Source organism: Ylistrum balloti, unplaced genomic scaffold (assembly GCF_031769215.1).
Source record: "Ylistrum balloti isolate Yb309-2 unplaced genomic scaffold, AGI_CSIRO_Ybal_v1 Utg370236, whole genome shotgun sequence".
NCBI lineage: Eukaryota > Metazoa > Mollusca > Bivalvia > Pectinida > Pectinidae > Ylistrum > Ylistrum balloti.
In genome coordinates, this window is record NW_026782193.1 from 389,489 (window position 1) to 440,745 (window position 51,257).

Genomic DNA, 51,257 nt, shown 5'->3' on the forward strand with positions numbered 1-51,257 from the left:
ATGCAAAAAACAAATAAAATCAAAACTTTTATCTTTTTTTTTTATCGTTATCGTATTTACTACTTGACCGTCGTCGACCATATATCTATGAAAAAAACATAGTATCACTATTTACAGTTGAAGTATATTTTCAGCTCATGATATAATGTACAGTATATAGCAGGGGTTGTTTAAGTCACATTTTGATCTATTACTTTCAAAATGGTAAGAACAAATAAGTCTCACAAAGACAACAACACATAAGATTATACATGGGTAGAAGATGGCAATAGCTACATGATGTTACTGATTTCATTAAGTATTTTGTGTAAAATCTTCTTTGCACTTATATTCATGCGCTATATGAATAGCATAACCATACACATATATAAATTATATATATTTAAAAACAGTAACAATAGAATGTGAGAAGCTCATGTTTGCAACCGTACAAGCATAGACATATAAATAGTACTTTTTAGGTATAAGTCACAAAACAGAGGTTATCTCTGTCTACCAGGGAGAATTAGTAAACGTATATCTAGTTATGATTAAATATTTAATATTTTTAATGACCAGTATAAACAGATAATGTATTATTCCACATGAAAGTAAATTATATTACAGGGTGAGTAAGCCAAGGTCACAGCTGATGCACGGGCAAAAATGACACGTGCACTGGCACCACTACTGTGACCTCACCTGTAAAGGTGTACAAGATATACAAAACATCCCGCTGGATAGCGACACTCTATGGGACGGTATACTTCTGTAGTTTGACATCGAGTGTTTGAAAGTATAACCATAAATATGTTTGAGAAACGCCCCTACCAAATGAATAAATTATATTCAAAACAAGCGATATCAGATGACGAGTTCAGCGTAAATAAGGTAACTTCCCAGCAGATTTTGGAATTAGGTAATAAAAACTTACAAAATGAGTTCGATATCACAGATACATTATCATATATTTTTAGGCTAGCGGTATATTGATCATATTTGTACATTATATAGCAAAGCTTGCATTTGCAATGTTCTGTAAGTTAATTGGATTGCATATATATTGTTCAAATTAACAAAATAAGTATAATGGCATGTACAATTCACATCAATTGTACCTCACGGCAGATCTGAGTTTACTTAGCGAGTATGGGAAATGCTTTAAGATTTCATATTCATTTACTTTTTATGCATGATACTTCTGTGAATGATATAGCCAGCACTTTGCTACAGCGCTATTTTACAAATTAAACAATAAGGCTTTTTGACATTTACACTAGCATGGACAAGAATGATCGATCGATAATAGACAACGACAGAAAGGAAAATGAAACATCTTAACAACAGTTAAACAAATCTGATTTCTTGATCAGCAAACACATTATTTACATGAACTTATTACTTATCAAACCTTGACGCCACTAAATGTCAGTCCCTTTCGGTTAATTTGAGGAAGGGATGTGCCTTCAAATACACTAATTTGGTCTTCCTCCGCTGACCTTCAGGAAGGCTCCTCCTCTTACCAAGTAGCTCATAGCGGAGTTGTGCTAGGGAAGGGGGTAAGTCTGGGACTACAGCAAAGCCAGATCCAGGTTTAATTTTAAAACCGAGGTTCAGTACTTGATCACGGTCCTGAAGACTTACAAAACGAACTATAATGTTCCTCTTTTCCTGGGGACCATTAGGGAGCCTATGAATTGCCTGAAACAGCATGGTGTCTGCGATATGAGCAGGCACCCCGAGAGTATTCTTGAGAAAGCCACGAACTGCTAACTGGGTGTCACGAGAAGGTTCCTTAACATTGCCAGGAATACCACGCACAACCAAATTCCACTTTCTGCCCCATAATTCTAAAGCAATTCTCTCATTTTTTTCACTTTCAAGCCTGGCTTCTAAATTTGGGATAGTTTCCTCATGTAAGATTTTCATTTCCCCCATCACATATTCTAATGAAGCTTCATGTGTATCAACAGTTTTTCAATCTTCTCAACCACAGTTGTAATTGAACATACATTTTCCTTCAATGATGCTATTTCACCAGAAATTTTCGAATCCAGTTTATCAAAGCATTTACTGATGTCGGAAAAGTCTTTACACCGACACTTGTCTAGATTGACTCATGATTACTACGTACCGGCTCCCAGAGTGTGATATTTATGCTTGGCTGAACAGTCCGTCAACACTCTCTATAGATTTGGAAAATTGTACCAAAAACACACTTTTTGAAATAAAAGAATACTGTTTGACTTCTCCAATAGTCCGATTGAACAAAACGATGTTCAACAGTTTACAGCGTTGGGAAATTGTGATGGGGGAATAGTGTAGATTGACTTACTTTTTTACGAGCCGAGGTACAATGTCCGTGCTAGTCCATACCGGAAGTAATTATAAAAATTTCAGATTGTTTAACTTACTAGGCCTCTCGTTAGAAAACGTATTAATTATCAGACGATTGTACCAAAGACACGCAAATCACTGGTACTTTTCAAAACAAATTTAGAATTAGATATAAATTTAAATAATGACATAATCTACATCATATAGCTGTTTCGTCCGAGGATTCGCCATTGATAAACTACATTATATAGCTGTTTCGTCCTAGGAATCGTCATTGATAAACTACATCATATAGCTGTTTCGTCCTAGGATTCGCCATTGATGAACTACATAATATATCTGTTTCGTCCTAGGAATCGCCATTGATAAACTACATCATATAGCTGTTTCGTCCTAGGATTTGCCATTGATATACTATATCATATAGGTGTTTCGTCCTAGGATGATAAAACTGCATTATACATTATATAGCTGTTTCGTCCTAGGAATCGCCATTGATAAACTACATCATATAGCTGTTTCCTCCTAGGAATCGCCATTGATAAACTACATCATATAGCTGTTTCGTCCTAGGAATCGCCATTGATAAACTACATCATATAGCTGTTTCGTCCTAGGAATCGTCATTGATAAACTACATTATATATCTGTTTCGTCCTAGGAATCGTCATTGATAAACTACATTATATATCTGTTTCGTCCTAGGAATCGTCATTGATAAACTACATCATATAGCTGTTTCGTCCTAGGATTTGCCATTGATATACTATATCATATAGGTGTTTCGTCCTAGGATGATAAAACTGCATTATACATTATATAGCTGTTTCGTCCTAGGGTGATAAAACTACATCATACATTATATAGCTGTTTCGTCTTAAGGTGAAAAACTACATCATACATTATATAGCTGTTTTGTCCTAAGGTGATTAAACTACATTATACATAATATAGCAGGTTTTAGCTACATAATTGAGATGATTGAGGAAAATCTATAGGAGTCAAAGTAGATATCAAAAAGCAGCTGAGGCGGTCACCAGCAGCAAAATTCAGTGGACTGTTGTATTTTCAATAATGAATAATAAAAAAAATGTCAAGTACATCTGTATATTCTGAACCGTGCCACCAGTCGAATGATCTAAAAAGTGTCATGCACAGAAGTGTCTGTCACCTTAACTCTTGAAGATTGTCATTAATTTATTAACTATCTTAATTGACGAGTAAAATATCTACTGAAGTACATGTGTATAAAGTCCCTCGGGTACTATACAATTGGGTCTACCGGAAAAATTGCCATCGTCTACAGGATGACTGTCCCTGGTTCCAGACTGCTATACACGCTTTCTGGCTACAGTTGGACACACCTCATGGCAAGAATCAAAACCAATCGGCCTGTTGTTTCATAAAATATTCTAATTCACATTTAATTTTTGATTTATTGCGATAAAACGTGTTTCAGTGACAATAGGATTCATAGACACGTATCTAGACACGAAATACATTCCGTGTCATAAACATACATCGTCACTAGAATTTGTGTTTTCCCTGGCCCAAGACGATGACTACAAACGAAGGTATTCTTGTATTGTCACTAGAATTTGTGTTTTCCCCGGCCCAAGACGATGACTACAAACGAAGGTATTCTTGTATTGTCACTAGAAATCTGTGTTTTCCCCGGCCCAAGACTATGACTACAAACGAAGGTATTCTTGTATTGTCACTAGAAATTTGTGTTTTCCCCGGCCCAAGACTATGACTCTGAACGAAGCCCCCCCCCCTCCCCTCCACCGCTCCCCATCCCCCCCCCCCCCCGTTGCACACACACACACTCTCTCTCTCTCTCTCTCTCTCTCTCTCTCTCTCTCTCTCTCTCTCTCTCTCTCTCTCTCTCTCTCTCTCTCTCTCTCTCTCTCTCTCTCTCTCTCTCTCTCTCTCTCTCTCTCTCTCTCTCTCTCTCTCTCTCTCTCTCTCTCTCTCTCTCTCTCTCTCTCTCTCTCTCTCTCTCTCTCTCTCTCTCTCCACACTTCATTTGAAGTTAACGTTATGTTGTAAACAATTTCACACCCATGTTTTACCATTTCTGTTTGTAGGACATGTTGACCTCGATGACGTTTGGCGAGGACTTGGTATCTTTGGAAAGTACCAGAGGACTCAGGCTGCCCTGCTACTACTGACACTACTACCGGAAGCGATACAACTCGTGGTTGTTGTATTTATTGGTAAAAGTTTTCAAATTACCAGCAACATTTGATGTATATGTAAATGTTTGTGAATAATGGCAACATTTGTTGTATGAGTAAATTTCTGTGGATAAATTTGTGCAAGTTCACATTAAAACAATAAAGAAAATTCTGACATATCAACAGAACCTTCAAATTCAAAATCGATGAAACTAGAGCAGATAAAAAGACATAATAGCATGACGACCTTTACAAATAAGTTTGCTGTGTGCAGTACGTCATCACCCTATTGCACCGTAAGAGGTGTTCATAGTGATAAGTTTTCACCACGTGACCGTGACGTGACCTTTGACCTACATTTGAAAGTAAAAACAACAATAATACCACAAAGAAATTTATCAAATCTATCTATTGTAAAATTAATTAGAATTTGTGCCAAATATATCTATTAGCATTTTATTATTATTTTCATAGGATTTCGTCCACCTTTCCACTGTGCCAATGTCTCCCCCGAACAGGCTGCTTTGTATACCGACAGGTACAGTAACACGTCTGTACAATTGTCTTACCATGAGTGTCAGATCGATTTGGTAAAAAATGGCACAAACACGACGCTTCTCACACTCTCACCGTGTCCGGCCGGATACACATACGGGTTAGAGAAGGACCGGACATTCGTGACAGAGGTATGCTATTCCAGACATCAACAGACTATGCTATTCCAGACATTCACAGACTATGCTATTCCAGACATTCACAGACTATGCTATTCCAGACATTCACTCATTTTGTTATTCCAGACATTCACAGACTATGCTATTCCAGACATCAACAGACTATGTTATTCCAGACTTTCACAGGCTATGTTATTCCAGACATTCACTCACTATGCTATTCAATACATTCATAGACTATGTTATTCCAGACATTCACAGACTGTTATTCCAGACATTCACAGACTATATTATTCCAGACATTCACAGACTATGTTATTCCAGACATTCACAGACTATGTTATTCCAGACATTCACAGACTGTTATTCCAGACATTCACTCACTATGTTATTCCAGACTTTCACAGGCTATGTTATTCCAGACATTCACTCACTATGCTATTCAATACATTCATAGACTATGTTATTCCAGACATTCACAGACTATACTATTCCAGACATTCACTCATTTTGTTATTCCAGACATTCACAGACTGTTATTCCAGACATTCACAGACTATGCTATTCCAGACATTCACAGACTATGTTATTCCAGACATTCACAGACTATGTTATTCCAGACTTTCACAGGCTATGTTATTCCAGACATTCACAGACTATGCTATTCCAGACATTCACAGACTATGCTATTCCAGACATTCCCAGACTGTTATTCCAGACATTCACAGACTATGTTATTCCAGACATTCACAGACTATGTTATTCCAGACATTCACAGACTATGCTATTCCAGACATTCCCAGACTGTTATTCCAGACATTCACAGACTATGCTATTCCAGACATTCACAGACTATGTTATTCCAGACATTCACAGACTATGTTATTCCAGACATTCACAGACTATGTTATTCCAGACATTCACAGATTATGTTATTCCAGACATTCACAGACTATGTTATTCCAGACATTCACAGACTATGTTATTCCAGACATTCACAGATTATGTTATTCCAGACATTCACAGACTATGTTATTCCAGACATTCACAGACTGTTATTCCAGACATTCACAGACTATGCTATTCCAGACATTCACTCATTTTGATATTCCAGACATTCACAGACTGTTATTCCAGACATTCACAGACTATGCTATTCCAGACATTCACAGACTATGTTATTCCAGACATTCACAGACTATGTTATTCCAGACTTTCACAGGCTATGTTATTCCAGACATTCACAGACTATGCTATTCCAGACATTCCCAGACTGTTATTCCAGACATTCACAGACTATGTTATTCCAGACATTCACAGACTATGTTATTCCAGACATTCACAGACTATGCTATTCCAGACATTCACAGACTGTTATTCCAGACATTCACAGACTATGCTATTCCAGACATTCACAGACTATGTTATTCCAGACATTCACAGACTATGTTATTCCAGACATTCACAGACTATGTTATTCCAGACATTCACAGACTATGTTATTCCAGACATTCACTCACTATGTTATTCCAGACATTCACAGACTATGTTATTCCAGACATTCACAGATTATGTTATTCCAGACATTCACAGACTATGTTATTCCAGACATTCACAGACTGTTATTCCAGACATTCACAGACTATGCTATTCCAGACATTCACTCATTTTGATATTCCAGACATTCACAGACTGTTATTCCAGACATTCACAGACTATGCTATTCCAGACATTCACAGACTATGTTATTCCAGACATTCACAGACTATGTTATTCCAGACTTTCACAGGCTATGTTATTCCAGACATTCACAGACTATGCTATTCCAGACATTCACAGACTGTTATTCCAGACATTCACAGACTATGTTATTCCAGACATTCACAGACTATGTTATTCCAGACATTCACAGACTATGCTATTCCAGACATTCACAGACTATGTTATTCCAGACATTCACTCACTATGCTATTCCAGACATTCACAGACTATGCTATTCCAGACATTCACAGACTATGTTATTCCAGACATTCACAGACTATGTTATTCCAGACTTTCACAGACTATGTTATTCCAGACATTCACAGACTATGCTATTCCAGACATTCACAGACTATGCTATTCCAGACATTCACAGACTATGCTATTCCAGACATTCACTCATTTTGTTATTCCAGACATTCACAGACTGTTATTCCAGACATTCACAGACTATGTTATTCCAGACATTCACAGACTATGCTATTCCAGACATTCACAGACTGTGTTATTCCAGACATTCACAGACTATGCTATTCCAGACATTCACAGACTGTGTTATTCCAGACTTTCACAGGCTATGTTATTCCAGACATTCACAGACTATGTTATTCCAGACATTCACAGACTATGTTATTCCAGACATTCACAGACTATGCTATTCCAGACATTCACAGACTGTTATTCCAGACATTCACAGACTATGCTATTCCAGACATTCACAGACTATGTTATTCCAGACATTCACAGACTATGTTATTCCAAACATTCACATACTATGTTATTCCAGACATTCACTCACTATGTTATTCCAGACATTCACAGACTATGTTATTCCAGACGTTCACTCACTATGTTATTCCAGACATTCACAGACTATGTTATTCCAGACATTCACAGACTATGTTATTCCAGACATTCACAGACTATGTTATTCCAGACATTCACAGACTATGTTATTCTAGACATTCACATACTATGTTATTCAAGACATTCACTCACTATGTTATTCCAGACATTCACAGACTATGTTATTCCAGACATTCACAGACTATGTTATTCCAGACATTCACTCACTATGTTATTCCAGACATTCACAGACTATGCTATTCCAGACATTCACAGACTGTGTTATTCCAGACATTAACAGACTATGTTATTCCAGACATTCACAGACTATGTTATTCTAGACATTCACATACTATGTTATTCCAGACATTCACTCACTATGTTATTCCAGACATTCACAGACTATGTTATTCAAGACATTCACTCACTATGTTATTCCAGACATTCACAGACTATGTTATTCCAGACATTCACTCACTATGCTATTCCAGACATTCACAGACTATGTTATTCCACACATTCACTCACTATGTTATTCCAGACATTCACAGACTATGCTATTCCAGACATTCACTCACTATGTTATTCCAGACATTCACTCACTATGTTATTCCAGACATTCACAGACTATGCTATTCCAGACATTCAGAGACTATGTCATTCCAGACATTCACAGACTATGCTATTCCAGACATTCACTCACTATGCTATTCCAGACATTCACAGACTATTTTATTCAATACATTCACAGACTATGTTATTCCAGACATTCACAGACTATGTTATTCCAGACATTCACAGACTATGTTATTCCAGACATTCACAGACTGTTATTCCAGACATTCACAGACTATGTTATTCCAGACATTCACAGACTATGTTATTCCAGACTTTATTCCCGTGATAAATAAGCTTTATATTATTCCATGATATTTTTTGCGATTTTATTCGACTCTCGACAACAATCTTTCACTTTATTAAAAAATTAATGAAAAATAAATTTAAACCTGACTGCTATACTTGGCAGTATGACTTGGTGTGTGACGGGGCGGAGAGAGCTGAACTCTCCCAGACCTTACTGATAGTTGGGCAGATGATAGGTGCGTGCGTCCTCCCTCAGTGTGCCGACAAGTTCGGAAGGAAGAAAATCCTTGTCCTGTCCAATATCGGCTTACTGGTCGCAGGACTCGGAGGCTGTTTCCTTCCAACTTTCACTGGGTTTGCGATAATGAGATTTCTCATAGGAATTTTCCAACAAGTGAGTTGTATTTATTAAACTTTTAATTCTTATAAATACGTATTATAATCCTGGTGTTACCGATTGTTGATTTCCACTTCCTGTCTCGCCCTAAATCTTTAATGGAAAAAATATGAATCAATTATAGAACAAAGAAGCTTAAACATCCTTGTTTAAAGTATATGGCTTAAAACATGGCAACCATGGTGACAGAAACTAATTAGTATTTGTAATCAACCTATCAGAAACTTCACTTTAAATTCTTTTGAAATATTGATGTTTTGTGAGATGTGAATACTGATTGTTATTTTATCTATGTAGAACTTTTTCTCCCAATTTTGTTGTTCCCAAGCTACCCATACATATAAAAGTTCCGTTGGGGTGTTTTAATAGGGTTTGGCGATGGTCATGCCTGCAATGTTTCTGGAAATGTGCCCGGCAGAAGTAAGGTACTTGGTGGAAGTTTGCTCGTTGTGTGCGTGGACAACCTCCATGGTGATCGTGGCGCCTGTAGCCTATTTCCTGCAGGACCTCTCCTGGCGGTATCTGTACTTGATTCTCACGCTCACATCCGCATACAGTATCTTCGGATACTGGTGAGTACTATCATACACACAAATGACACCCTTTATTTCTACAAAAGGCCTGTGGTTTGATACAAATGTTTCATAAGAGTTGAAAATGTTATACTTAAAAACGTTGATAATTGACTTTGAAATAGCCACACAAAAAAGAGAGCGATGAATTGTACATTGATAATAAAATCATTTGTTGCAAAATGGATAGTATCTGTTGTTTCCTCGACGAAAATATCTTATCGTACTTTTAAAATCTGAAAATGAGTTTAACTTAATGAAATGGTCCTTTTTATAGGATTTATCACGAATCAGTCCGATGGCTTCTTGCTAATGGCAGAATTAACGAAGCAAAGGCAATTTTACAAAAGGCTGCAAGGATGAACAAGGTAGATGAAGCACCTATCTTACGTATAGTTGATCAGGTTATAGCCAGGGAGTTAAAGGTTAATGACACTGACGACGACGATATCGACAACGACATTAGCATGAAAGCCTTGTCATCGAGAGAGAATGACGCCAAAACTACCGACAGCAAGTCACCAAACTACACCATTTTAACACTGTTCAGGAAGCGCCGGATAGCAAGCATAACTACCATTATGATTATTGTATGGTAGGTTTATGTGTTTCGTGTAAATTCACCAGACGTTTTGTTTATGCCTGATACAGATACGGAACTCTAATGTAATATAACTTTTTTTCAATAACGAAACCGAGTGTAATGCCATTGTAGACTTGTACTAAAGTTGACGAGAGGTATTGACCAACATCCTGACTGATTCCAATGTGTCTCTTTCGGCAATAAGGTCATCACGATTGACTAAGTCTTCCAAAATGTTTATTATGTCATTACTTTCAAATTTAGTGTATAGTATCATTATTTATTTTTAACGCGGAGCTACCTGTCGAAATTTCACATCATGACGGTATTTATGAATACGGCAACAAGGGGGGATCACTCTTACGGAGATAGAATATCTTTCCACGTTTTAATTCAAAGTACAACATTTCAAATCTGTGATCCATAGCTGTAACAATGAACCATTTGACTTGATAACAATGGGTCGTTTTTAACATTAAATTTGATCGGTTAGTATCACGTTAATTAAATATATATGAAAAAAAGTCAACCTACCTCTTAAAAAAACACTTTTGTTTAATTTTCAAAATTACGTCAGTTTTTTGTGCAAATCATTTGATCAAATCAAATTAGAGACACAAGAAAATTACAAACAATAACAGAAATCTTACAGAAAAGTCTTTTTATCCATAATTCTTTTTTTTAATTTCAGTACAAAGGCATCGCAAGGGGAGATAATCCCATTACTGGGGGACAATTTTTTTTAATACGGAAAATACATCCAACTCAAACTTCAAATAAATAACCATTTTTGTATAAAAAAAAAAAACATGTACCATAATATCTTTAAAATGTGAAACAATTGAAGTGGATGTGTTTTGAATTCCTTTCGTTTCCCACAGGACAGTCGATAGCTTGACGTATTACGGATTAATCCTTTCCTCAGCATCTTTGCCTGTGGATCGCTTCCTGAGTTTCTTTCTGCTGACAATCGCGGAATATCCTGTAGTGTTTTTCGAATACACGTTGATGAATCGGTATGGTCAAACATTCATCACAAGATATACATTTCCTGAACATTAATTCTTAAAGAAAAAATCAATATGGATGTATTGATGAATACGTATTAAAATGTAGTAATTTATGTGCTAACAACTCTTGGAATGATGTGTTTAAATCTTGGTACGAATTGAATAATTCAAGAATTCAAGACATTAGGGAACCTGAGGAAAGATCACTGTTAACCCAAAATATCTTGTATAATAAAATATTACTATTGCAGGTAAATCAGTCTTCTATCAATCATGGTATAAATCAGGAAAACACACTCATTCTGATCAAGATTACAGATAACGTTTCCTTATATATATTCGAAGAGCTTTCAGAAAAAAAACCGACTTCACACAAATTGTCTTCAAGTTCATAGATTAATATCTGCTAGTCGCAAATATCTGCCAGATCCTTTATCAATATATTTGAAACCAGTTATTCGCCCTTTCTTAACTCCAAATATATAGACCTTTCTGCAAAATGCTTGTGGATTCAAATTTTTCCACAACATTCTTAATCAAAATAATATCATAGCTGCTGGTTAAAATGGTAGGAATAGTTCTTGTTTGGTGAAAGAGAATGAAATAAAATTGATACAATTCCTTATAAATTCACAAGAAATAGTAAACTTTAATGGCTTCTGAATATCACACCACATTCTTACCACAAAATCTAAACTATCTAAAGAAGATGCAGTTGCTAGTCCACTGTGTTCCTTTTGTAATTCAGAAAGGGAAACTATAAATTACTTAATGTGGGAATACCAGGAAGTACAAAATCTTCTACAATGTTTAGAAACACCCCTACATGCTCTTTATATACCGTTTTCAATCAACAAACAATCCTTCCTATTCAGGTTTATAAATAATAGATGTCGTCATTTTACTGCTGATGATATAACCGTTTTTATCATTAAACAATATATCTACATGTCTTAATAAGTCTTTAAAAAATCAATGTTTTAGTCAACAACGTGAAAGATTACTATACAGAAGTATTTAACAAATAGTAAAAAAAGACTTTTTGAAAGAAAAATTTAGAAATACATGGAGTAAACGGGAAAACCTATTTAACATGATATCTAAATATTTTCACCTAATTGTCCTTAACATTCCTCAAGTAAAGCAGCCAGCAAAACCACCCCACATCTCACATCTCCAATCCTCTTCTCATCTCCCCTTTCCTCTAGGTTAGCAATGTCTAATATTGCTCTACCCTTTTTTTACTTTCATTTCTCTACATAATAGATTCTGTGATATGTAAGTATGTAAATGAAGTATGATGTAAGATAATTTGATATATTCAATGTGTTTATTGTATATAACTATGTAAGAGTATTTATGTATATATATGTAAATCGTTACATGGTTGATACTGGGAATTGATTTTTTTGTGTTATAATGTAAATACAAAACAAAAAATAAAAAAAATAAATCATCATCATATTTGATTTGATAATACCATCACTGTCAGACTGTTACCCTGATTTGATAGTACTGTCATTGTCAGACTGTTACCCTGATTTGATAGTACTGTCACTGTCAGACTGTTACCCTGATTTGATAGTACTGTCACTGTCAGACTGTTACCCTGATTTGATAGTACTGTCATTGTCAGTCTGAAACCCTGATTTGATAGTACCGTCATTGTCAGACTGTTACCATGATTTGATAGTACTGTCACTGTCAGACTGTTACCCTGATTTGATAGTTCTGTCACTGTCAGACTGTTACCCTGGTTTGATAGTACTGTCACTGTCAGACTGTAACCCTGATTTGATGGTAGTCACTGTCAGACTGTAACCCTGATTTGATAGTACTGTCACTGTCAGACTGTTACCCTGATTTGATAGTTCTGTCACTATCAGACTGTAACCCTGATTTGATAGTACTGTCACTGTCAGACTGTAACCCTGATTTGATAGTACTGTCATTGTCAGACTGTAACCCTTATTTGATAGTACTGTCACTGTCAGACTATTACCCTGATTTGATAGTACTGTCACTGTCAGACTGTAAAACATTAAAGTAAATGTTTGTAAGGTGGTTGACTATCAAACTTGGTAACTTAATATTTTTCTTTTATTCTGAACTTACTCATTCATGTAAAGTTTTAAATCCCGTCTCACTCGGATCCCTCAACCTCCCTTTATTCCGGTTAATATACATCAGCTAAGTCACGTGATTTTCCCCTATTGTGCCATCTTGTATTTTACTTATTGTTATAATCTTTTTGCAGAATTGGACGAAAACGATTTTGTATCATATTCCACGCCATAGCCGCTATTTCATTGCTAGCAGGGACAGTAGCGAACTATTTCTCAGGTACGAACAGATCTATAAACAATTTTATGGAAATAAGATTATTTTGATAGATGTTCATTTAACCATTTAGTATCATGATAAAAATATTGTGTATTTGTATAAAACAATGTAAATACTTCCCGTATGTTACCTGTAATTACATCCAGTCTGTTACCTGTAATTACATCTCGTCTGCTACCTGTAATTATAGCCAGTCTGTTACCTGTAATTACATCCAGTCTGTTACCTGTAATTACATTCAGTCTGTTACATGTAATTACATCCAGTCTGTTACCTGTAATTACAGTAAGTCTGTTACCTGTTATTACATCCAGTCTGTTACCTGTAATTATAGCCAGTCTGTTACCTGTAATTACATCCAGTCTGTTACCTGTAATTATAGCCAGTCTGTTACCTGTTATTACATCCAGTCTGTTACATGTAATTACATCCAGTCTGTTACATGTAATTACATCCAGCCTGTTAGCTGCTATTACATCCAGTCTGTTACCTGTTATTACATCCAGTCTGTTACATGTAATTACATCCAGTCTGTTACCTGTAATTACATTCAATATGTTACATGTAATTACATCCAGTCTGTTACATGTAATTACATCCAGTCTGTTACCTGCAATTACAGTAAATCTGTTTCATGTCATTATAGCCAGTCTGTTACCTGTAATAATACTTTTGAGAAATCTATTGATGTTAGATTAATTAATCAACTTATATACATGTATAAAACTTGATAAATGAATATATAGACAGCTCATCTGTTCTGTTCTGGGAATTTTTTTTCCAGATTCACCAGGGGCTAATATACCTATCATGGTGTTCTTTTTCCTTGGCAAACTTGGAATTACAGGATCGTTCAGTTGTTTGTTTCTCTATACACCTGAGATATTCCCGACCAACCTCAGGTAAAACATTCTACATTTGAACCTATTCATGATTTTGAAGGCGTTAGAACATGTAAATTTTCCGTTATTCAAGCTTTACACTATATGTCTCTTTATATTTCCATCAGTACCACATGCCTTGTAGATACTTTTTTACCAATAAAACAGTTTGATAGATTAGATAACATACTGTACTCTAACATAATTGATGGCCGTGTGGATTCAATCCACGAAGGAGGAGTCCATAAAATGATGAGTAATTGACGATCGTTTTAGGTAATAACAATTGTTATAGAGGACCACCTTCATTGCTTTCTTCAAATAAATGGAATCCTTTGAAAAGGTCAGCAAAAAACAATATAATACAGAGAGAAATCAATATATAACAGTCAGAAATCAATATATAACAGTCAGAAATCAATATATAATAGTCAGAAATCAATGTATAACAGTCAGAAATCAATATATAACTGTCAGAAATCAATGTATAACAGTCAGAAATCAATATCTAACAGTCAGAAATCAATATATAACAGTCAGAAATCAATATCTAACAGTCAGAAATCAATATCTAACAGTCAGAAATCAATATATAACTGTCAGAAATCAATATATAACAGTCAGAAATCAATATCTAACAGTCAGAAATCAATATATAACTGTCAGAAATCAATATATAACAGCCAGAAATCAATATATAACAGTCAGAAATCAATATATATAACAGCTAGGAATCATAAAATACAGTCAGGAATATATGAAATACAGCCATGAATCAATATAAAACAGTCAGGAATCAATATTATATGGCGTGTTGTTCGTTTTGTTCTGGTTTTTAAATGCTTTTCGGTTTTGGTGAATATCTTTTCCAGAAATCTGGACCATAACTGTAAAATGTAAAAATAAAAAAAAACAAATCATAAATGTTTTGGTCTGATCAATGCCAATTAGAAACATCAGTTTTTGTCTACAGGACGGTTGGTATGGGGTTGCCCTCCGCGGCAGGACGAATAGGCGGTATGCTGGCGCCGTTTGCAGGTCCCCTGGTAAATCCATATCGTATTTTATACACAGTAATCATACAATACAAGCATTAAAATACATTGTTAGGGAATTTATGGTCGATATAAATTAAAGATCTTAGTACATGTTTGTCATCTATCATGCATGCTGCTGTTTTATTTATAATTGTACAAAAGACACGCAAGTGAATAGCATATTTTAATACAAATATAGAGTTAGAGACGGCATCATACAGCTGTTTCGTCCTTCTATGTCTATTTTATGATGCTGTATCACACAGCTCTTTCGTCCTTCTAGGACTCCTTAGTGGTGCTGTATCACACAGCTCTTTCGTCCTTCTATGTCTATTTAATATTGCTGTACCACACAGCTCTTTCGTCCTTCTAGGACTCCTTAGTGGTGCTGTATCATACAGCTCTTTCGTCCTTCTATGTCTGTTTAATATTGCTGTACCACACAGCTCTTTCGTCCTTCTAGGACTCCTTAGTGATGCTGTATCACACAGCTCTTTCGTCCTTCTATGTCTATTTAACATTGCTGTACCACACAGCTCTTTCGTCCTTCTAGGACTCCTTAGTGGTGCTGTATCACACAGCTCTTTCGTCCTTCTATGTCTATTTAGTGATGCTGTATCACACAGCTGTTTCGTCCTTCTAGGACTCCTTAGTGATGCTGTATCACACAGCTGTTTCGTCCTTCTATGTCTATTTTATGATGCTGTATCACACAGCTGTTTCGTCCTTCTAAGACTCCTTAGTGGTGCTGTATAACACAGCTCTTTCGTCCTTCTATGTCTATTTAATGATGCTGTATCATACAGCTGTTTCATCCTTCTAAAACTCCTTAGTAATGCTGCATCATACAGCATACAGCTGTTTCGTCCTTCTAGGACTCCTTAGTGTTGCTGCATCATACAGGTGTTTCGTCCTTCTAGGACTCCTTGTTGATGCTGCATTATACAACTGTTTCGTCCTTCTAGGACTCCTTAGTGATGCTGTATCACACAGCTCTTTCGTCCTTCTATGTCTATTTAACATTGCTGTACCACACAGCTCTTTCGTCCTTCTAGGACTCCTTAGTGGTGCTGTATCACACAGCTCTTTCGTCCTTCTATGTCTGTTTAATATTGCTGTACCACACAGCTCTTTCGTCCTTCTAGGACTCCTTAGTGATGCTGTATCACACAGCTCTTTCGTCCTTCTATGTCTATTTAACATTGCTGTACCACACAGCTCTTTCGTCCTTCTAGGACTCCTTAGTGGTGCTGTATCACACAGCTCTTTCGTCCTTCTATGTCTATTTAGTGATGCTGTATCACACAGCTGTTTCATCCTTCTAGGAATCCTTAGTGGTGCTGTATCATACAGCTGTTTCGTCCTTCTATGTCTATTTAATGATGCTGTATCACAGCTGTTTCGTCCTTCTAGGACTCCTTAATGATGCTGCATCATACAGCTGTTTCGTCCCTCTAGGACTCCTTAGTGATGCTGCATCATACAGCTGTTTCATCCTTCTAAAACTCCTTAGTAATGCTGCATCATACAGCATACAGCTGTTTCGTCCTTCTAGGACTCCTTAGTGTTGCTGCATCATACAGGTGTTTCGTCCTTCTAGGACTCCTTGTTGATGCTGCATTATACAACTGTTTCGTCATTCTAGGTATCCTTAGTGATGCTGCATCATACAGCTGTTTCGTCCTTCTTGGACTCCTTAGTGATGCTGCATCATACAGGTGTTTCGTCCTTCTAGGACTCCTTAGTGATGCTGTATCACACAGCTGTTTCGTCCTTCTAGGACTCCTTAGTGATTCTGTATCACACAGCTGTTTCGTCCTTGGTGTGTTTTACCTTGTGTCTTAGTAAAGATGTGGAGAAAGTATGGCAGATTATGAAAATGGTATGGTTGTTAACATATTGAAAGAAATTTCCACAATAAATAATCTTTATTATTTTCAATACCAAATGGTTGGTTTTGCTGAACCGTAACTATAAGTTTGGACAATCACCAACAGCAATGCCCACAAAATGAAGTGTCATAATGGTCACACTGAAGCTGTCATTATACACTTACTTTTGATTTGAAACTTGATTTGTACAACGTCACAACCACCAGATTTAAAGATAGGCAATCATTATTATCCGAAACCCTTTTTGTATTTCATAATTAATCATTATTTACATTCCAATAGGATACGTTATCATAAATGACACGAAAACAATCAACTGATTTTTTATCTGATAGAAACTACAATGCGTGTGGTATCTATAAATCGCAGCCATATTGTTTTGTTTGCAGACTGAGCAGGTAAGATGGGCTCCTGGTGCAATATTTGGTTGTCTGTGTTTGATCGTTACCTTAATCCTTCCTCTGCTTCCGGAGACGAGAGGGCACGAGCTCCCTACCCTAGTGGAGGATTTAGAGGATTGGTATAAAGCCCACACCAGAACCAGATTCAGAAAAAGAAGAAATCGCTAGCAGTGTCAGACATCAACTGCTGTGTTCTATCTATAGCCCACTTTATGGTATAACCAGATCGGATATGTGATAGATTTGTAGGAAAGTCAGTCTAATATAACCACTACAATAACTGCTGACAACAAACCCTTTATCATTCACACCATAGTCTGAACCACTACAATAACTGCTGACAACAAACCCTTTATCATTCACACCATAGACTGAACCACTACAATAACTGCTGACAACAAACCCTTTATCATTCACACCATAGTCTGAACCACTACAATAACTGCTGACAACAAACCCTTTATCATTCACACCATAGTCTGAACCACTACAATAACTGCTGACAACAAACCTTTATCATTCACACCATAGACTGAACCACTACAATAACTGCTGACAGCAAACCCTTTATCATTCACACCATAGACTGAACAACTACAATAACTGCTGACAACAAACCCTTTATCATTCACACCATAGTCTGAACCACTACAATAACTGCTGACAACAAACCCTTTATCATTCACACCATAGACTGAACAACTACAATAACTGCTGACAACAAACCCTTTATCATTCACACCATAGACTGAACAACTACAATAACTGCTGACAACAAACCCTTTATCATTCACACCATAGACTGAACCACTACAATAACTGCTGACAACAAACCCTTTATCATTCACACCATAGACTGAACAACTACAATAACTGCTTGCAAACCATAGTTAAGTCTACCAAAGGTTAGTCCGATAAACACAACCATAATCACAAACTCCATGTGTCAGACGTAAGTTTGAAAATGTGCGCGCGATTAAGGTCAGTTTTTGGTGGATAAATCGAAGGTATTCAAAACGTGTCCAGACAGCATTCAGTTGGTCAAAAATGTTTGTGATGAGGAAGAGCTTCAAAGTCCTGCGTTTTGTAACACAAGTAATGTTCTGCCGTTATTTCATTTTCTAAATTGTTCCGACAAAAATGTTTATGAATAAAGCTATCAGATATTCATGTATTTGTTGGTTTATATGTAATAACCAGAAGTGCAATCAACCTCGATTTTAAACAAAACTATTGGCATCCTCCACACTCCAGGGATTACCATCACTTTTGCTCTCTGCACCCCTGGATCATGTTATGACCAAATTGAAGGCTCCGTGTGTGACACCTTGTTGTATGCACACTTTGTGGAACATGTCTTCATTGGGGTAATTATTTTTTTAACATTCAAATGTAGGTTTAAGGTCACGGTCAAGGTCACATGGTCAAAAATACCAGCAGAAATGTCTTGTCACAAGGAACACACATGTCAGATATGAAATCCCTACCTCGTACGTTGCAATATTTATGGTTGAAGTTGAACAGACAATCAGACAGCACAACAACAATATGCCCCCGATCTTTCGATCCCGTGGCATAAAAATCTAGCAGGAGTGAAATCTGTGTAATAGACAGAAACCAGATTATGTTGTAGTCTCTGATAATGAAAGGAAAATGTGGTATTCTGTAGTAAAGAGGGGACAAATAAAGATGACCACGTCCCTATTTACATCGGTCGGGAAACTCGGAAACAGATTTGTTTTTCTTATCAAAAAACCTTGTAAATAAATAACCATGTATAAAGCTTCATCAGATGATAAGATATACACCACGATGAAAATAATATCGGAAATGTCTTTCTCTGTGTTCCTCACTACACTACACACAAGCTCTACTGCTCTCCAGTATGTTACTCTAGACACAGGATTGGTTACGTTGAAACCGTCTCCACCTTAATTCTGTCATAGTTCGAGCTTGTCGGGTTTGTTCTGGTTGGAGTTTGCTGGGTTCTGTCGTGGTTGGAGTGTGGTTGGAGTTTGTCGTGGTTGGAGTTTGTCGTGGTTGGAGTTTGCTGGGTTCTGTCGTGGTTGGAGTTTGTCGTGGTTGGGGTGTGTCGGGTTCTGTCGTGGTTGGAGTTTGCTGGGTTCTGTCGTGGTTGGGGTTTGTAAAGTTCTGTCGTGGTTGAAGTTTTTCGGGTTCTGTCATGGTTGAGGTTTGTCGGATTTGTCGTGGTTGGGGTGTGTTGGGTTCTGTCATGGTTGGAGCTTGTCGGGTTTGTCGTGGTTGGAGTTTGTTGGGTTCTGTCATGGTTGGGGTTTGTTGGGTTCTGTCGTGGTTGGGGTTTGTCGGGTTTGTCGTGGTTGGGGTTTGTTGGGTTCTGTCGTGGTTGGGGTTTGTCGGGTTCTGTCGTGGTTGGGGTTTGTCGGGTTCTGTCGTGGTTGGGGTGTGTTGGGTTCTGTCGTGGTTGGGGTTTGTCGGGTTCTGTCGTGGTTGGGGTTTGTTGGGTTCTGTCGTGGTTGGGGTTTGTTGGGTTCTGTCGTGGTTGGGGTCTGTCGGGTTCTGAGGTGGTTGGTGTGTGTCGGGTTCTGGCGTGGTTGGGGTGTGTCGGGTTCTGTCGTGGTTTGGGGTTTGTCGGGTTCTGTCGTGGTTGGGGTGTGTCGTGTTCTGTTGTGGTTGGAGTTTGTGAGGTTCTGTTGCGGTTGGAATTTGTCGGGTTCTTTCGTGGTAGGAGTTTGTCAGGCTCTGTTGTCCAACCACGACAGAGGCTGGGGTATATCGTTGTGATTCTGTCTGTATGTGCTAAATGATTTTATACTTGAGAATGACGCTAGTGTTTACATTGTGTGTTATCCTGGTATGTTGACACTTCTGTAAAAGACTGTGATAAAGATGTTTACCACTATGCTTTATTCCTGATTAATCTGATTGAAAGAATTGCTTACAAGGGATTTCTCTGCTGCCATTGACTGAGAGCTAAATATGGATTATGTATCAATATCAAACAACATCATCCCGATCAAAAACTGTCACATTTTCGTCTTCGTCAGAAACTTCAGGGCTGTCTCTTATTATCTCCTCCATTTGTAGTCGGTCATACCTGAAATAGAAAGAAAATACCATAAATGTATCACAGTAGAGAGTAGATATATTACATTGTCATATGATATTTTGCTACAGAAACACTAGATAGGTTTCACAGTAGAGAGTAGATATATTACATTGTCATATCATATTTTGCTACAGAAACACTAGATAGGTTTCACAGTAGAGAGTAGATATATAAAATAGTGATATCTTAATTTGCTGTAGATTTCTTACTTTTATGTACATAATTACTTTTGTTGAACGATCAAATGAACGGCCATATCAATACTAAGTAGTTTATTACATGGACTTGTTCAAGTTTATATTTATTCATTTCGACACATTATCTATCATGTGAAATTGAGTTTTTTTAGTCACAAATGCTTCAGAAAATGCCATTTATATTGGCTTTCTAATGCACTTAATTCTTCAGGTCAATTTCACACTTTCCGTGTAATGCGTTGGTATTTCAACAAATAAAATGAAATTCACTTTACACAAGTCTATAAATAGTTAGGGAAGTTATCTATTGATAGTATTAAAATTGGATAGGTGTTTTGTGTGCAGAATGTAAAAACAGTTACTACACTTAGTCTAGATGTGGTGATATACTTTGTATCTAGTGACTCCTAAAATAACCTTAAATCTGATACTACAGCTTTCAAAGACAATGAAAATTTGGAGAAAACTTCAAACACAATAAAAATTAAGAGAAAACTGATAATTTATTTGCAGGACTGGTCCAGTCCACTTATATTACTTTTTCCAATTGTACAAAGGCAACACAAATGTTTACTTCCTTTCAGTAAAAAAACATAATTGTAGTTTTAGCCAAAGACCGACCAAAATCAGACGTCAGTGACGCCAATGTCCTAGATGATTGAAACCTAGGAAGCAACACTGGGGAATCCAAAGTGGTTGAAATAATGTCAACAAGAGACAACATGTGTGTAAATTATCTCACCTGCTTCACAGCTCAACTTCTGCACAATGGAAAGTTTTTTGTCCAGGAAGGCCACATAGATACAACATGATAGGTGATTACTGAAGTTGGAAAATTCCTTCAATATTTGTTTGCTGTCCCCTTGAAAGTAGATCAATTAGGTCACTAATGTGTACATTAATGGTACCACTTCATCCCAGCTTGCTACAGACCCAGTATTAGTCATGTGGGAATGTTGGTCATTAAGAGGCCAATTAAACACATTTGACCTATTATTTTGAAAGTGGGTCAAAGTCATTCATTGGATCAAAGTTGGTAACCCTTCATCCAAGCACAATACTGGCCTGGAAATGCTACAAGTCCTGTGCCTGTTATTTCAAAACTTCAATACATATGACCATGGTGACCCTGAAAGTATCATACTTTAAGCCCCATAATATAGCTCTGAACCTTGTAGTTATTCTTAAGTAATATAAAGATTTTGACATATCAGCCTTCTGCCACCTTGAATATTGGTCAAGGTCATTCATTTGAACAAACGTGACAGCCCTTCATCCTATATCATGATCCTGGTCTTCTGTGTTTTAGAGAGGAAACTGCTTAAAGTAAAAAGTTGCCGCCCTCTGATAAACGCCGCACCACACCATTATGTATCAAGCTCACTAGCACGGTGAGCAGGGGAGCTAAAACATGGTACCCAAAAAATTCAATATTCATAATTTTCAATACTTATGAATTTATTCTGAACCGCACCACTATTCAAATGAATTAGTTTGTGACATGCAGATTATGACAAGCTACAGACACTTGTATCCCCCAGCAATTTCTACTAACTGCATTCTCTCAGAACTCTACAAAAGACCTACCAATGATAGTTGTAGCACCTTCCAGTACAAAGTCAATTTTTTGTTTCCAAGTATGTTAAAACAAAACCAAGTTTTCAAAAATGAGTCCATTGTTGACATGAAAAAAAAAACAAATGAGCTTAACAAAATGTTTATTTAAATCAACAATATAAGATATTACATGTGCTTTGATTCCTGAGTAATATCTCATCTACCAATCTCATTCACTTAAATTTTACAAAATTAATTGATGCAATTTATCAACTGTAGAAATAATCAGATGATAAGAAGTGTTTCTTGGTTATTGGAAAAAAGTTATTTAAAGATTTTCAATGCACTTGAGCTATGACATTGAAAGTGGGTCAAGGTCATTCATTTGAACAAATTAGGCAATCCTTCATTGCAGCAACATGCCAAATATCAGTACCCTGGGAATTTCGACTGTGGAGATGAAGTAATTTTGAAGGAAAAGTTGTTGCCGTATGACAGACATCCCAACATGAAAAAGCTTAATATTTAGACTTCAGGCAGATGAGTTAATTAATAGAATATTTTTTCTCTCACAGAGTGGAAACTTTTTCACTGATGATTACATAGTGTTTCTGGTCAATATGAAAATTCAGTGCGTAATTCATGTCATCTACAATAAAAGAACAACATATGTATCTCCCTCAGTTGATAAAAAACAACATATGTATCTCCCTCAGTTGATAAAAAACAACATATGTATCTCCCTCAGTTGATAAAAAACAACATATGTGCCTACCTCAAGTTGATAGATGATTATGAATCATACTGTATATGAGAGGACTGTAACAAAAACAGATTGTAAAGTCCAGATTCTCAATAATTGTTAAACAATAAGACAAATAGGTATTATCTATCTGAGGGATCAATATTCTCTTATAAGTTCATTATGTATTAAATGTTGAATAAATTCTAAAGATCTAGGTGTGCTGACAATATTCCTAAAATTCTTTAGAATGATTGTCCTCTGTATAAACATAAAGCAGTACAACCAAAATATCGGTCATTTCTCAAGGACTGACGGCATTTTTTTATCATTTGTTTTTAGTTTTTACATCAGCAATTCATTCACACACAAAAAAAATGCTGTGGTTAAATGGAGGGTATAAATACACAATAGAAAACATTAAAAACAAAAGTATGAAGGAAATCTATATTAGTGAATCATAATTACAAAAATTCAATTTTAGGTAAATCCAATATTTAATATCAGGTAGCTGGAGTAATGACTAACAAACTGCTAGGTCAGGTACACTGAACAAGGAATAAATCTGGATACTGAAGCACGATAAAACTTGTACAACATACAAATAATATAAAAAAGCGAAAAATAAGTAAAATCTTGTCCTGTATAAAATGTCAAAAACTGGTTCTCATCTTCTACAAGGCTTAAAGATATGACAAAAACAAAAACTTACCCAGTATAACAACAAATCACTGGCAGTTAAAATCCCTTATAATGCCTTTTGTTGACATTGTAACGAGGGTCTGGTGGGATAAAGTTTGGTAACTTTAATATCAAAACAACAAGCTGTTAACACTAAAATGCCATCTATAATTAGAGCTAGGAGGTATCATATATCTACCTTCATACATGCCTAGTATAACAAGCATCTTACATAACATTCATATGGGATTGAGAACTCTTGCAACAAATGGTACTACAATAAAGTGTTCCCCGTCAAACTGGTAGCAATCCCATCCCTGGTAACAACCCCTGGTAACAAGCCCATCCCTGGTAATAAGCCCATCCCTGTTAACAAGTCTGACAGATGATGGGACTAAACGGTCACCTGAGTGAACTCACAAAGGGAACAAATTGAAATAAATGTGTAGTATAGAGAAAAGAAAATGAGAAAATGCTATTTGTACAGGAACAGAAGAGTTTCACTTTAAAGGGATTAAATGATTAAATTTCGATTATTTTTCCCCGTGTGTTTGGTTTCGGGCAAACATTACAATACTTAAAATTAGACTTTTCACAAAATTATAACACTCACTGAGAGAAATTGATAAAGATTATCAGCTTCAAACTAACACTAGTCGACACTCGCTGTTTTTTCTACCACCTATCGCTGTTTTGATCGGAGATAGCAGAGTTCATCACGTGACTTTTCGGAACCTCATTTCAACCCGCCGTGTAATTATGTAATAAGACAAAAGTTAATTTGCCAGCCATGTTTCAATTCTTACTTTACAATGTTTAACATATGATGATATATAATAATTTTATTAAAATCACTCAAACGGCCCTATTCTATCCCCGATTCTGCCCGTTCCTGTAAATTAATCAAAGTACTGAAAGTACTGAGAGGCTAAACGTTTTGAAAAATGTTCACAAATAACCGCTAAGCTATACTACTTTCCCCATCCTCCTACACTTTGGAATGCAAAAATTACTAAAATAAGAGAACCAGAGGCTATTTTTCTTAATTTTAAGCGATTTTATATCTTCTTTAATTCTTATTTCAAATTTAACGACAATAATGTGAATAAATCAAAATAGGTAAAAAAGAATAACAAAATACACACAACCATTTATTTATCGCCAACAAGCCAAATGACAAATAGCTCTATGATGAAGTTGACTAAATAGAACCTTTGAAATACCCAAGATGTTGCAATTACTATCCTATCAATATGAGGATTTAGACAAATCGGAAGGACTTTATACCTACTTCTTTATTTCAAATATATTGCAAAGTAATAGTCCTTACTTATTATAATTATATTTGTACTTGAGGTAAGTAAATAAGGTGTACACAGCATTTCAGGTAGATTAAAGTGTAAGTAATTACATTAAATGTATTTACATGCCTATCTTCCTTGAAGTATCATGGTTATACTTTTCTTCCAGTAATTATGTCTATAAAGACATAGTTCTTTGAGATTAAACCAGACTTCCATATATATACAAAATTTACAATATTTTCACTATAGCTACTACTATTTCTGATCTCCAACGCATTAGATAATGTCACCATGACACGCTAAATGAATAGATATGTTATGGAAATATTTCGTTCTAGTTAATTGATAATTATAAACATGAATATTTTGGGGGTTTTTTTATACGCGCTTTGTTTGAAGGAATATTTTCATTTCAAGGAACTTTGATACAAATTAACAAACCTTGAGAAATCAGCACAAACAACCTTCATCAAATAAAACTAAAAGACAAAAAATATGTTATAACAGAGTCAACATCATGATCAGTACAGTATTTAAAATATATTATTCATAAATCATGAGCACCAAATGTAACTTGCCTACGAAGCGCAAACTTTTTATCTTCAAAAACTTGAAAAAGTGTCATGGCGGTGGGTGTGAAAAACCTGAAAAAGTGTCATATCGGCGGGTGTGCGCGTTGGACGAACAGTCCAATTCGGTGACGTCTAATGAGGTAAAGTGATGTTATATATTAAGACGATCTTGCCACAACGACAAGGATTAAAACAAAATTGATGTTCTGCTTGTAAGTTTTGTTTGTTTATAAGTGTTGTTAGTTGATAATTCAAACTAAGCCCCCAGACTAGCTTCTTATCAACTCGCACGTACAGTGTTCTGTACACTTACGTCACGTCGAGAATTCCGTAAAATATATTGTTCAAAATTTATCAATAGTTCAACCACACTGTGCTTCTTTTTGAAATATATAGTAATCGTATTGTTATCAAAAAATAAACTAATTTTGGATGCTTTTAAAATAGCGATTTGAAAGATCGCGGCATTATTTACGCAAAAAAAAATGCCGCTAGAGGGCTCTAACTCTTTTCGATATTTCAGCGAATGAAAAGGCCAGGATCGGTAAATTTTGTCTGAAGGCCGTCGCAATAGGCTATGCGTACTAAGTACGTTTAGCCTAAAAAGGAAAAATTTAATCAATACTGACACAGGGCTGTATAATTATCTCCCCTTTGGTATAGATCCCATTCGAGATGTCACCACAAAGCTTTTTGGTGTATATTACATCTTGTGAAATGGATATTCCGATTGTTTTCTTTTCGTGTTAACAAAGCTGTTTTAAATTTAATAACGGTTTAATTCAGTTCAATTCTTTAATACCCTGAGCCTTGCAGCTCATCAGTTCAGAAAGACATCTACAGGTATGAACAAAAATAATACACAACATTTGGAAGAGAAATTTATCTGTTCACTACACATTGATCTCTCACACCATGCAGCCATTCGCTTCCGTTTTCTAACATATCTTGGTAACAGGATTGTAAAATATAGTTGTCAGAATGCTTTATTTTCATCCAACTTTTAGAAATACGAATTTTTATGATATGATGGTATTAACGCAAAAGACATTCATGTACATAACAAAATCAATATCAACATATCACAGTTAGTTTAGACCTATCTATAATAATTAAAGAAACAGTGCAGTTATAAATGGATTCTTGTATCTCACACAAGGATCACTAAATGCTGAAGTTAAGACACTATCTAAGTGTAATTTACATATGTGCTAACATAGCAAAACATTAAAATTGACATAATATACACTAATATAGTGTGTATTAAAAGAAACAAGACAAGCTAGTCTGGCAGACCCTAAAGTTTGAAAGAAAATAAGGATTATATAAAACAAATGACTGGGTATTTTAACAAAATTAACAATTGCACCGTATTTGAACGAGCAAGTGCTGGTGAAGGACTCAAAAGGGGAACAACTCGCACAATAGCATGTGTACAGATATTACAGGAGCAGGCCTCAGCATCCTAGGTGCGAAGCAGCCTCCGAAAAGAGTCGTAATTCTCGGCTAATCTCAGCTGATTCGGTAAGCTGTTCCAAACCTGGGAAGCTGTAAACCGGAAAGATCTTTTTCCAAACTTGGAGGTGTTCACCTTTGGAATCCTTACCAGATTATCCTGCCTAAGATTATATAATACTTCTTTCCTCTCAATAAGGCCTTGTAAAATGGATGGGAATATGCTATTTAAAATCTTAAAAACCTCAGAGGCCATACACTTAATTATTTAATACGTATTCATTCTTCCTTGAAAACTGGCCATAATGTTTAACATATGATGTTTTTAATGCAAAAGAAATTCATTAGACTCATTAAAACGGCACTATTCTACCCCGATTCTGTCGCGATCCTGTAAATCGTCGTCCGATTCTGTCGCGATCCTGTAAATCGTCGCCCGATTCTGCCGCGATCCTGTAAATTGTCGCCCGATTCTTTCGCGATACTGTAAATCGTCGCCCGATTCTGCCGCGTTCCTGTAAATTGTCGTCCGGTTCTGTCGCGATCCTATAAATCGTCGTCCGATTGTGCCGCGATCCTGTAAATCGTCATCCGATTCTGCCGCGATCCTGACCGATCCTACAAATCGTCGCCCGATTCTGTCGCGATCCTGTAAATCGTCGTCCGATTCTGTCGCGATCCTGTAAATCGCCGCCCGATTCTGTCGCGATCCTGTAAATCGTTGCCCGATTCTGTCGCGATCCTGTAAATCGTCGCCCGATTCTGCCACGATCCTGCCCGATCCCGTCAATCGTCTAACCGGTTGTTTACAAGGAAGTGATCACTGCACCGCTTTCTGACAGGTAACGAAAATATGATGTTGAATTTAGTTGATTTTATTCTGGCTCCTTTACAAGCCCGCTTGCACTGGTGACATCCTGGAACGTTCTTTATCAGTTTGTGTCGCTAAACTTGATCATTACCAACTACTCTATATGTAATAATACTGAAACCCTGATGTAAACAACAACAAACAGGCTTGTTTGTCCACCCTCGGTCCATGGTTCATAAATCACATTGACCTTTGGTTGAGATCACAGGCTAGATGCATGGCAGACTTGTAAAAATATATATATATATATGTGTGTGTGTGTGTGTGTGTGTGTATACCTAACATTAAGTCATACATTTATGTTGCTATTGTAAAGACTTGGTAATGTTTACATTGCTGTTACTGTTAAAGGTAGGACTTCATTTTGACCTTTGACAAGGGTGCCTTTATCAACATATAACTTCCTGGTAAATTTGTACATACACAGTTGGATAATTAATTGTGTAAAAATGTTCATGTAAGTGAAAATATGTTCCGATCAAATTGTTTCACAGGAATATGAGATCATTTATATTCAATATTCTTAGGTTGTATGTTGAAATCAAACACAATATCACACAGCTAATGGTAACAGAATCAAGACTCTGGTCCATCCCAGGCTGGATACAGTAGGGCTCCACTTATAATTATCAAAACCTTGCACAGTACCTTTTTGTTATAGTTAGGATCGAAGAATACTCAGGGAGACTGTACCAGGGAGGATTCTACTGATCTTAAAAAAACTGAAAAAACTGGTGTTGCAAATTGTTTATTGGTCTTCGTGTATGTAGAATGAAATGCTAATTTGGGAAAAGGAATGAAAACAGTGTCATTACCAGTACATGGACATGAACGTTTGAGTCATCACACAACATATTATAACTGAATAAACTCCTTACAATATGTTTTGAAGATGAAAAAAATTTCAATTTTGTTCAGGGTTCACCACTGCTGGTAACAATCACTTGTTATTCCCTGCCCAACAAAAACTGTCCTTCAGTCTGTTTGTCTGGATGCTGTTTTCTGCATGAGGTCTTTTGAAGGATGGGTCAGATTTTGATGAAACTTGGAATACTTGTTACCTTAATCCCTTGCCCAAGTCAGATTAGCATTGAATTCCAGGGATAGTTAATGAGGCTGCTGTGACCTGATTGACTGATTTCTTTAATCACTCTTGGACACATTTTTCGGTATGATATCTTTTGAAGGACTGGTCAGATTTTTATGAAACTTGGTTGGTACACTTGTTACCTTAATCCCTTGCCCATGTTAGATTAATGTTGAATTCCAGGGATAGTTAATGAGGCTGCTGTGACCTAATTGGTTGCGTCTATTCAGGTTTTCCTTGTTACTCACTTTAAATGTATATATTTTACAAATGAACCTGGACGGAGGATCTTGATGACTGTGTCCTTGTTTTGGAACTTGAAATTGTTTCAGTGAATTGTGCATATTCACAAATGTGGCCGATTTGATGAAAATGTATTCCAATTTATCTGTTGATAGTCATCTTTTTTAAAACCGTTTGTTTTTCCATGTGAAGGATTATGTCTCACATTGCTATTTATATATTATCAATACCTTTGATTTTTTCCTGCCAACCCTGATACATTGTTCCACCTGCATATAGTTCACCATGATTATCCTGAATGTTTATTCATGTTTATGTAATTGACCCAACAGACCTTTATAGAGAAGACTGTGTTGGTAATGCTATCCCGAGGCCTGGAAATGTTCACCTTTATCTTAAATCTTGATCTTTGCGGTATATGTGAAGTTTTTTGGAAAAGTTGTTTGAAAAGGTATCTGTGACTTTGAAAAATGTCAAGATCATTCATTTTAACAAACTTAGTAGCCATCATTCCAGCATGCAACTGACCAAATATCACTACCCAAGGCCTTTTTAGTTCTTTAGAAGAAGTTGTTTGGTGACTTTGAAACATTGAACCTTTAAAGTATGTAAGTGAAAATAAACATTAAAATCTCTATTTGTGATATTTACAGATAACACAGCAAGAAAATGAAGGCTGCCAGTGTGACGATAACTAACGTGAAACACGACGACCTTGACCTTCAGCTCCGAAGGGTCAAAAGAACTTCAGCCCCTCACTTCCACACGTCTGTCAGTGTTAATCAATCATCACATAAAACTCTGGTGCTGTTTTTTGGTTGGCTCGGTGCCAAACCACATGCCCTGGAATGTTATTTCAATTTGTATGCTGAAAAAAACATGGACGTCTTGTACATTCCTGACCAGGTGAAACTGTTTGTATGGCCACCCAATGTGGACAAATTTTCAAAGTCCTTGATAACTTTCCTTATAAACAATGAAGAAGTGAATCTGTATGGTAGTTTCCTAGTCCACGGTGTTTCCATTGGTGCTTATGTTTTCACCTGTTGTTTGATGAAAGCGGATCAACACTGCACACAGTTCGGTTCCTTTATTGACAAAGTCCATGGTGTTATTCTTGACAGCCCAACCTATGGATCGATCGAAAGAATGAGAAAAGGAGTGGCAGAGGGGCTTAGCAAAAGTCGCATCATAAAGGCTGTGATTCCAAGACTGCTGTCAGTGTATTTCTACTTCACGTGGAAGTACACCGTGGAGTTTTTTGAGAAAGCCATGCATTTCTTAGAAACACAACCATTAAATGTACCATATGCTTTTTTCTATTCCCGTGAAGATCCCATGTGTGATGCAGACGTCATCACAGATATGATTGAAAATTGGCGGGAAAGCCTGTCTATCTCTGTGATAGTAAGATTTTGGAATAAGTCTGTGCATGCTGGCCACTTACGTCATCATCCAGATGACTACAAACAAACATTTCATCAGTTTATTGAAGTTTACTTTGACAGATTGAACAAACAAATCAAAAGAATGGCAGAACTGAAATCAAAACTGTGATATTTATTATCAACAGCAGTACTAAGTGCCTTGCAGGATCATTTTAATACTACATTTAAAAATTCAAACTAGCATTATTCTTATTGATTTATTGTATTTATAATTTTGATGAAAATCATACTATGTTGTTGATTTATTGTTATTTTAATAAACTTTATTAATGTTTTGTCGTCTAATCTGCATCAGAGTCACACAGATTACTGTCAACTTGTCTCAGTGCCACACAGTTTACTGTCAACTTGTCTCAGTGCCACACAGTTTACTGTCAACTTGTCTCAGTGCCACACAGTTTACTGTCAACTTGTCTCAGTGCCACACAGTTTACTGTCAACTTGTCTCAATGCCACACAGTTTTCTGTTAACATATCTCAGCAGCAGTGTTGACTATTAATTTATCTCATTGCCACTCAGTTTTGCTATCTATGGTATACAAATATATATATTGGCCTAGGTTTTAAGTTGTTTTCATTCTAGGATGTGCCAGGTGCCTTTGGTTATAACTTGTCCATTTCTTGCTATACAGAAAAGTTCCTCATGTTGCTATGTGGTCATTGGTAACCATAGGTCACAGCGGTCAGAGTCAACACAATATCATCCTTAATTTGCTTAGTGCATTGCTGTGTCTCCATAACACCTGTGCACGCTATGCATTATGGGGGATTTTCAACAATCAGAGTGGTATTGATGAATGGGATCAGGTGTGCCAAGTTTGTCCAGACATCATGACAGTGGGATCAGGTGTGCCAAGTTTGTCCGGACATCATGACAGTGGGATCAGGTGTGCCAAGTTTGTCCGGACATCATGACAGTGGGATCAGGTGTGCCAAGTTTGTCCAGACATCATGACAGTGGGATCAGGTGTGCCAAGTTTGTCCAGACATCATGACAGTGGGATCAGGTGTGCCAAGTTTGTCCAGACATCATGACCGAGAAAACAAACAATTATTCTTAATATCTTATTGATTTGATTAGGGAGAATTCACTAAACACATCTGTACACTTTAGCTGCAGTTTTACATTTTTTAGCTCACCTGCACCGAAGGGCCAAGTGAGATATAGGGATACCGGGGCTTCCGTCGTGTGTTAATTTTTACTATATATTGTAACTATTCATGAACGACTGAGCGGATTTTAATCAATTTTGGCCTGAAGCATCTTTGGGGGAAAAGGAACCAATTTTGTGGAAAGTCTGTCAAATCTTTTAAATTTTTCGTGTTCTTTATGAATTGCAGGATATTGTCCAAAATTGGTCTGGAGCATGCTTAAGTGAAGGAAAATCTGTTTTGTATAAATGGAGGGGCTCGGCCCCCTAGGGCCAGATGGGCGGGCCTAATAGGGAAAATCTATCAAGTTCTTTAAAATCTATCTTTTTCTTATATTTGAATGCCTGGATTATGTCCCAACATGGTGTGAGACTTGCTTGGGGGAAAAAGGGATCAATTTTGTATGACCAATGGATATAGGTCCATTGGGACTAGAGGGCTGGGGCCAAATAGGGAACAAAACAAATTCTTTATTCTTTATTATGTTGGAACTGAAAACATTCTTGATGAAGAAAAGTGATGAACGTCAGAATGCCAGCCCTTAATAGTGTTGGAAATAAGCACCTGAATAAACATTCAAACGATAAACATGGGTACAATTTCGACAGGAAATTCAAATATGAAACCTTCAGATCAACATACATTACTGTATATTATGCATTGTGTGAATTAATTAATATTTTAACATGGTAACACAACTGACTAATGAAGGCAATTATTGACTTGTGCCTATCCAGGCCTTGAACTCGAAGATTTTTGGCTCCAAATTGCCTAGCCAAGAAATTTGACAATTCAACCGCCGAACTGCCTACACCACCTGGACATATACAATGTATATGGATAAGGCCAATTGTGAGATTTTGTAATACTATTACGAGAGAGGTAAAAACTACCTCAGTCTTGTTTCGTTCCTATGGTTGATGTACATGATTAAGTATACCCATTATCATCATTATTATTATCATTACATTTTAAAGATGCCACTGGTGGTAGTTAGCACTGTCGATTCATTGGAGTGGTCAGAGTCCATTCTTCACTGAATGTTTCAACCCCTAACTTAGAACAGTCTCTGGAGGGTGGGTCCACACTGGTGATCAGTCATTGTGCTCCGACTGCTGACTTCCAGGTACTATACTCTCTCTTCATCCACTCCCCACTGCAGTTATTATTGTCATTATTATTACTATTATTTTCAACAGTAATGTTTACCTAACAAATCAATGGAAAAACTTCTGTCACTGCAGACAAGATAAAAACAGTTATTTATTTATTTCATTCCAGAAGCTTGTTCAACGTCGAAACGTAGGAAAGATGTTTCGGGGAATGTTGAAATATTCCGGATATTTTGTACAATTTCCGGATCGAAATTTGTTGCACTGCACTTATAGCTCTGTGTGTCATGAACGCTTTCATCTGTGTGTTTAGCATGCTTTGAAATTCACATGGGGATATGTGTGGCAACTTATTGCAATTAGCCGATATTGACCTGCATTAATACAATCCACTTTGAAGGTAATTACACAAATGCTTTATGTACGTTATCGAGCATCCCATATGCAAACATTTTAAGTGTGATGACTGTGGAATGTCACCACCAACAGATTTGTCAATGACCTTAGCTTTCACGTACCCGCTATGTTTCAAAACAGTGTCATGCATGCATACTCCTCCATCATCGGCGGCTCGGTATATTGTGTATCACACTCGCAGGCGGCATCTTCAATTACGTATCTTCAAATACTAAATGAAGGAAATGACATCAAAAGATATGCACTAAATATGATTATAGTACATGGTTATATGAAATGTCAATTTCATACATAAAAAACGACATAGTTGTGACAATTTTACTTTATCAAGAACGACAGCTTGGTACGTTTCATACAAAGTCCATATAAAACTCTGTAGAACACATCGTGTAAAATTCCAAAATAAATGATAATGAAAAGCATGATTAATGGTGATATACATGGGACTATGATCATCCAGACTTGCTTTGTCCGGTTCCATTTCTATGTTTTAATTACTCTGGCCCCCAACACTAAACCGGCCCGTAAATAACTTGTTTTGATAAATACAAAGCAACATGTGACATATTTGTTGTTATTAACAAGTGATACAAGTTTTATGCTTACTAAATGTAATAACATCACATTGTGACAAATTTACTTATGACAATTATCATCCCTTTTTTGGAACACGACTGTCGGAGCCAATCCGATTCTCCGCCGAAAGACATTGTTATGACTTTTAAAAGTAGAGAATTAAACCCATACAATATAGAATTTCGCTGCAACTACGAAGATGTGCTCTGTGTATGGTAATAAAAAGGAAACAATGTCCCATTCGTGGGGAAATGCCCTAAAAGTACCCCTTTTCATCATTACTACTCCTTTTCGGTTCTTTTCGTGGCTTATTCCTACCGCAAATGCCATGGTTAATCGTGATGTGTCTTCAGACACTATAGCTCGAAAATAAGTTGGTGACATGAAATAATGTATTTTTATAATGATTACAATACATCATTACACCAAGTTTTATGTTGATAATTGTAAATTAGTTGAGTTGCAGAGAGATCATTTTTCTTAAATTACCTACAGGTGTAGATGTATCACACTTGGGAGCAGCATCGTGTTATTGCATGTTGATTTAATAAGGAATAATGTCAATTACAAGATAGAATTCAGCCCATAATCATTATATGACTTTTATCATAGATATATAACATGTGAGTGTCTCTGGTATTAATTTTCTCGTTACACAATATTAGGCACAGACCATGGCCAGGTAATGTGAATAAAGTTTTCTCTCATGTTCTGCTGTTACATTGTGCCTGTGCCAGCTGACACAAGCTGAGGCCCCAACTCTGTATTGCAAGCAGTATGCAGAGTACAGACTGTAAGCAAGTGTACTTGGTCACAGCATAATAATCCTTCACTACACATTTCTGATAAGATAAGACAAAGACATTCTTTATTATGACAAAGAGGTAATTACTTGGTTTATAATCTTAACTTTCACAAATATGTTTTGTAAACGCTAATGAAACCGATTTTAGTTGATAAGATTTTGTAGTCATAATTTAAGAACCCAAAGCTTTCCTCAAAGGAAAATTGCTCAATGGAAGGCTGAAACTGATGCAGTCATTAGAAAGAAATAAAAGAGATGTTCAGAAAGAATAGAAGAGAAATACCTCAAATTTTGTTGTCTATTACAAATCATACTATAGTGGCATCCGGTATAATTCTTAAATTCTAGAATCTTGGGTTTTAATGTGTTCAAAGTTTAAAAAAAATGAGAAAAATTGGTAATGGTGATGTGAATATCTTTAATGAATGTCATGTGACTTTATCAGTTTAAGCACATGTTCACCAGTGAAAGTTCCCATCACAAAAACGGGGCTGAGAGGTGACCATCTTGGATTTGGCAGTGAAATATTATTATTGCTATTTCTGCAAAGGAATGTTTAAATTTCATATCCTTAAAAGCAACAACAGAGGAGAAGAGATGAAAGAAGGGAAAAGATCCAACTTTTAAAGAACAAATAAAGATCAAACAATGGTGGGCACCAAGATCCCTCTGGGATCTCTTTTATGTTTTTAAGGGGTTTTTTTCAGTGTTGAAACCAGTTACTAAGCTTTTAAAATAATATTTATAGATTACATGGCAAACTTTCAGTGTTTTGCTAAAAATCAAGACTACATTCATTGAACATAAAACTTGGGTTTCAATGATTAAAATTAAGTACAAAGGTGCTGATTTTAAGAAATATTTTTTACTTTCAGATGCCAAGATTGGTGGACAAGAGTAAATTTCTGGTGATCAGACTGGCATTACATGGCTGTACAAACAGACCATTCTTCCATATTGTTCTGGCACGCAACAGAAGTCCAAGAAATGCTAGACCTATCGCTCAGCTAGGAACCTACGACCCCATGCTAAATACCAACAATGAACAAATGGTTTCACTTAACATGGCTAAAATAAATGATGTTCTTTGTCAAAAACCAAAGATTACAAAAACTGCAGCTAAATTATTAGGTAAGACCAAGGTATTGTGTATTAAATGTCCACTCTACTCCTCTATGTCCTCCTCTACTTGAGTTAAAGCAGGGCTTTTTTCAGGGGGTTCAGTGGAGTCAAAAAAGGCAAATTCCCAAAACTCCTTAAAATGTCTTTCACAAGTGATCATTATTTCCCAAATTGAGATAAAAAGGCATATTCCCAAATGAGCAGAAGAAAATCATCAAGTGTTGCCCTTCCCTTATGATAAATTTGATGTTATTTTAGTCGTGTTCCACGTTTATGTATATAAATATTTAACAGGTTTTACGTCCACTATTATGGCCTTTTGGCCTTTCAACGGATGAGAAAAGCTAGGAAAATAAGTAGAAAGGGAAAAAAAATGAAGCATTGGAAGAGAGTGGGACACAGACATGAGATAGATAGGGGTCGTCAATGCTACCTGACCTGTTCTTAAACTATAATTTAGTAGACAACCCTTTGGCATAGTTGTAGCCCTAGTCTAACACTTGGCACTTCACAGCAAGAGGACTGGTAAATGACTGAGAGGAAGGGAATCCTACAATAAAAAGTTTTCATATGTTGATAGTATTTTGGAAGTCCATCAAAATTACTTAATAACTCTTTTGTTTATCTAACCCTACCTTTAGGCTGGCAGTGTTTGGGGGAAAAAACACAGAAGGATCTTTATCATGTGAATTTAAGTCCCATCTGACAGACTGTTTTACATATATAAATCACAAGATCACGATAGCTAAGTGTAATGCCTGTATGATGAAGTACGAAAAATTCAGCAGTCTTGCATGAAATCTATCTGATTTCCTTTAAAATTTGTAATAAACAGTAACGTAGTGATCATGACACAAATTTTAGGCACAGCATGACAATGAGAATAATACTAACTGACCACATATTCTAGGCCTTTTAACTCTGCCTGTAGAACCAAGAATTACTTGTTACACTTATTGTACCACATATTCTAGGCCTTTTAACTCTGCCTGGTGAACCCAGAATAACTTGTTACACCTATTGTACCACATATTCTAGGCCTTTTAACTCTGCCTGGTGAACCCAGAATAACTTGTTACACCTATTGTACCACATATTCTAGGCCTTTTAACTCTGCCTGTAGAACCCAGAATTACTTGTTACACTTATTGTACCACATATTCTAGGCCTTTTAACTCTGCCTGGTGAACCCAGAATTACTTGTTACACCTATTGTACCACCTATTTGTTTCCTGTTACAGGGTTAAGTGGTTGTCTGCCTATCCATCCCCTCACTTACTTAGAAGCACATAGAGCCACAAAAAAGTCATCATCGATATCTGAGTCCAGTACACACTTGGAGGGCAATGATGAAGAAGAAGATGTGTGATAGATTTAGCATTTTTTTGACAGATGAATCCAACTGATGGATGAAGAAAGCACCACACCATGATAACTAGGACAAAACTTCACTGCCAAACGACTTTGTGTGTGTTTTGTTAAGGTTTCCTTGGTATTGTTGGGATCCAAACATAACTTTTGTTCTATGAAATAATTTACTTCATTCATATTGTTTTCTACAACACTTCAGTAGAAAGACATTGTACTGTTCAAGAACATTATTTACCAATTTAGTTTAATCAGTGAAAATTTTGACAATATATATATAGATCATGGAACATAGCCAATGTTATGAAAATGAACTTTGACCCATGGGTCATCAATGTAGATGGTCTTCATAAAAAGTCTCAAATAATTAAAAAGGTTTATCCTATATATGAAAAAGAATTCATCGCAGAGTTGCATGTCAAGGGCTTGAGTATTGTTGTAGATTTGTCAGAGAAATCAGTCTGTGTGTTTCTAGGTCCAACTCTGTAGGTCAAAGCCATGTAAGGGAGCAGGTCAGATTTTTAAAGCTGTGACTACATGTATGTGACTTTGTAAGAGAAAAAAAATCAAATTCTTCTCATGTGACTTAGAAGGTTATAAGCATTCACAGATCTTGGAGATTTCAGTGGAAAATTCATCAGTCCTTAATTTTATCTTGTGAAGTTGGAATGTGAAATATTTGCAGTTTCCTATGGAACTGTTGATATGTATATGATATACTATAACTATATAGCAGAACGTGTTGATAATGTGATGTTATGGCATTTAGGTATGGATGGAAAAGATTGTGTGAAATAAAGATGATTTGATAAATTTAACCAATCATATTTATTGATGTTTAAAGTAATGTGTACTTTATATTCATCTTTCAGTATTTCAACTCACAGATTGATAAAATTAAACAATTATGTAAAACTAGGGATGATAAACAAACCCTTTTTACAAGGTTTGTCTTTACATTCATTCCTATGGTTACTGTCATCACTGGTGTACTTGAAACATACTTGGATGCATTTTTTAGCTCACCTGTTCCAAAGGTCTGTGGGGCAGGGCCCAAATAGGAAAATTACGAAATTCGTTATTTGAACAACTTGCTCAGGAAGGAATGACAGGATTTTGGGAAGAACCATTGGGATGACTCTGTTTGTACGATCAATATCTAAATTGAAGACAAATATCATTGTTTATTTTTATTAATCATAACAGCCAAAGCTGACAATAACTCAAATACAGTAGACAGAAGCCATTCCACCAGCACACGCGCCTGTGGCCTTTGTCTTGTCTAGGACGGATGAACGAATGCACTGACGGAAGTCGGTCTCCCATCCGATACATCCAACGTTTGTCATCCACACAACTGGATTGTTAAGGTTAGCTCCTTGTGTTGTTGACGTTGGTATTCCAAATCCCATTCGGTAACCAAACTGACGACAGTAAACACGCGCGTCTTTGTAATCCCAGCCATTAGCACACACTGTTCCATTGATACCATACATCTGTATGACTGGACTGACGGGAAACGTGGTTGGGGGATGTACCTGTACATCTAAAAGAAAGAAACATCACTTTGAAACAAGAAACAGTGAAACACCTTATTTACATACACTTTCCATACACATGTCACGTGACTTTGAAACATGGATCAGTGAAGCACCTTATCTACTGACATTGTCCATCGACAGTTCACATGTTTATCGGGTATGTATGTACATATATTATAATGAAAAGTTAGAAATATTCCACGATATGATGAGAAGGAAACATTGAAACTTAACTGAAAAATATACGAGTAGTTATTGAAATCTATAGTTTTCATTAAAAAAAAGAAATCGACGTTTCTGTTTAGTTTTTTACATAATACTTTATTTCAAAATGTTTACTCATAAAATAGATAAAAAAAGTCACCTGGACGGTTTATCAGCGTCACTGGCACATTTACTGTTAATTGTTAACGTCTATAAGTTTTCAGTTGGTTTTAATAATGGGTCCTTGTCAAGTGATAAAGAGAATGCTACACTATGTATTCTTCAGTGTTGTTCTGTAATTGAATATCTTAAGATGTATAATGGGGATCCTGTACTGGAAATGCTTATCAATGTATGGTGGGGATTCCGTACCGGAAATGCTTATCACCCACAGTGAATATCTTTAGATAACTACAATGTATGATGGGGATTCCGTACCGGAAATGCTTATCAGTGTATGATGGGGATTCCGTACCGGAAATGCTTATCAGTGTATGATGGGGATTCCGTACCGGAAATGCTTATCACCCACAGTGAATATCTTTAGATAACTACAATGTATGATGGGGATTCCGTACCGGAAATGCTTATCAGTGTATGATGGGGATTCTGTACCGGAAATGCTTATCACCCACAGTGAATAGCATATACTACACCCAATTCACCTTCTCGATTCGAAACGTAGATCAAAGTGAGCAGTTTTGTGTTTATAAGAAGTCGCGAAACATGTGACCATAAGGTTTTGTTTTAAATATTACTACGTATTTAACAGCTCAGGTAAGATTTTGTTCCGGAGAACATCATAATATGATTTGATGTTTAGTTTTTAGACTTGTCTTTAAAACCTACCCGGTACAGCATTTGCACGAAGACATAGAACAGATGCATAGGCAGCAGGAAAGTATGGAGGCACTCTCGATCTGCAGTTTGTTGTCTCGGTAAGCTGACAATTCCTTAAACTTGTGGACGTGTCTGAACAGTTCATCTGGAGGAAGAATATTCTGAATTTGTTGTCAACTGTCAGAGGCTCACTGATAAGTGGAACTCCGACAGGGAACCCTAATTCTTTACAAACCATTTCGGCGTCCTTAGTCCCAAACTCCTGGTCACAAACATGGTACCATCGTTCTCTATGAAATACCAAGACACTTCCGGTCGTACCAATGGCGCTGGATTGCGTAGAAGCAAGGAATGCTGGAGAAGAAATCTCAATTTTACATCATCTAGATACACGGAAACATTAAAAAAAAGATATGTCCCGCGATTATCGATCCGGGGATACAAAAACAGAGGAAACAAAAACTAAAGCGGAACATACAAATGATTGGTGAGAGAGAGGGTTAGCTGTTATACATACCGTGTTCATAACACTCTACTCCGGCAAAGTTTTTACCACCGGCGCAAGCAGAAATGTAGCCATCGTTTTTCCAGCCATCATTTTTACATTCGAAAACACTTCTCTCGCCCTTAGCACATTGTACATTTGTCATAAACGTGGTGTTGTAAGGCGCTGCCAGTCCCCTGAATTGGAGAGCAATAACACAATTCTAATGAAGACATTGTGAAATAAAAATCAAGTTAAAACTGTAATACATGGTATCTTCAATGGAAACCCCGAATATAAAAATACTTTTGTATTTGTATTGCTCAGACTATATACAGTTTGTGCTGTTCCCAAACTGGTCCTACTCATGTTATGATCATGTCCTCTTGTAATATTACTTAAATGCATGCAAGTCAACAATTTTTTCCGCATGCTATTCTAATATATTACACGCCCTTTTCAAACTCGATATTGAAGTATATTGAACGATATTTAAGTTTTTGTTGTGCTGTATGTGAATCATGAAGTATTTTTGCCCATTGTTTTATAAGTTAAGTGTACATCAAACTTGCAACGATCATACTTCACGTCAGAATAAAACATTGTTACAGGGCGATCATCGCTCAAATCATTGTGTATGTTCCCATTTGCGAAATCATGCATTCTCAAATAGGTTAAAACAGGTCTGTTCGCAAAATGGAGTATTCACGAAATCTGTGTTGAAATAGAAACTAATCCCGGTCCCTTTCCTCCAATCGCTAACTCCCCGGCAATCTCCTCAGTATCATTTACACATCACTCGTCCCGCTTGAACGTAAAATAGTTTACGTCCGAAACTAGATATTATGTTTATCGAACTATAAGAACGTAGTACTTCAGCATTTACAGGATCTTGGTTTTCCGACTCTGATAAAAATTCGTCTTTGAATATTTCTGGTTTTCCTTTTTGTTACTGTCGTGATAATGCCTTGGATAGGCTGTTAAGAATGCCTTGCTTCATTTGAAAGCTGTTGAAGATGTAGCAGTAGGGTTAGGATATCGTATCATTCCCAAAGTGCACAAGGAACCTCGACATCACTAGCTCAGTCATTTTTACACATATCTATGTTTTCACACTTCCTTGTTACAATGAATATTTCCATCATCGTGGAAAGAAGTAAATGTTTAACTTATATATAAAAAGCAAAAGCCGTAATGACGTTAAAAACTGTTGACTAAATGATCTACTACATGTAAAGTGTCCGAGAGTTTATAAATATGGTCATACTTTTCTTGATTTATCACAGTCCCATCTCGTTATTCCTTTCCTTTTCTACTTCGTATATTTCAAAATTGATATTCCTTTGTATTGTTGAAAATTTGAAGAAAAAAAAACAAACAATCAAAACAAAGATTAATCTGAACTTAAACTGTTGATTGAACACTGAAGACAGCCACCGATAAATATTTAATATAATTTCAAAGTGTACAACAGTTATTTTTTTTAACAAAGATACAATTTATGAAATATAAGGCGAATGTAGCAAACACTTGTAGAGTTTGTTAATGTCTGATACACATGGTTAAACTCCCTCGTCATGTCTACCACGAGTCCAAGTCGACGGCACAAATATTCGACTTATCCAATGGTTCGACATAGCATATGTGCATGTTATCCTCATAGATAGCTTAAACGCGATGAAGTAGTCAGGTGAATTCTAGTGTATCAACACTCTCCGACATTCTAACATCAATTTATTTCATTTTTCTTTAATAAAGTTTTATTTATTGACTGTTCCGAAATCTTTGATAATAAAGAATCTTTGTAGTATTTGACTTACAACTTAGCTTTAGAGCACATACATCATCATTTTATCTGGCAGCTGTGACAGATTGGAACAGTAAAGTTTGTCACTGAATGGATGCGAGTGTAACACGGACCACAAGTCAACCTGATGTCTACCTTTAATTTTCGTCTGCACCCAGTCGGCTCTGTTTGACATCTTCCATCTATGACAGACTTGATCGATGCTGATTTGACTTTCCTGTCACTCACTAATCCCTTTTTCTCGAAGTCTGCACCCAGTCGGCTCTGTTTTTCTCGAAGTCGACTCAGGCTTCCGCGTTATTACGAACAATTTCTTCCAACGAATCCCATACCACTACACTCGCAACTTATTGTTAACTAGTTACGTACTCCTCAAAGTTTAACTCGCAGACAGGGTCGAACTTTGTTGTCGAATGAAAAGTTTAAGATATTTTGGGATCTTTAGACTGTGACTAACGTATTAGTGTATAATAAAAAGTGTGCCATTTAGTTTTTTTTTTTTTTGGAATTTGAATTGTTTCAGTGACGTAACGCCCTTTTAAAGACAATCTTTTGAATCTTGTATGTTTATTCTATTATGATTGGTTTACCGGATGTTGTCTCCGTCTGCATATCCAAGCTGCTGACAGGCCACCCTTGCATCGACGACGTCCCAATCCGTGTCACATATACCTCCTTTCCGTCCGTCTATTTCTATCTCTAGTCGACCGACGCGTGGACTCTCCTCTATAAGTCGAAGCACTGGAGCTGGAACATTTGGATTTGATAATGGACACTTAATTGTTTATGTAATCAAGCATCTGATACGTGTTAATTAACTGAAAGTCAAATGATAAGTGCCATAGAGAACAATGTGTGATATGACACGTCATTAATACAGCGTGGTAAAATCAATGCGTCTTAATACAGCGTGGTAGAATCAATGTGTCTTAATACAGCGTGGTAGAATCAGTGTGTCTTAATACAGCGTGGTAGAATCAATGCGTCTTAATACAGCGTGGTAGAATCAGGGTGTCTTAATACAGTGTGGTAGAATTAATGCGTCTTAATACAGCGTGGTAGAATCAATGTGTCTTAATACAGCGTGGTAGAATCAATGCGTCTTAATACAGCGTGGTATAATCAATGCGTCTTAATACAGCGTGTTAGAATCAATGTGTCTTCACACAGCATGGTAGAATCAACGTGTCTTAATACAGCGTGGTAGAATCAATGTGTCTTAATACAGCGTGGTAGAATCAATGCGTCTTAAAAAGCGTGGTAGAATCAATGTGTCTTAATACAGCGTGGTAAAATCAATGCGTCTTAATACAGCGTGGTAGAATCAATGTGTCTTAATACAGCGTGGTATCATTACTACAGAGACAGGAAGTGTGGACAACAATTCTGTTCATTTTATACATCTAGAGGGACTTTCTGGCTTTATGAAAAAAATATCGGTGTTTCAGTCAATAGAAGCAAAATGAGTAAAATACAACTACACAAAACACGGACTTGATTTACTTCAATACTTCAGAATTAATACTGTAAGAGAAATTCGCCAAACCAATGCCCAGCGGAAACATCTGACTTTGACCCGTTACAGTTCTATAAAAACCAATCAAGTCATTCTTTAAACGTGTTTGTGAGTTTCAATTATAAACGGGCAAGCCTGAGAAGCGACATTACGACTGATGGAATTGAAGCATGTTATTGAAAGCAGAGCTGGAAATAAAACAAGACGAGCTGAGGCTATTGGGCGACGAGTTAGCGAAACCGTAGGTTTCTGAAGGATTCTTCTTAATGGATGAGTAGTGACCTCACAGCCACCTATTGTTCATTTCACTGGCTTTTTTCTATTTTTTTCCTCGGCTGACTTAAAGTCCAAAGACATAATCATTCTTGTTTACCTTTGAAGACGAAAATGAAAGAAAATCCGTTTGCGTTATGTCATCAAATGAACACAAACTTAGAATGGAAATAAATGGAAATGTGTGTTACAACTGAAACAAATTAACAATAAAAAAAACGTGTACACACTATTACATCTTGACGCATGATACCTGGCGACCTTGACACCGTTGACCTTGACTTTAAGTACTGACCTCGACTTTGTAACATATGAACCTTGACATTAAATACTGGTTTTAATGGTGGAAACAGAACATCCTGGCGACGTTAAATACTGACCTTGATGTTCGTAACAAAGCACTCCGGCGACCTTCACGTTTTTGTCTGTGTACACACAAGCCTGACCCTGTCGGTTACATTCGCTTAGAGACCTTTCTGTTCCCAAGCAGTTCACAGATCCATAGAGAAAAGGACTCATGCTGGAATTGCTGGCAACGGAATATGCTACTCCACCTGAGATTGGTATTAATGCATTATAACAAAAGTGACTCCATCGATGAAACTTATTCGCCTTTGTAATGGTGACTGATTTCACAAATAGTTTGTCACTTATACGGAAAATTAGGACACCTCGACATCTAATTTACCAGAGAAAAGTTATGTCCAAACAGTGGTCACTGTGTTTAAAATAGTTGACCTGAAACACTTTGATTGTTCATTAGTTAGGACTTTTGACACAATTTTACGATTATTTTGGCTTATTACCAAATAATGTGTGGAATTTTCTGTACAGAACCCCATACATATATGTGTTTTCTAACGAAACTGGACCACTTACCAGGATACCCTAACTGTCTGCAGGCGACCATAGCGTCTTTATCGTCCCAAGTTGAGCCACAAACACTGCCCCAGATTCCTTCTGTTTCGGTCATCACCAACCCCGAAACCAGCCTTATTGAATCACCTGGGGAAAAACATGAAGGCATTCTGCCGATGTAAATAAATGGCCGAAACAAGCCAAATTCAGAGGCATTATTCTGCTGATTTTTGTCAAACGTAAAACATGCGTTAAGCGCATACTTACATATCTTTCTATCTTAATTAAAAATAAAATGTATATAATTATTTTGAGCCATCTTGATATGTGTATATGTATATGTTTTTCTTCTAAAGGAAAGGACGTTAATAATGGTATGGTAACTTGTGCCCTATCCTTTTGCTCAACGGCAATGAAATATGTTTAAACAAATAAACATACTGAAGACTGCAAACAAAACACGCAATACATGTGATCAAATGCTATTTAACACAATAAAGACGAGGATTTGATTCACCACAACACAAGGTAAGTAACTTTAAGTACCTGAGGTATAATTACGGTTTCATTACTGGAGCTAAGTCGTTATTTTTCTGATGTGTTCATATACATTCATTTGTATTCTTGACTACCGACAATTGTCTTTCATAAGTAGTTGGACCATTTTCGAAACAATAAGACAAAAATCAGGAGTTCTAATTTTAAAATGCATTACATATCAAATATAATCATATTGTGGATAAGATAGTGAAACCTGGCGTATACACGCGACATAACTTACTTGGACTGACCAATGTTTACATAGCGGGTGTCGTCGACGAAGACGCCTACTCTCTCAGTACACCTGGTCTTATTATCCTTACAGGAGTTTCAGTGTAAATATTGTAAAGCTATCGTTTGTTTATATTTTGTCCTAGTTTTATCTAATTTGAGTTTGGATTATGATTATGTTAGCATGTTGGTATTTTCTTGTTTTTAGAAAACTTACTTCCTGTTATTGGCATATTTGAGCAGACCACGGCTCCATAGTTGTACGGGTTTTGGCTGCACGTGTTTGAAGACGTACATTGTCTGATGGTGGTCTCCGATCCCGAACATAAAATATTTCCCTGAACATATTTGGTGTGTACGTTCTCAACTTTGCCGTAGGTCCCTATTGGAAGGTCACGGCCAAATTGATATCCAAGTTCTCGGCAGACAACAGCAGCGGCGTTCCGGTCGAAGCCGTCCCCACACTGTACTCCCCATGTCTTGTCGTCATCCAGAACGTACACTATCCCGTGATTAGAACCACCATTCTCCAGTCGAACTGCAAGGAATCAGGATTATGATAAAACTCACCAAGAAAATGCCTTATCAGTGAATACAGAGGTGTCCGTTGTAAAAATGATCAATTGTAATTTGGTTCTAAAAGTTTCCATTTGGGATTGAAAGAGATGAAAACATAATGTCACCATTCTGTATGATATCTTGTCGCTAGGATTTTCAAATAAAGATCCTTATGATAAGTTGTTTTTCTTTATTAATAAGAAAACAAACTTAGAGTTTTCCGTATTACCGACAGTTTAGAATGGCTATGCAGTGTAAAATATATGTAAATTAGATCTTACTAATATCGTTGTGACACGTGACTGCCGCATCCTCAGTATGAACACAATTGTTCACACCCCATTGCGCATGCGGGCACTTAGCCAGAGTCGTTTCCTGTCCGTTACATTTGACGTCATCTAGGAAAATGGAACCAGTGCCAATTCCATACAGGTAGCGCGCCCTCTTTGCCTGCAAGGAAAACAGAGTTCGTTTCGTTTTATATTGTTTTATATTGTTTTATTTTGTCTTAAATGTTTAAGATGGAAAATTATTTTCCAAAAAAATGCAATAAATAAACAAATCTGGTTCGATGTGTGTTACAAGTAAATGAGTACTGATGCACCAAATTAGATGACGTAAAAGTCACGTTCAGGAGACGGACGTTTTGCGTTACATACAATTAACCATGCATAGCCACAGAATTTGAATATATCGTTTTATCTTACAGCTAGAGATTGTTTTAACTTCAGATTTTAAGAATGAACAAGATGTGTTTCTGAACAGTATGCCTCCAGTGGCAACAAAATTCTGTAGCGGGATATTAAAACCGTACTGTGAAATCCATGTGCTAATTGCATGCACACTTGTGAAATTACTGGAAATTGTCTACGCTCGAGTGGCATAACTACATGTATGTAAAATATTAAAGTCTACCTCTTACAGTGCAATAGTTAAGGCGCATGTTTAAGTTTTTTTCAAATGTAAGTCAAAGGTCACAGTCAAGGTTACATGGTTATAAAGTTTGGTACACCGAAAAGGTCTTGTCAGGGGAGCATATTAAACACATCACACGGGAAATATTCACCGCTCCCCATTTGTATCCCATCTCACGGCAGACCACGTGTGCGTTGTAATCTGACCAACCATCGTTGCAGACAGTACCCCACGTGACTCCATCCTGAGAAACTTCCACCCTCCCCTCGTTAGCGTTTCCTCCACGTAGTCTAATGAACATCGCTGTAATGGAAAGCAATTATATGTAAACAAAGGCATTCGATGCCACTGTTTTTGTGAGATTGCAATTCGTGTCAAGTTTAACTTACAAGAAAACATTTTCTGATCACGTGGAGAGATCTGCCTTCTATGGCATATCAAACACAGTTTACCATAGGCACTATGTCTTTTGTTTTCTATTCAATCTTCTCTTTTTTTGTTTAGTAATACAATTGCGATATCAAAAAAGATGATTTCTTATCATCGACGGAAAAAAACATGTACTTCCAAGGCCGCAAAGGCATGCGAATTAACAGTCATGTGTAAATTCTCTATTGTGTAAAAGTGTTGTACCAACCTCTTGTTACCAATCTATATCATCTGTTGAGCCGTTAGGAGACATTATCAGCTTTAATCTGATTCCGGTGTTTTGACAGCTTGATTGACAGTAACATATTCGCACCTACAGACAGGTCATTCAGCAATACTCATAAAGTATGAATGACTGAAGTCAATTATCTGACCTACTTATTATTATTCATAATTCTTCACCTACGGTGATGTAAAAGGAAACAACGAGACTGATAAAAACTGCCTCGTGTACAAATGTACGTGATACATAAACACAATATTCGTGACGTCACAATACACAAAAACCAATGATGTATATCCCCTAAAATTCTTCTTTATATCTTACCTGTACCGGTGTAAACAAGGGACAATACTGTCAGTACATGTATTGGTTTATTCATGATTGTTCTGTGTCCTTATGTGGCTGCTGGTTTAACTGGTCCAAACGTGGTCAATATATCTTAAATATAATTAGATACGCATATGATATGTATTAATAGGTATAACCTACCCCGCACTAAAATATTTATCAACATATGGTGAAAAATGCACCTTTCAAAATTTAAGACAAATTTTCATCGAAATAATCTGAAAAATATAGAGATGTTTGTGTCAACTAAATCTATACAGTTTATTTTCGTACTTTTTCATGTTACAAATTTATCAAGACATTACTTATCGACAAAAAGATTGATGTAATTTTAACATTACTGGGTGATAACTATGACTATTTTGTCGTGCTTCACACTGTAATAAACAATTCGACATGTCGCGAGAAATAAGTTTACTGTTACTTACTTGTCTATCTTGTCCAGGTGATGGAGAGGAAACACTTCTTATTTTCCTGATTAAATAGACGCCATTGTCGCGTGGATCTTTCCACGTTGAATTTTTACTAATTACTGATGGTTCGAGTAACCTCGGCCGATAAATTCACAGCTGAGGACCTTGTTACAATAGAGGCTTGTAACCATCACGCACTTGTACTCCTTTTTCTACAGCAAAATAACATTGCTCCTTTTTATAAAGTTGATAAAAATTTCAATTACTCAGCAAAATGAATACATACAATGATGAATTCCAGAAGTTCAATCGACAATAAATACCAAATGTAACGGTTTATAGGTGAGTGTTGTTTCAAATGATTAAAATAAATTAATCGATAAAAGACAAATGCAGGAGAGAATATACATGTTGTATCTCACTGCACGTCGTGAAAGGCGACTTATTGTAGGAATACCTGCAGAATCCAGGGGTTCTTTCGTGACCTTAATTGACCCGTTGTCGCCATGGCAACACTTGGGATCTTATCGTCTCCTTTCTTTCCTGTTTACTTCGTTTTTCTGTTGATGTTTCGCCAGACGCCCGTCTCCATATTAACCTGACTGCTGAATTCTGTAAAAAAAATTAAGTGAATTCAAACTATTAGGACTTTTCGACAATTTGCTGTATGTAACATGACATACATCTTTTTGTCATATAAGATCCCAAGGTGTGACCGATTGTTACATCGTTAACAAAGGTCAAGGGTCGTCATTGTCTGAAATTTATCTTACCTTGTCCATTACATGGATTGCATTTCAAAGTTTGGTGTAGGAACATGTAATGTTTACATCGACAGCCTGAGGGCCATCAGCTTTTGACATCATTTATGTAAATTAATGTACAAGTTGTTGGTAATTTTGATACTTGTGGCTATTTTAAAGCATCCGTTGGCCCTATGTCAAAAAACATTTTATAAACACTCGTAAACATTGCTTCTATTACATGCTACGTTATTCCTAGGGGAAAAAATCTGGAGAAACAAAAGTATGAGAAAATGACATATGATGAAAGTGTGTACTAATGATGAGAGTGTATACTAATAACGACAGAAGGTGACATAAGTACGTCAGAGGTCTGTTTGTTCCGGGTTTAAAGTGTACCTGAGTGAAAATAGAAATGAATAAAGTATTATTTCTTATGATATAAAATCTAAAAGATTGAAAACCGCAACAAAATCGGCCGGTTCTACACCGAGATATTGATGTGTAAAGTCTGAGATTTTCACCTGTCCTACTAATATAAGAGTGACTCGCGCTGAATGGGACCCTATCGGCTGTGACGTCACAAGTTCAACGTCTGGGAGGAGTCGTCATGGCAAGAATAAGCATTATCGAGAAAAGCTATTCTACGCAACGTCACATTGTAGATTTTTTTCGTTTTCATTTGTTCCCGTGAGCCATCCGACTTATAGGTTAAATAACAATCACATAATGACATAATATGGTACAAATATGAAAGAATGTTCTACAGATTAGGTTAAATGGAAAGTAAGCTTACAATGATACTGTAGTGTACTATTAGTTCTATCAATCACTAAATTCTATGCGTTTCCTTGAGGCACAATATAAATATTTCCCTAAATTACATAATTCTTTTACATTATTGGTGCTCAGTAATACGTTAACTTAAAAACATTTGGACTTCAGTGATAGAATTGTTTAACATATTTACATCTCAGATTTTGGTAAAATGGACATTTTAGGATGAAGTGAAATTCTTCCTCTATATCACCAGGCCCCACTTGTATAAAATATCTCATTTTCAGATTTCCTCAAGCCCAGATTTTCCTCAGCTAATATCTCCTTGAAAATATCTTGTATGAAAATTCCTCAAGGAATTTCAGGACATCCTAGCCGAGGACTTCCTCCTGTTCCTTGAGAATATTTTATACAAGCCGTTTTTGAGGAGATATCAGCAGAGGAAAATCTCGACTTGAGGAAATTTCAAGTTGAGATGTTTTATACAAGTGGGGGCTGAGCTACAACAAGTACATGATCTATTTTGACGAAAAACATGATTCCTTTTACCGACTTCAATATCTAAATTATGTGACGACAATCTGAAACAAGTAATAAGACGTTTGTACTTTGTTTCTAAAGATTTACATAAATAAAATTGGAGGCAAAAATTGTCAACAAGGTGTTGATACAAAAAAACCTTAGGTGACCTTGATATATTTGCTAACATATTCTGTCCACAATTGTCAAAAAATCTTTGTTCTATCATTTCAAAGGCAACGTTAACAGGTAAATTGTTTTCAAACACATATTCCAACCCAAGACTAGATAATTCCTGTTTGATATTAGCAATCCAGGCATCGTTTAGATTAACACACTCATCATCACATGATTTTAATGTAGTTTTCACTCTGTTTCACTTCAACCAGAATGTTAAAATCCTTAATTTTCTATGTATTATCAAATGAAATATACCAAGTTTACAATAAACCAGATCGTTGAAGGTGTTTTTCCGAGCTCCTGA

At 36.4% G+C, this 51,257-nt stretch overlaps 6 protein-coding genes across 6 annotated transcripts; 4 read left to right on the forward strand and 2 right to left on the reverse strand.

The window, feature by feature from the left end:
* Positions 1 to 3,874: 3,874 nt before the first annotated feature.
* LOC132552104 (solute carrier family 22 member 6-like) lies at positions 3,875 to 9,053 on the forward strand. The gene is made up of 4 exons (XM_060216248.1): positions 3,875 to 4,019; positions 4,407 to 4,535; positions 4,971 to 5,182; positions 8,805 to 9,053. Exons 1-4 carry the CDS (start codon positions 3,875 to 3,877, stop codon positions 9,051 to 9,053), a joined length of 735 nt encoding a protein of 244 aa, XP_060072231.1.
* Positions 9,054 to 9,416: 363 nt separating this feature from the next.
* On the forward strand, positions 9,417 to 17,925 carry LOC132552101 (organic cation transporter protein-like). The gene is made up of 7 exons (XM_060216245.1): positions 9,417 to 9,610; positions 9,888 to 10,205; positions 11,075 to 11,209; positions 13,461 to 13,546; positions 14,331 to 14,448; positions 15,401 to 15,473; positions 17,746 to 17,925. Exons 1-7 carry the CDS (start codon positions 9,417 to 9,419, stop codon positions 17,923 to 17,925), a joined length of 1,104 nt encoding a protein of 367 aa, XP_060072228.1.
* Positions 17,926 to 19,650: 1,725 nt separating this feature from the next.
* LOC132552105 (sporozoite surface protein 2-like) lies at positions 19,651 to 21,989 on the reverse strand. The gene is made up of 3 exons (XM_060216249.1): positions 21,940 to 21,989; positions 20,740 to 20,833; positions 19,651 to 20,526 (listed from the first exon to the last, which is right to left on the reverse strand). Exons 1-3 carry the CDS (start codon positions 21,987 to 21,989, stop codon positions 19,651 to 19,653), a joined length of 1,020 nt encoding a protein of 339 aa, XP_060072232.1.
* Positions 21,990 to 30,213: 8,224 nt separating this feature from the next.
* Positions 30,214 to 31,178, forward strand: LOC132552096 (uncharacterized). The gene has a single exon (XM_060216239.1). It carries the CDS (start codon positions 30,224 to 30,226, stop codon positions 31,109 to 31,111), a length of 888 nt encoding a protein of 295 aa, XP_060072222.1. The 5' UTR covers positions 30,214 to 30,223; the 3' UTR covers positions 31,112 to 31,178.
* Positions 31,179 to 33,572: 2,394 nt separating this feature from the next.
* Positions 33,573 to 38,372, forward strand: LOC132552084 (small ribosomal subunit protein bS16m-like). Its single transcript, XM_060216224.1, has 3 exons — positions 33,573 to 33,666; positions 35,940 to 36,195; positions 37,428 to 38,372. Exons 2-3 carry the CDS (start codon positions 35,940 to 35,942, stop codon positions 37,553 to 37,555), a joined length of 384 nt encoding a protein of 127 aa, XP_060072207.1. The 5' UTR covers positions 33,573 to 33,666; the 3' UTR covers positions 37,556 to 38,372.
* A 405-nt stretch (positions 38,373 to 38,777) lies between these two features.
* On the reverse strand, positions 38,778 to 48,801 carry LOC132552100 (deleted in malignant brain tumors 1 protein-like). The gene is made up of 11 exons (XM_060216244.1): positions 48,750 to 48,801; positions 48,298 to 48,411; positions 47,473 to 47,624; positions 46,688 to 46,856; positions 46,066 to 46,386; positions 45,099 to 45,224; positions 44,600 to 44,773; positions 43,021 to 43,177; positions 40,657 to 40,820; positions 40,149 to 40,493; positions 38,778 to 39,100 (listed from the first exon to the last, which is right to left on the reverse strand). The coding sequence occupies exons 2-11, from the start codon at positions 48,350 to 48,352 to the stop codon at positions 38,778 to 38,780; spliced, it is 1,986 nt and encodes a 661-aa protein (XP_060072227.1). The 5' UTR covers positions 48,353 to 48,411; positions 48,750 to 48,801.
* Between the last annotated feature and the right edge of the window lie 2,456 nt (positions 48,802 to 51,257).

Coding starts and splice junctions, on each gene's coding strand:
- LOC132552104 (XM_060216248.1), top strand. CDS start 3,875: ATGACTACAAACGAAGGTATTCTTGTATTGTCACTAGAATTTGTGTTT. Junction 4,536..4,970: donor CGTGGTTGTTGTATTTATTG/GTAAAAGTTTTC, acceptor TTATTTTCATAG/GATTTCGTCCACCTTTCCAC. Junction 5,183..8,804: donor ACCGGACATTCGTGACAGAG/GTATGCTATTCC, acceptor TATACTTGGCAG/TATGACTTGGTGTGTGACGG.
- LOC132552101 (XM_060216245.1), top strand. CDS start 9,417: ATGGTCATGCCTGCAATGTTTCTGGAAATGTGCCCGGCAGAAGTAAGG. Junction 9,611..9,887: donor TACAGTATCTTCGGATACTG/GTGAGTACTATC, acceptor TCCTTTTTATAG/GATTTATCACGAATCAGTCC. Junction 15,474..17,745: donor CGCCGTTTGCAGGTCCCCTG/GTAAATCCATAT, acceptor TTTTGTTTGCAG/ACTGAGCAGGTAAGATGGGC.
- LOC132552105 (XM_060216249.1), bottom strand. CDS start 21,989: ATGACTAATACTGGGTCTGTAGCAAGCTGGGATGAAGTGGTACCATTA. Junction 20,834..21,939: donor GATGAAGTGGTACCATTAAT/GTACACATTAGT, acceptor TTTCTATTTCAG/GTATGACCGACTACAAATGG. Junction 20,527..20,739: donor TTTTTGATCGGGATGATGTT/GTTTGATATTGA, acceptor TAGCACATACAG/ACAGAATCACAACGATATAC.
- LOC132552096 (XM_060216239.1), top strand. CDS start 30,224: ATGAAGGCTGCCAGTGTGACGATAACTAACGTGAAACACGACGACCTT.
- LOC132552084 (XM_060216224.1), top strand. CDS start 35,940: ATGCCAAGATTGGTGGACAAGAGTAAATTTCTGGTGATCAGACTGGCA. Junction 36,196..37,427: donor AACTGCAGCTAAATTATTAG/GTAAGACCAAGG, acceptor TTCCTGTTACAG/GGTTAAGTGGTTGTCTGCCT.
- LOC132552100 (XM_060216244.1), bottom strand. CDS start 48,352: ATGAATAAACCAATACATGTACTGACAGTATTGTCCCTTGTTTACACC. Junction 43,178..44,599: donor GCTTTGTTACGAACATCAAG/GTCAGTATTTAA, acceptor CAAATGTTCCAG/CTCCAGTGCTTCGACTTATA. Junction 40,494..40,656: donor AGTAGAGTGTTATGAACACG/GTATGTATAACA, acceptor TTTCTTCTCCAG/CATTCCTTGCTTCTACGCAA.